General features: G+C 40.5%; 3 protein-coding genes across 10 annotated transcripts in view; 1 reads left to right on the top strand and 2 right to left on the bottom strand.

Annotated features, from left to right (window-relative positions):
• Positions 1-11,447: 11,447 nt before the first annotated feature.
• Positions 11,448-17,996, bottom strand: LOC120894762 (serine protease inhibitor 42Dd-like). Of its 6 annotated transcripts, none has more exons than XM_040297563.1 (6): positions 17,739-17,994; positions 17,405-17,616; positions 16,523-17,320; positions 16,276-16,417; positions 15,455-15,629; positions 11,701-11,814 (listed from the first exon to the last, which is right to left on the bottom strand). In XM_040297563.1, coding segments are annotated over exons 1-5 (1,281 nt in total). In that variant the 5' UTR covers positions 17,740-17,994; the 3' UTR covers positions 11,701-11,814; positions 15,455-15,501. The 6 variants fall into 6 exon arrangements, with proteins under 6 accessions (XP_040153498.1, XP_040153497.1, XP_040153494.1 ...); XM_040297560.1 differs by lacking the exon at positions 15,455-15,629 and adding an exon at positions 15,968-16,148 and having other exon boundaries at positions 11,709-11,814; positions 17,739-17,996; XM_040297559.1 differs by lacking the exon at positions 11,701-11,814 and adding an exon at positions 15,968-16,148 and having other exon boundaries at positions 15,513-15,629; positions 17,739-17,996.
• Positions 17,997-37,998: 20,002 nt separating this feature from the next.
• Positions 37,999-38,969, bottom strand: LOC120894220. Its single transcript, XM_040296675.1, has 2 exons — positions 38,283-38,969; positions 37,999-38,220 (listed from the first exon to the last, which is right to left on the bottom strand). The coding sequence occupies exons 1-2, from the start codon at positions 38,712-38,714 to the stop codon at positions 37,999-38,001; spliced, it is 654 nt and encodes a 217-aa protein (XP_040152609.1). The 5' UTR covers positions 38,715-38,969.
• A 29,206-nt stretch (positions 38,970-68,175) lies between these two features.
• LOC120895293 overlaps positions 68,176-70,253 on the top strand; it is a 5,068-nt gene continuing 2,990 nt past the window's right edge. Inside the window, exon 1 of one of the 3 annotated variants that reach the window (XM_040298507.1) lies at positions 68,176-68,388. The gene's annotated coding sequence lies outside the window, so the exon portion shown is untranslated. Of the gene's footprint in view, positions 68,389-68,480; positions 68,606-68,942; positions 68,961-70,253 lie in introns of those variants that run through there. The other 2 variants (XM_040298509.1, XM_040298508.1) reach the window with 2 other exon arrangements.

Below are 70,253 nucleotides of genomic sequence, written 5' to 3' on the forward strand. Positions count from 1 at the left end.
TAAATTGGCCCGGTTACAGGGTTATGCAAGATAATTTCTGGGGTATATAATAACCTGCAGGCAACGGATTTCTTAAAATACAACGCAAATTCCATATGGTTTTTAATTCCAAGTGATGCATTAATCCCGAACCCATGTAATCCTGAAATTTTATAGAACTTATTCTGGTGCTGGAACTGATTCCATTCCCGTATAGGTATTATAATTAGTCATGAACCTGATCGTGGAACTGATCCTAACCCCTTACTGATCCTAACCCCTTACTGATCCTTCTTACTGATCCTGATCCATTCCGGTCGGGAAGTTGATCCCATTCCCATACCGGATCTGAAATATATCTTGACCCTTTAGGGTAAACGTACCTATAGTGGTGTAGTAACAATAGTGGTAGTATGGCTCTAAAATGTGATAATAAGATTATTAATTATTTTTTTTTTAAGAACAATTAACTTATTTATTTCATTGTTTAATGTTCTCTGTTCTTTTAAAAAAGGCTATAAAAGTTAAATTGGGCCATTCCATTGCAGTGATAGAAACACAACATATTTTGTGAAATGTGTCAACATTCTTCCAAAATCCTTAGGATTTCAAAACTCATATTTTTGCTAACGTTTTAAATGACCACATAACAATGCAATTATTATTTTTTTAACACAAATTTCGTGAAATGTTATTGATTTACTAATATTTATTGCCTTTTGACCATATTTTCGCATTTTTATTTGTTTTTTTTACCATAGTGCCATTATAGGTACAGAAAACAGCCATGTTGCTATAGTGGTCATAATTATAAAATTAGTAAAAAGCGAACATTTTAGATTTTTTCCGCGATATTGTTAACATTTCGTATTGTTTACACTAAAATAAGCAACGGAAATGAGTTTCCTGTAAGTAATTTACCAAAAAAGTTAAAAATTCGTATATTCAACTGAGTGAATAACCGACTTCGAATCAAGCTTACTCTTACTGGTTTTTAAAGAATACAGTTATAAAGTTTTTTAGTTAATATTTCAATCACTAATCACACTTAATACATTTTTACGATCAAATTATGGAAGAAAACAATATTATGGATGTGATTCTTACTATTCATTTGAAAACAGCTTTAAACTAAGTTCCGTGTGTATTATACACAGTTTTTAGGTATCTTTGTTTACCAACACAATAGTAACACAATACTACGACTATAGGAACCATACCACCATTATAAGTACAACGAAGCAGTCACAACAATATACTTTTTTTCGTAAATTTGTTGTGTTTGATGGTTAAAATGCTTGTGATTGCGAAGATAAAACATATTCCCATTGCTTTCTGTTAAAATATTCATAAATTTACCTTCCTGACACTTTAAATCTATTAAAGTACATTTGTACCCTTACATTGATATTTTTACCCTACCGGTACTTAAATTGTATATATATATATATATATATATATATATATATATATATATATATATATATATATATATATATATATATATATATATATATATATATCGGTATAACAGCTCCAAAAACCGTACTGGCCTTGGAATTGATCCCAAACCCACACCAGAACCTACACTGAACCCATAACGGTCCTGGAACTGATCCTGACTCCATGCAGATCTTGCAACATATACATTTCGGTACTGGAACAGAACCCCCTACTGAACCCCCTTGAAATGATTAAGATTCCATGTCTGTCATGGAACAGATCCTGATTCCTAGCACAGATACTGCTTCCTTATATATTTCGGGACCTGAATAGTACCTGAATCTGATTCACTAATCGAACCACCCAGTCCAATTTTCCTATTTTTATCTCTTGTTGCATCGAGGGGTCCCGCGGTACTATCGTCAACTCGGACATTTTAATAACATGCCCGTCCCATGGACCGTCCCATGGACCGTCGCCCTAATTGGAACCCACTGATCGCCCACTGATTGGAACATTTTACTTACATGTAGTAGAAGACATTCTTTAGCTTTGCTTAAACCAAAAATTAGGCTCATGCATAGAAAAAGACTACGGAAAAAAGTTCAATTATTCAATTCTGACTGTAATTTGTATCATTGTTCTCCATACGTTTCAAAATACCAAAAACTAAGTCAGCGTTGCGTTTTCTATAGTCGATGTGGTTGCCATTGTATGGATGTAAACTAAGCAAAAAACATCCAAGCTACCGCTGGAAAGTAACGCTGATCAGCCTTTACTAGAATTTTATAATAGAGATTTATCCATAGATTAAATTTAGCACATGTCCTCAAATTAACGCATTAATAAAAGTAAAATAAAGGTAGAAGTTTCGCGTGTGGCTATTTTACTCAGCGAGACAAAATGGGCATATTTCAACAAAACACGTGACGCGCCAAAACACTGGAGCGGTCAAAACTTCTACGTACGCGTCGTATATTTTCTCTTTATCTTTCTTTCTGGATTAACTGTTCTGAACGGGTTTCCAAATCATCAAAAAATCGAGCCGACAAAATCGGAGGTTAGAAATTGTGACCGTTGGTTTTATTGTGTAGATAAATACAACAACATAGCTTTATCAAGCGCCATGTGCCAAAAGAGGTTGCACATTTCTTATCAAAGATGAATGCTTATTTTGCCCTGCGTGAAGCAGATTTATATTTATTGTTTTATTAACAATTTAGAATTTTCGTTAATTTTCGTACGTTGTTCAAGAAAATCATAAAAGAAATACCACATGCACCAAAATGTACAATGTAAAACATCTCCACGGTCCTGCAAAATAACGTTTTTTTCGAAGCGGGGAAAAAATACATCATTTTGCTCGTTAATTGTCTAGTACTACGTTTCTTGATTGTTATTTAATAACTTAAATAAAGGGTGCTCATCTTGCCCCACCTGCGTAATTTTCCCAGTTTTCTTTTTTATTGTATCGTTAGCCACGTTCATTATCGTTTTGCCACGTTCATTGTATCGTTAGATAAAACCAAACAAGTTCGTTAAAAAGCTAGTTGGGTAATATTTGGCAATGCAGCACAGGGTCCTACTTATGAACATTGGCGAACGTTTTGCATTGAAAGCGAAATTGAAATAATCGTAAAAGAATAAAAATAGTTTTCTTGCAGAGGTTATTGTTAGGATTCTTTCCATAAAAGGTATCTGATTTCAACATTTAAAAACTCTCTGTATGCTTAAAAGTTGAATAATTGCTTGGCCTATAGTGCAAACAATTGTTACTTTTTGATTTGGTATGCATAAACAGATCTAATCCCTAAGCAATACGGCAAAGCCGTCCCTACTGAATAAAAAAAACAGATCTAATCCCCGCTATCTATGTTTTTTTTTTAATTTACGAACATTTCAAAGCCTCCGGCAATTTTTTTTCACTATGTGTTGTTTTTTTTCATCATGGAAGTAAGCTACTGAATCAGACTTAATGAATTATTAGAATGTCAATCAGACACCCACTCTTCATAAGAGTCGCCTTTTGCTAAAAAACCTCGTAAAAAAATAATACAACAACAACTCACTCTTGCAGATTTCCTAATTACCATGAATAGCATAATGCTACTTTCTTCGAATTAAAGGCTTCCAGACGTAAAATTGTCGAAACTTCTGTATAAAATCAAAGCTTTTACTAAATTGGTAGTGCCAGGCACAGATTATGGAATAAGTATTAGCTATCCATAGTACGTTATGATGATCTTCTATGGCATATTTTATTTAATAATTTTGTGTATTCGGGAAATCAGCAGAATATATGTTTTTAGAAATACTATGCAAAAACGATGCAATTTGTTGTACGATAGGCAAAGTAGTACTTCATTTACCAAGTATAGAGCTTTTTTTCAAATGTTCTAACGGCTTATAAAATTAATGTATTATTTACATTATTAATTTTATCTATATTAATTGGCTTGACACGGATTTCTCGGAATTGGTTTTTTGATTCTAGTCCCAAATTCAGTTATCGTAAAGAACGGGATAGAGGACTGGACAATGAAGGTGTTAAACTGTGGAATCGGCTACAGGCATTCCTGCAGCAATGCCTTCTGATGATCTCTCTATCGACTAATGGCCATGCCTCTTTCGATGTATATGTGTTATCGTCATTAACCATTTTATGTTATTAATGCGACGATGAAGGATTTTCTATAAGTGGCCATCTACTACTGTGTCCAAAAAGTAAAGTGACATTGTAATTCAAACAGCGCTCGTCAAAGGAATCGACCAAATGTTAGTTTTTATATGTTAATAAGTGTGCTTTTGACTTCCCATGAAAGATTCACGTCAAAATATTTATCCGGACAGGAGATACGATTTTTTGAGTAAGTTGCATCAAATATATTTCCAGTTTTTTGCGATGGTTTTATTTGACGCGCAAAGAACTCGCAAAGGTTTTGTTTGCGTATCCAATTTTCTGATGCAGATTGTTGGGAAAGGTGCAGAAAACCTATGGTGGTGGTCTTGTCGGTTTGGTGGTACAGTCGTCAACTCGTAGGGCTTAACAAAATGCCCGTCATGGGTTCAAGCCCCGAATGAACCGTATACGAAGGACTTACTGTCCTGCGATGGTAATAAATAAGTTACTGAAAGTTGAGCCCACTAGTGGTCCGGTCAGGCCTTGACCAACTACGGTTGTTGTGCCAAAGGAGAAAAAGAAGATATCGGGTGTATATTGTTAAATAGCATACAATGTAGGTAAGTAAGCATAAAAGGTGTTATTTTTATTGTTTACGAAACATAACTACTCAGTGCATTGATCTACCCACCTCTGTTCAGATTTGTTTGACTAAAACATTTTGTTCTAAATATTGAGTGTACCATGACTATTTTAGTTTTACATAAATTAAACTCTCTTCAAACAGTTAATTAAATCTTGAATGGTTTGATTCATTGTAAGTATGTTACTAGAAAGAAATTTGTTTCATTGACAGTCTTCCTGTAAGGTCAAACGTGGTCGTTACCATCACCCATCCGGGTCGTTCTCTCATACGCAAGACGTTAGCCTACTTTCGAATACACTGATTAGCAGAAACCCACCAGATCATCGAAAAGAAGCGGCAATGCATCCAAAGGTCAATTGTGAAATAGTGGAAAGAAGCTTTGGAAATTGTTTTTTTTTATTGCAAAACGAACAAAATGTGGTTCTTTCGTTATATGCTTCAATTTTCATTTGAAAGGCTTTCTTTGGTTAAGTTGATAGTCAATTCATTATTCAAGATAAGGTATCAAATGTTCAAAATGTTAGACTCTAATCTCAGAAATATTAAAGAACATTAGCGAATTTAGGATATCGGGGGCCCTAGGCGATGATTTGAGATTTGAGATGATTTGAGGCCCCCTGTAGAGCGGGGTTGGGAGATTGAACAGTGTAACATGATTGGACACTGTAATTGCTGACAGAGGGGGAGGAGGGGCTCCTTTGTTTCTTTCTTTATGTTCATCAATTACTATTTACAATTAAAATTATTATTTGAAAAACTATGATTAAAACCATTTTAAAATTGTCATTGTAGACTTTTTACATAATATTTCGTTAAATTCCAAAATGTGAACAAAACAAGCATAGAAAAACTTTCTTTAAATTGAATGGTAGGTTTCGCTAGACTTTCGGCTAGGGTAGTTCGCTGCACAATCTGATGACGTGCTCTACAGTTGTACATGTACAGTAACATGTAATAGAAGCCGACATTGCTGAAAAGTTGTTGAAAACTCATTAACGTGTGAACAACATTGTGTGCTTGCTCCAATTATCGTGAAAATTCAACTATTTCATCGTTTGGGGAATGTAGCTCAAGCCAACCGACATTATGCGGTGGCACTTGTCATTGACAGAAAACGGCTGCTGAGCGAACAGCTTCAAAACTAGGTTAATTAATCCTACCAAAGTAGGAAACGACGGGCCCTTTTGCGGATTCAACTATTTATTTACTGTGATAAACATAAATACATATCTGAACGTAAACCGATGCCTTAACAAGTATTACCGCATTTTACATGTTATCATTTTGATCGATATGTTCGAAATATTTCAATTTGTATTGCTAGCTGTTCACCATATGTCTTTAGCGATTTTGTCCTCACCTATGTTACGCGTGTATGCAAATGATGGTGAACTTAATTACACCCTCTCCGATGGAAGCATTAATCATCATTTTACGAACGACCCAAGTTGTACCCACGTCATACTCTGTGGACTTAGGGTTTTGTTAAATTAAGGTGAACAAGATATATGTTAATTTAAATTTATGAAACCTATAGAAGTCTTCAAACTAAATAAAAGGTCTCTTAGATAGAAGCTAAATATATACAGAAAGCTTTATGTACCGAATTTACGAAAAAGTCAAAGAGGGGCTATGCGATATTCTCAATATAGTAATCGACTGACAGTGGAGGTGAAACTATTACTTTGTTCATGATATTTTTCATTATAGTATTGAAAAAACGACAAAGATTTTTGCGACCTTGGTCGCAAACTTCTTGGTCGCAAAAGTATTGGTCGCAAACTTCTTGGTCACAAACTTCTTGATGGCAAACTTCTTGGGCTTAAAAGTCTTTTTTATTATTATTATTATTATTATTTATTTATTAACGTTATCGGGCAATAGGCCTAAATAACAGATACAAATTCTTAATTAGTAAACAACTTAAACATAAATAACACTAGCCCTTTACAACTGACGAAGGTGAGAAACAGGGATATGAAAATCTGCAGATGATTCAAGTCTATTGTAACTGACACACATTTTAATTAAAGGATCGTTAGCGCCAAATGAAGAAGATCGAAATGGAATCCTGATTAAAGACCTGCTTCTAAGATCCCTAGTAGGTGCAGAAAAACTGATCAGATTTAAAATTTCAGGTGCATCAATAAGTCCATTTAATAATTTATGCATGAAAATACATTGAGCATTCTTTCTCCTGTGTTCTAAAGTTTCGAGACCAAATAACTGACACCTGACATGGTACGGGGGGCGTGGCATTTGGTTTGACCAAGGAAGACGTTAAAACATAGCGCGTGTCGCCTTTTTCTGAACTTTTTCTATCATGTCTATATAGGTCACTTGGTTTGGACACCAAATAACGCAAGCAAATTCTAGTATAGGACGGACTTACTTACTTACTTACTTATCCGGCGCTACAACCGCTTTGCGGTCTTGGCCTGCCTCAGGAGTGTCCGAAACCGCTCACGGTCTCGCGCCTTCGTCTGCCAGTCCGTTATCCCGGCCTTAATGGCGGACGCCTCCACGCCATCTTGCCACCTCAATTTGGGCCTACCACGCCTCCTCTGTCCTTGTGGACGGCCTAAAAAGACTTTACGGGCTGGGTCGTCCGTTTCCATGCGTATAACATGGCCAGCCCACCGGAGCCTGGCGAGCTTTATACGCTGTACGACAGTGAGGTCTCCGTACATCTCGTATAGCTCGTCATTATAGCGGCTCCTCCATTGTCCTTCCACACATACGGGGCCAAGTATCCTTCTGAGCATCTTCCTCTCGAACGCGGCTAAGAGGGTTTCGTCAGATTTGGACAGTGTCCATGTCTCAGAGGCGTATGTGAGCACTGGTACTATATAGGTACTATATAGTCCCAGCTTCGTCCGTCGCGACAGGTTCTTTGAGGTGAACTGCTTTTTTAGGCTGTAGAATGACCGGTTGGCAGCCAACATCCTTGCGCGCAACTCAGCTTCCATGCTGTTGTCGTTGCTGACCTTTGACCCCAGATAGGTGAATTGTGGGACGACTTCAAAAGTGCGTTCACCTATCTGCACGTCACGCCTACGTAGATTCTGATTATTTGTTGGCGGGCCCGCTGATGTTGCCACCATCAGTTTGGTCTTTGCCTCGTTTATCTGCAATCCGAGGTTCTCTGCCGCCTGCTCGATCCCTTGGTAGGCTTCTGCTACATAGGAGAGCCGCAGACCAATGATGTCTATATCATCAGCGTATGCCAGGATCTGGGTTGACTTATAGAAGATGGTTCCCGTAGTCTCCACCCTCGAGTCACGGATGGCTCTCTCTAGCGCCAAGTAATATAGGACGGACTAGGGCACAGTATAACGATTTAAGACAGAAAGGATCTTTAAAGTCGGAAGAAGCACGTAGAATAAAACCTAACATATTTCATGCTTTTGAGAAGATTGTGTAGAAATGGCACGATAATATAAGTTTACTGTCTAACATTATTCCTAAATCACGAGCTACAGATGACCGCGGCACACTGTCTTGACCTATTTTGTAATTAAAAGTTATTGGAATCCTTTTCTTAGAGAAAGTAATGCAGTTACATTTTTGTACATTCACAAACATTTCGTTATCATGGCACCACGTCAAAAAACGGTTTATGGAATCTTGAAGTATTTCGCAGTGATTTGAATTTTCAACAGCAAGGAACATCTTAAGATCGTCTGCGTATAGTAAAACATTGACGTTGGGAACAGCAAACACAATATCGTTAATAAATATAATAAATAATAATGACCCTAATATGCTTCCTTGTGGAACACCAGAAAAGTTACAGAAAGGGTCAGAAAAAGTTTTTCCAATTTTTACATTAATGCAACGGTTCATTAGGTAGCTTTCTAATCATGCTAAAAAATTTGAGTGTACACCATATTTTAATAATTTAGCAAGCAATAAGTAGTGGTTGACCTTGTCAAATGCAGCGCAGAAGTCGGTATAAATGACATCAACCTGGAGGCCCTTGTCAATATTGGAGTAGCAAAATTGAAGCAAATGAAGCAGGTTAGTTTCAATCGAACGTTTAGGCATGAAGCCGTGTTGCATAACAGATATAACAGGCAGGAAAGCGTAGGACATGTGGCGGAACATAACTTTTTCAAACAGCTTACTACAAGCACATAACATAGAGATTCCGCGATAATTACATATATCAGATTTGTCACCTTTTTTAAAGACAGGAAACATGTAAGAAGATTTCCATATTTGCGGGAAGCATTTGGACTGTAAGGATTTGTTGAAAAGTTGAGTCAGAATAGGCAAAAGAGCAGCCTTACAGTGAATAAGAATTGCACTGGGAATGTTGTCCGGCCCAGAGGCATACGAAAGCTTCAGTTGCGATATGGCAGCATCGACTTCATCTTCACTGATAGTAGATGTGGATAAGTCAACTGCGTCGTTGATTGCGGAAAGTGCTGAAGATAGGTTGAGAGGTTTCCAAGAATTGCAGGTGTACACGGAAGCAAAGTGTTCTGAAAAACCTTTGCAGAGGTCATCTTCACCCGAAATGATGTTTCCCTTGAAGTTCATTACAGCTGGAAGACGGTCGCAGGATTTCTTATTCCGTATGAATTTCCAGAATGCTAGTGGATCCTTTTTGAATCTGAATTCGATCTTTCTAACGTAGTCAGCATACGCAAAACGTTTTAGCTTGGTCGCAAACTTCTTGGTCGCAAAATTCTTGGTTGCCAATTTCTCGGTCGCAAATTTCTTGGTCGCAAAAGCCTTGGTCGAAATTTTCTTGGGCGTAAGACCTTCTCACTAGCTCATGCAGTAAATTCAGTAAATTATTATTTACTCTTGAACATGATCAAAAATCTTCATAATCATCAGGTTGAGAGGTTGACAACAGAGAGATTAAAATGCTTCATAAAAGGCTATACTTTTCCTTAAAATATGTTTCGATGTATGTCTTAAACTAGGTTTATTTTCTTTCGCAATGGGAAAATTAAAAAATAGTGGTTATTGCAAATCCCGGTAAAGATCACTCTAATCTTTAAAACTATGGACCAATATCCCTCCAGAGCTGCAAAGGTAAACTATTTGAGAAAGTTATTGCACGCAATATACTTTCTCATATAGACCTTAACAACATCATCCCACAGTCACAGTTTAGTTTACAACCCGAAAAATCAACAACTCATCAGATACCTACACTCAAAAAATAGATTATAGAAAATTGGAAAAAAAAGTTCTGCGGATCTAGTTTTGTTAGACACGTAAAAAGCGTTAAATTCGATTTGGCATGATGGTCTAGTATATAAACTAATTCAATTTGAATTCCTATGTATCTTATAAAAATAATTCGGTCCTTTCTCAACAATCGAAAAAGCTCAGTTCATATCGGTCCTACTAAATCAAATTTCTTTAAGCCCGTAAAGGACGTACCACAGGGTAGTATATTATCACCAATACTATTTAATATATTTATCTCGGACATTCCCACTACAAATAACTGTACAAGCTATTTATACGCAGACGACCTAGCAATTATGGCTACGGCCAGAAGACCGAGATCAATAATCAAAGCCATAAATGGCACATTGAAAGCATACGAAAGCTCCTTCTGATGGAAGCTTAAAAACGTAAATAAATCTGAGGCAATCTTCTTCACTACAAACACTAGTTCACGCAAATTACCTAGTAATGAAGTTAGGTAATTAGGCATTTAAGACCCACATATACAATCAATTAGAAAAAGTATACAAACTAATAAAAAAATTATATCCTTCCCTACTTAGGAAATCAAAACCAAATTTATAACTTTTATACCAAAGTTTATAAGGCTTATATACGCCCGATTATAACGTACGCAGTGCCGACATGGATTACTTGTGCATACTCACAAAGAAAAAGTATTTGTTTTTAGGTTAGGCCTAAAATTGCATGGGTTTTCCCATATTAGTAGATCTATAATCAGCAGACAACATATTTTTTTGACTCAGCTATGCTATAAAAAAATCCCGGTTATTGAGTAAATCACATTGCGTACCCAATGTTAAAGAACGATCGATTAAATATGTATTTTTTTTCTGTCTATACACATTAAATATCTTTACTACCACTGTATCATTTTATAGTATAACTGGTTGACGGACGGTAAGGACGTTGACGCTGTAATTTGTTGGGAAATAGTATATCTTTTCTTTTGGTACCAAATACGGACTTCACGAGGCGTGAGTTTTGGCGTAAATAGGATTTCCGCCATACAAACCTATAATATTTTTAAATTTTTAAAAATTAAGCGTAAAATTATTGAGTTTACGCCTCGTGCGACGTACTTATGCACTACATGTTGATGGGTGATATTCGTGATACAATAAAAAAAATATATTTCTTGCTCACGTTCACTCGTCCACTAAAAAACTCGAACAGTAATCATTTTTATGCAATTATGTCTATCAACGTAGGAATCATTTGGGCTAGTTTATTTGAATAATATAACACTGTCATCGTCTTTGATAGAGTAGTGAAGTCACACACATTACTGGAGGGAAACATTAAAGCGGTGCTGACCCCAATCTTAATAGTTGCCTAAAATAGCTGCCCCACATTCCGACCCATGAGTGTGATGCGTTATGTATTGTGTTAATCAATAATTCCCTAGCGCCTAGTAAACTAGTATTCGAGTGAACCCAAATCGAAAACTACTGTGATTTGAAGAATAGAATGAAAAAAGTCATCATGATTGAAAAAACAGCAAAGAAAAATGAGGAAATGAGTGAAACAAAAAACAGTTTATCATTTATTTTATGACACTTGGTGTGTTGCACACCACATTGACATTAATATAAATATATTTGGAACATTTGTAAGTACCTTAAGTGCTTAGTGTGCTCTTTGATACTTAGAGGTAGCTTTGTACGGTTTGTATTGTTGTGCGCGTTTAAATGCATACATACGGATGGATTAGTTAAGGCAACTGTTTGTGTTTGTGAGGTTATGCGTATTTGGTCCGATTTGAAGCATTTTATATTGCTCGTGTTTCAAACTTTAAGTATTTTACCAATGAACAAGATGTTTCCTTGCGAATCTTTCAGCGCATATAGGAACGGATGATCAGCCGTAAACATAGGGTACATAATCATTGCGCACGTCATCATCACCATACCTGTTGGAACGATAAAAAATTAACATAAAGTACGTGTGTGTTTTTATAGTCGTTAGCAAAAAAAAGTTGTTGCGTTTGTTGAGTTTTATTAGCCAAAGACGTGCATCTACTATAAGCGCTACGACTATAGGAGACACATATTGAATCTATGGCCTACGAAGATATTTATTTTTGGTAAATCATCTTTTGTGTTATTCTTATGGTTCTTTGTTCATTGCTATTTTGAATGTTTGCAATTGCCTATCTTTTTTAAATCAATGTTTTAGGGTGACTACAGAAACTAAATATCGGTTTCAGGAACTATAACACGTATAAAAATGCATCACTTCTCCTCATTGTAATGCGGGTTATTAATGGTACACCGTAAACCATGTTATGGCATTTTACAGGTTTTTCCAATGAAAAACACACTCTTCTCCGGTGACATGAGTGCGTAAATGAATGGATGATCAACTGTGAATTTCACTGGTTCGGAGATGATCATACAGAATGACACCGCGATCATGGCTAAAAATAAAGGAAATAATTGACACAAAATAGATCAACAACACGAGTCATCGAAAAGGAGGCACCAGAAGCGATTAAAAATCAGCGTTAAATCAAAACATTTGCAAAAATCAATCGTAACATCGTAGCGTAGTGAATCAAGGAAAACTAAAATCTTATGAGGTAAAATAAACCAACTTCAAAAACTCAAAAACTCTAGTATAAAAAACTAATAGCGTTTGTTTACTATTAGGTCTAAATAGTAGTTAAAGTAGTCTAAAAGATCGATTTAAGTCATGTTTATATTGTCATTTTAAGCAAAGTCTATATAATACAGAGGTCGAGTCGTCCAGAACATTTGATCAAAAAGCGTGGGAAAGTTTTGACAGCTGGATGAAAAAGCTTCAATAGTTTCATCGTAGCATACATTGAGGTTTTAGTTGTTGTGCATGCAGTGGTCTGAAAGCATTTTCGGCCATTTTTACATCGTTTGTTTGTAATATTTTACTTTAAAAAGTTGAGGAATATCAAGAAAAGATAGAATTATAGTGAAATTATCAATTACAACAAGATCAGTGCCCGAAATTACGACGAAATCTTGTGCAGCTCAAGAGGGTCAAAGCTAAGAAGCCAGATTTCTGATTGTGGTCATTTTTAAGTGATGAATTACTGAAAAAACTAATCCATGCCACGTTCATGAGAAAGAAATGTATAGTTAAACCAAGTTTTGAGCACAAAATGCACAATTAGCCCTAAAAAGTGTATAGTTGTTTGGAATCGTTTGTGAACGCTTTTTCATCTAACTGTCAAAAATAAGCTTTCAAAATGGTGGACCAAAATCGAGCTATGCATTGACCTCTGTATTATATGGACTTTGATTTTAAGAATGAAATGACTGAACATCGGAAATCTGGATCGAGGCAGTCGAGTGGGAGCTTCTGTATATTGGCAGAAGACTGTATAGTTTTTTCGGCAAAGTATACAGTGAGGCACTGAGTAGAGTGTGTTTAAAGCAGTAAGATAGTAATTTGAGGTTTATCTTCGACCTGACGGTTGTCTGGTGCCAGTCGGAGACTTAATACGCCCTCTAGATCACACATTGAATGTATTGGACCATGCCGACGATACCTGTCTCGTGAATTGTGGTCGTGTCAAAGCTAAGACAGCCTTTATTTTAGTGATTGGATGTAAAGGCACTCAAAAAACATTAGTGAACTCATCCCAAGGCCATGTAGCATAATTTCAAATAATATTCGATTTGGATGTTGTAAAGTTGACGTAATGATTGATTAATCAGTCTTAAGAGCAGTCCTCTACGCAAATTTCGAGAAGCGTTACGTGTCAAAATAAATGCATTGATTTTCTAGTTTTGAATACTAACTGAAATATAATTTTACAAATAGCTTTGAGACTAAAAAGGCATCAGACTCAGCTTTAGGTATTTTTGGGAAATGACATTGGAACTCACAGAAGACCAACAATCTTTGTAGTGAGTATTCTCTTGGAAAAGCCGGCATCTTGTGGTACAGTCGTCAACTCGTACTACTTAACAGCAATTCCGTCATCGGTTCAAGCATCGAATGGCCTGCTATGGGTTATCAATAAGACACTGAAAGCGAACCCCGCTAGTGGAATGGCATAGGTGTTTGGACTTGACCGACAACGGTTGTTGTGTCAACGAAGATTTTCTTCGAAAATTGGTGTTCGCTTGTTGGAGGAAAAGCCTGAGATTAATGGTGCCTGGACTAGTTAATCTAGTCCTGTTAGCATTTTGTTGTTCTATTTACGTTTTCGATTATTTTTGTTCATTATTTTTGTTAGCCCCAACCAAACCATCTGCTCCCTAGGCCAGTTCAATATCAATTTTAAGTATTGAATTAGCATGCTTTATCAATCGGCTTGTCGGCTCGTTTTGCAGCATACTGTAGTTTATAACCACGTACTAACGTCATCAAGTGATGCAACTTATTATTGATATGGTCGATTCATGTAGTGCATGTTATCTATGCTTATTTTTATCTTTTAAACACTGACAGAAACATTGAATATGAAATCAAAGGCATGCGTTTGGAATGCGAGTGAAATATTGACGCAAGAGTAAAAAGAACCGATTTGTCACAACTGATAAAATGAGTCGGGCGTGAATGGTCGGATTTACTGATATCGTTTCCCGGCTGTGAGGCAACGTCTACATTTTTCAAGCATGCTTGTGTGGCGTACATTCAAATCCCCGCTTGACTCTCTTCCTAATGGAGAGTCGAATTATTTTGTTGCACAACAAGAAAACTGATATTTGCACCTAAAAATAAACCACCGGTTGGTTTGGGTGGGAGTATTCCCAGGAAACGTGTCTAAACAGCCACCAAAAAATAACGCAAGAGTTATTTGTTTACTCAAAGGCGGTGGGGAGGTTTGTTTAGCTATTTAAGCGCAAGTGATCTGCTGCACCGGTTCTCACAAACAATTAATGGCGCTTTTTTCGCATCACGGCAGCGATCGAACCATCGAATGAGATCATTGAACGCGATGAAGTAGCAGTTGAGTTGGGAGACTTTTATGTACTTTGCGATTTAAGTTGAGTGATTCATTTTGGTGCGCATAAACTTGTACCGAGTTAGTCATTCTGTATCTATAATGGTCGATAATGTACTGTAATGGTGATTCACACATAAGCTAACTTGTATAAATGCCCAAACAAACAACGGAATTATCAAAAACCAAGGGCTTAGTGCAAGACTTAAAACACAAATGCCATCGGCACTGGCCCGTGTGCATCGTTAAGCATTGCATTTATTAATTACTTTGCGCAACCGTCCAAAGTGTGAGTGTGTGTGTCGTAAGACACGTACACACCTTAAAAAAAAAAACCTGTGCAAAGATCGGTAAGCGTGCTGATTAGCAACACGCCGAACGTAGGATTATTAGTTTACGAGTGGGTCACCCCCAGTCAGATAAAATCGATAAGCAAACGTGCACTACGACAAAAAAAAAACCCGTATCTCAGGCGAATGTAACCATATTTTTCAGAGGTTTTGAAAAGTAACTTTACAGCGCGGGCACGGTGTTAGTGTACAGTGAATGAATACTCATATTTATTTTCCTTGAGATAGGTGATTTCATTAATACTAAATATTATCACGTGCATTCGACGTACGGATTGCAATCGGAGCAAGCTCGACCAGTTTTGCGCCTTGGCGCACGCTAAGCATCGATCTTGGCCACGCGACCCACAAAGTAGACCATCTGCTGATGCCTCAGCACATAAAGGAATGGATGGTCGACCGTGAAGTAAGGGTGCATTGGCATGCAGCGCATCATCATGATCATACCTATTCCGAGGATTTGTCCGGCCAGAATGTATCATCGGGTGCGGCGAATCATGCCATGTAGGGAAGATAATAAGAAAAAAAGGGAAAGCGATCAGAAAGACGCACGTCAAGAGGGGCTTGTGGTTAGCAAATTCGAAGCCAATTAGGAGACGTTTTCTCGAGCGAAGTTGGTAAGAGGCATCGGTTAGGGCCGAGTTAATAGAGGGGAAAAAAAAATCCGTATTCGATAAGCGAATAGATTGTAACGACCATTAATCACATGGCCAAATGAGTGGTCTCACAATAAAAGCACAAGCAAGACCGATTGCAGATCGTAGATAGCACACTCGCACACACACCATGCAATTTACAATTCCTCGTGGCGATTTGCTTGGGTGACATCAGATTGATCGGGTTTCACCAACCGGCCAACGAAAGCCGTCTGCCGTGAAGACCCCATCATCAAAGCGTACAAGAACGGATGGTCTAGCCGTACTTTGAGGCGGTTTATAAGGGCTCGTTTGACGCGTACAACAGCCGCTACAAAAAGAGGAATACCGGGACAATGATAGAATGCGAATGCTCGTGTGACTCTAGCTCTCGTGGGGAGGCGGGGCAAAGTTATGAGGACTATATGGAGCCGGGTCAAAGAAAACTAAATGCTTACCGGTAGCAGCAGCCGCCTCAGTGCCTTCCTCGTTCACTTCAATGAACGCTTTGTGGACGACTTTGGACACCTTCAGTGGTTCGTTTTGCTCCAGCAGGTCGGGGAATTCGGCCGAGTCGCTGAACATTCTTTCCATGCCGAGCTGTGTGTGAGAAAGCAAGCGGATGGGGAAAATGCGTCAGACTTCGCTACAAGGGCTTTAACCTACACACTCCTGCGGGAAAACGAAAAAAAAAACCGGACTTACCGCTTGCAGATCCTCGTTGAGATCGCGCGTAAATTCGATCTTGAATTTGGGCAGAAACACCTCCACCTCCTGCTTGTGCATTTTCCCCGCCAGCTCGGCAAGATTGAGCGTGGGCAGCTTTTCCTCGAGCGCGGCCAAACCCATCCGCTCGTTCGGCAGCAGCAGCATCATCGTCATGTCGCTCCCGCCGTACGTGAGCTCCAGCGCCGAGAAGCCGAGCTCCTCGAAGTTGTTGAAGGCAAAGTGTTTCTTGATGTTCATCATCGGCACGTCGCGCGATTCCGTCTCGCTCAGCCAGAACGGGAACGGGCGGGTCAGGCTCGGATCGAACTGGTACGTCCAGGTGCCCTTGAAGTGCACCGCATTGACCAGCACCATGCGCGACAGCTCGTCCAGCGCATCCGGCGAGATCAGATCCTTGATTTTGTTGTTCGTCTTCTCCTCCACCCAGCCGTTGATCTTTTTCGCTGCCGCCGCGCTCTCGGCAAAGTTGACCGACTCGGCCTCCGACCGGAAGCTGCCGGTGGCAATCGCGTTGAACGCACCCTTGACAGCGTAATTCTGCATGACGTAGATTTTGTTCGCCACGTTCACCGTGCTGTCGGTGGCGAGACGCTCCATTAGGCGCCGATAGTTGTCGGCCACGGTTTGCTTTCTGTCTGGCGCTCCAAACTCCAGCACGGAGTACATCTGCTCTGCGGTAAGGCCGCCGGCGCCCATTGCAGCCAGGGAAAGGCACGCACTGATCGAGAAGGGCGAAATGACCACATTCTCTCCCGCATGTTTCGCGCTTATTCGCTACAAAACACAATGTACACCACAGTAAGTATTCGCGCATTACCTTGACCGTCCGGCCGCCTGCTGTAAGATGCAGTGACTCACCTGGTACAGCTTGGTAGCGAAGCTGTTCGACTGTGACACAAATTGCGCATCGAGAGAGCTGCTATTGTCGGCCATGGTATCTTCCGAGCGGTCCAGATGGTTTGTTATCTCCGGTTGGGTTGAAAAATGGTCCTCAATCGATTGCACTTTGGCTAGTAGTAGAAGCACTGCTAGAACTGGGCGTAGCGTACCGAACCGTCGTATCGCGGGCACTGCGAGCAGATTGAAGGTTATTTTGGGACTGGAATTGAATGCTGCTCAACATAGGCGCTATATACGCTACATTGGCGGGTGGTGCGAGCTTGTACATACGCACACACACACACACACTTACTTGCGTTACGGTGCGATGACTCATTCAGCCGGATGCGAGTTGGTGTTGTTGGATGGGCGTCTAGCCGGTGTATTTGGGCGGCCGCGGCAAATATCGGTGTGTTTTTGGCTTTTTCGGTGTCGTAGACGGCAGCACCAACACAAACAAGACCAAACTTATGTTGGTGATTCAGCGATAGGCCGTTGGGAGGGGATGAATATTGGCAACATGGGTTAACACACACACAAACGATAAGCGCTGATACGTTATGTACTGTGTTCGGTGGTTTGTTTGTTTTCGAATGCGTGGCGATGACATTTGGCCGAGCAGGATAGGGTTAAGCTGCTGGATTGAAAACTTATGATTGGAAATGCCGCACAGTGGGTATCAGCTGATCGACGCGCCATTTTTGTGTTTCGCGTGTTGAGTGTTGAGTTGTTGTAAAGAATTCATACATATCGTCCTATTTTGTGTTTTATCTGCACATCTGACTAATACCTGCATTGAGCCATCAGCACACACAACAGTTTATCCGGAAAGTGAAAAAAAAAAAACTTTTACCGGTACAGCAACAGTGCAGCTGAAAAGGATCGTGCGGAATTTGGCAATGTCCATGGAAACAGATTCTTGGATAGCAACCAGATGGGTATAAAACAGGGAACTGCTGCAGCTCAACGCGTCAAATTTGTGTGAACGTTAGAAGAAGTAACTCTTAAATCTAGAAGCCACATTAACGTGAATCGAAGGAAAAAGTGAAGTGAAGTGATGTTTGAGTCCCAGTGCAAGTGTCCGTGAAAACCTAAAGACCAAATTCTCATTGGTAGAGAGAAAGGGAGGAATTGTTTAATTCCGTCAAGGTTAATTACAGCCAAGTGGCGATTTAAGGACGGAACTGGCCGGAACAGGCGCAGCAATGTATGTCCTGTTGAAGTATCGTGTGGTGTCAGGGGAGAAAGTTGAAAGCTCAGGGTTTGGGAATTTCGGTCATACATACATTGGCCAAACCTCCGAGAGCTTTGACCGATCTTGGGCACTGTTTGAATACCACAGCCGCGTTTAGACATCGCGGTCCTACGCGACTGCTTGGTTCACTTAGAACTTGATCCGTTACCTGATGTAAGGTAACTCGGTAATTCAAAGCCATTTTAAGGCTGTGGCCGTGTGTAGCAAAAGTGCACCAAAAGGATGTAGCAATCGGACATTTTAGTGTTATTTTTGTGATTTCATGTGTAATGCTTTGTTTCTTTTTTTCTTTCTTTGTGATGTATTTTGTTTCATAGATTTTATTCTTTAAATTTTATAGACTTGCGCTTACTGGCTAACATTCGCCTGTTGGATTTTGATTCATTTATTGAAAAAATGGCGACCTTGAGTGGCTCAATCCATGTTTGTATTCTTGTAAAAAACCAGCCAAGGGGGTAAGTATTGAAAAGTTTGCTACGGGCATGAACCATGCTTTGGGGTAAGTGTCCAATTTACACGCTGCGAAAATATTTGTTCACTATATGCACATGTAAAATAATATAAATATGTCTGCATTGCTGGCTTTGCATTAAATTCCTTAATTTGTCTCACAGCGAATTAACTTTTTCTTTCTTACTCTGCATAAGGCAATGTGTGCTTTGATCGTCGGTTGTTACGCCTCGTTTTACAGCGAGGAATGGTGGTCTTAGTTACCTTCGAGCGGGTTTGGTTGAATGAAAGAGGAAAATTTAATACGCCAAGATACACTAGACTTAAATCCATTTTGTGGTCGTTTGAAAAAAGTTTTTCTTCTCCATTTTCTCTTATGCAATTATAACATAGTTAAATCAAATCAAATTGTGCTCAATTCAATACTATTGCACGCACAACACAATACGTGACCACTTTATAGTGTTAAATTGTGTTTTTTTTTGCTTTTTTGAAGCTGTGTTTTCAAATGAGTATTTCTTTATTTTCAACATCTTCTATTCAATCGACAAATGAAAATCGATGTGATACAATTGCTATTTTAGTTTTGTTTTAAGCTTTAATATTATGCTATAAGCTGCATCCACGTTGTTGTCGCCATAGTAAATAGTACCAGCTACATTCGGCTGTCTAGTTTGGTACATCTGCTTCTCTTTCAATTTGTTCAATTCAATTTTTTTTCTCTTTTCGATTGCAAAGTGTTGTTCACGCACACTGTCGCACACATTAAGCGCGCAAGGCTTAGTGTGTGCCGAGCGCCGAGCAGAGTGTGCACGAAGGCCGATCGAGCAGGAGCTCCTGGCAGGGGCGCTCGGTGCGGCTGGCGCGCGGCCTACGTTGTAAAGTGTTGTACGTTTTAACGTGTTTGTATTTCGTTTATTATTATTTATTATGTAAAGTTTTAATGTGTTAATAAAAGTAATAAGTCCAAAGAGCAGTTCATAACACAAAGAATAACCGTGAATTAAAGGAGTTTAAAGTAAATCGTACAACTATATTCAATGAACGAAGTGAACAGAATGAAACTTACTTAATAATGATTACTTAATTATGATTACTTTGATCATCTAACATCTCCTCCTTAACCTAGATTAGTTAATTCCTAGGTTATTAACAGCTTCAGTAAAGCGACATACAGAACCATACTGAGAAAACCACGCCATCTAATTGCCTCCTGAGATGTATTCGACAAAGCCATATATTCAGCTTCTGTTGTGGATAATGCTAACAGTAGGTTGCATCTTACTGCTCTAAGCTATAGATCTACCACAGAACTGGAATACAAATCCTGTAATAGAACGACGGGTTTTAACATCGTTTCCCCAGTCAGCATTGCTAAAATCATGAAATAACGGATTTGACTGTTTCTGATACGTTAATTTCATGCTTTTTAGTACCTTTGAGATAACGAAGAATCCTCTGCCGCTATCTAGTGTCTCTCGTTTAGGTCGCTGCTAAAACTACTGACCTTGTTTATGGCATAATACATGTCTGGCCGGTCTCGCTTTTTAAGCCGGTCTCGTAATACAGTCGTCAACTCGTACGACTTAACAATATGCCCGTCATGGGTTCAATCCCCAAATAGACCGTGCCGCCATACGTAGGACTGTGACTATTCTGCTATGGGGGGAAATCAATTAGTCACTGAAAGCCAAGCGCACAAGTGGTACAGGCAGGCCTTGACCGGCAACGGTTGTTGAGCCAAAGAAAAAAATTACTGCAAATGCAATATCAGGTCTTTGTTGCGCAACAAAGAATAGACAACCAACTTCTTACTTATATGGAACATTTCGCATATCTTCGACTTCATCAGTCGTTTTTCAGCCATATGTTTTCCAAACATAACATTTGGATCTGTTGGTGTCGCTACGAGTGCCGCATTCACCATTTGAAAATGATAAATTATTTTATTTATATAAATTTCTTCATCTAATGATGTGTATGATCTCGTACGCTTATAATTCCCAAACACTGGCCAGCTTCTATGAATTCCTTTATACTTAATTTCTTCATCAAATATTCCTTGAGCATCAGTTTTCAAATCCTTGTTGTTAGATAATATAAGAAGATCATTCACGTGAATTGTAACAAACAGCATTTTATCGCCTTCGATAGTCCAATATTGTTGTGGGCTGTATTGCTAGACTACGATGAGTTTCAATCGATAGATTTATTAAAACTGAACGTGTTATTTGCATTCCTTACTTTTTATAGTCCAGAATGCAACTATGTGAACTATGATCAATTAATAGTTATTACGTGAAAATGTTATGATTGCCATGTGTGCCCTATGATTCAACAAATATAAGAATAAATCTTCAGATGATCGCTGCAACCCATATCCTCTTAATATTGCGTCCAACTTTTCGTTCCATGTGCGACATGATTGTTTCAGGCCTTACAGTGATTTTTTGCAGTTTACATACTTTTCCATTAATATGCTCGAATCCTTCCGCTTGAACCATGTAATTTTCTTCATTACATTGTTCACTCTGTATGAAAGCCGTGATCGCATCCATCTAATCAACGTGTAGATTGAAGTTAACTGCCATCACTATAAGATAATGAATAGTCGCGTATCGTACCACCGAGGAATAAACCTTTAAATAAACCTTACCTTGCTTTTGTGAACCACAAGTCTTGCCTTATATCGCAGTGTGATCAGTACCACGCTTGATGTTATACACCCACTTACAGCGGATTGATGTATTTCCATCTGATAAACGTTCACTTAACGTCTACGTCTTATTCTTATGTAACGATGTAATTTCTTCATTGATCGTTTTCGTTGCGGCTCCCGGCAAACGAGTTTTGGATTTTTTATAACCTTCGACTTTATTGCTTAGCGTAGGGTTTAAAAACACGTCTGAATAGTTTAATGATCGCCGATCAAGAGAGCGATCAAATCCTCCCGGATAATCGTGTTTCCTATGCTGATCTTCCGCTAACGAACTGCAACTTCACTCGTTTACAATTGAAAGCCGAGTTGGTTCGATCTATCCTAACAGCTTATATACTGTGCATCTTATTCATTATAGTAGTTGTTACGCCTGGTAACAAATTGTTGAGTAGCTGGTTACACTTTCTTAGAACTTTGCGCTTTGTGTGTATTAAATATTTAATTGCACAATTTAAAAATTAGTCTTTCTTCGGTCGATTGACTTTTGCTACTGCCGCTAATTTTTTCGATGGCGCCTATTCTCCAATAGCTGATCAGTCTTGACCGTACTTGACCCTGTTTAGCGACCGCTATCGAACTTTGTCCTAATTGGCCCTTCTTTTGATCATACATCTGTCTCATATTTGGAGATATCTTTTTGTTCTTATCTGTTTTACCGAGCTATGTGGTGTTCCTCATACGTTATTCGAGCTGTCCTTGACAGCTTGTTGTTTTGATACACATAACGGCTGCTGATCTGCACGAGGTAGATATCGTGCCAACTATAGGATTGTGAGATGTCTTCTTCTTCGACTTCTCGAGATATCGTGTAAGAAAGTATGACATACATAATCATCATATTTAGTCGGATAAGAGTCGGACGATGTCGAATACTACGCTTCAATGGTTGCTGAGTTTCTTCTTCTGATGAGTTTTCTTATTCAGATCCCAACAAAACCAATGTGCTATTTTTTCCGAATCTGTATCAACATTTTCTTCGTATTCTTGATCTACATTTTCTTCAAACTTTGATGTCAACTTTCTTCTTCATTCGCTATATTATCTACAACTTCACAACTGTAACACGATGTGGTAACAATCGGTTCTTCGATGTCTAGCCTGACAAATGCCCTTGGCCTCTGCTGTATCGTCGCGGGATCTACAGCATCAAGTGAAATACCCTCAGCTAGAAATACCAATTCACGACTTACGAGAGTCTGCTTCTTCTTGGAGTCGTACAACCGAAAGCCTTTGCGTGCTGATGGGTTAAGATGAACAAACCATTCGTGTGATTTGGGGTCCTACTTATTGTAATGTGCAAATTGAACAAATGTAACACAACTGTTAAGCATGAAGGCTGATCGACAATTGAATTTATTGTTCATATATCAATGTGTACTCTGATCACCCGGTTACAATAATACCCATGTTTACCCATGTCTACCTCCACCCCCCACCCACAGTATACATTGTGATCACATGGTAACACTACTTGCGCCGCTTTTCCTTCGGAATTCGCACCATAGCCTTCATACCAAATATGCATAGATGCAAAAGATCGAGTAGGAGATCGGTTAACACTAGAACCGCCGGGCTTTTCAACCTCACTAGAACCGCCAGATGGGACAATTCTGTCCCATTAGTTATGTGTAAATATTTAGACATGTTTATTATTACCTAAGGATTTCTTGTGGATAGATAATGAATAAACATTATAATTAGGTATAATGAAGCTTTATTAGCAACTCAATCAATGAAAAAATCGAATTGTGATCATATGAACCGCATACCAAAGATATCAAAGCCATTTTTCTGTAGAATAATATAACATTACAGAGCTTCTAGTGATAAACTCCTTATGATAATTATATTACGGATACTTATTGCTTACAGGTTCAACCCTCGTAATGCCCTGGGTCAAGGGGCGCTGTACGCGATCCAATATCCGCCTGCACCACTGCAAGTCCGTGGCTTCCGCCCAGACGGGTGCGCCGTAGCGGATAATGGACGCGGCCACTGCGGCGAGCAGCTTCCGCTTACTTACTTGGGGGCCACTGTGGTTGCGCATAACGCCACGCAACGCTCGCACCACACGGAGGGCCTTGTCCGCGACCATCTCGACATGTGGGCGCCACGATAGGTGGTCGTGTAGCATGACCCCCAAGTAACGGATCGACCGCTTCGAGCGCACTTCCACTCCGCAGACGTTAACCGGGATGTTTCGGTATCCGCTTCGTTTGCTGGAGATCATCAGCAGCTCCGTCTTATCCAGCGCCAGAGAAAGATGATGCCGCACCATCCAGCCATTCACCGCTGCAACTGCTTCCTCCGCTATCGCCGCGGCGTGTTCCGGGGTAGTCCCCGCTGCCAGGATCGCAAGATCATCGGCGAATCCCACGATGGAGGCGCCCTCAGGGAGCTCTACGGCTAGCACGCCGTCGTACATGATATTCCACAATGTGGGGCCCAATATGGACCCCTGTGGAACACCTGCCGATACTCGGCGTGTAATCGGCCCGTCCGCCGAGTCCGAACTGCTGCTCGGACAGTTGCGGACTCTCTGGATCCTCGATATATGCTCGTTGAGCCGGTTCAATAGCAGCCGCTCCAAAGCCTTGCCCGTGTTATCAAGCAGGCAAATCGGGCGAAAGGACGACGGTTCGCCCGGTGATTTGCCTGGCTTTGGCAGGAGTACCAGTCGCTGCTTCTTCCACGGCTGTGGAAAGCAGGACATGTCCAGGCACTCCTGAAACACCCGGCGGAAGGGCTCCGATTCAATCATAGCCAGTGCTTTCCCGAAAAGCTGGGAGTCAAACTGACTGGTCTTCCAACGCGTACCGGCGTTGCTTACTCGGGCCGGGCGCTGTCCACTCCGTGCTGCCCGATCCTTCTTTGGTGGTGGACTCACGCCAACCTCGTACCGGACGTATCGGTGATCGCTTAGCGTTGCCACGTCAGGCACACGCCAGCCTCGGGCGCTGTCTTCGCGCGGGTCGAGACGGCTGATCACACTACTGGCGAATGTTACGTCCGGTCGGCTGGGCGGGAACCGAGTTGTGTCCGCTCGGTTCCCCTTGAACGTAAGCAGGCAGTCCGCCTTGTTCAATAGCGCCTATCAGTAAATCTAGGCTTATAGCTATAAATTGTTTAAACAATCAACTGATACGTAGGGTTTTTTTTGATAATGAAACAGGTCTAATTTTCAAAGTTGTTTGGGTATAGGCAAACGTCTATGACTCGCATTACATTACAAAAATTCGATGTCAACACAGCTCTAAATGATCAAAAGAAGAGGAAAAGGCTTTTTTCGAAAACAAAAGGAACACCTAGATTAATTATTCATCTTTGTTTCATCAGAACCTGGCTCACATGAAACATGAAAGTGCTTTGTCTAGCTTGAAAAGAAAATCCCGTCTTAGATATCTTTTCTGTTGTAAGATCTTTGCACAAACCCCAATCATTGATTTCTGCCAAATCCAGAAAATTAAAAAAAAAAAATGAATGAACAGGCCATCTTCAACTAGCACTTTTCACAGAGTACTGTCTACGCATACTTTCTACCCTGTGCTGCCAGACTTGCAGAAGCACATCCGTCACTCGTTGACAGCAGATATACCAGCCACCACTACGTATTTTGCCTATGGAACAAAAATGTCCCATATGGCGGTTCTAGGATAAAAATGATTTTTTTAAAGAGCCATATGGGATACAATTGTTTTTATGAGCGCATTCGAAAGATCGTTCAAAATAAATAAAATTCAGAAAACTTCAATGGTTTGTCACGGCGGCAAGCGGAATAACACACCTTTTTCGAGTGCGATGGGACAAAAAAGTCCCATTGGCGGTTCTAGTGTTAATGAGGTATACAGCCTTTGCACAGAAGGCTTTCGGAAGTTTTCCTTCAAATAAAAGACATCGCGCCATTTCTATGATAACAGTCGTCAGGCCGCAATAATCGCGTCATCCAAACGTAGACAGTGCCGTGCAAAACGTTTCCCCCTTTTTGTCAGCCTTGCGAAATTTCCCTATGTGCTCGTACCGGTCAAATTTACTGCATTGCGGACCACTGGAAGAAGTAGACTGCTGTTTCGGTTTAAAATTTTCCCTCCGTTTGATGGTTTGGTGATTATTACTCGATTTACATTGGAGCTCATTGAGCCGCAAGTATCCAGATCTGACTTAACGAGCTTGTGAAGCAAGCCGATTTGCATAGAGAGCCCTTTATGCTCAAAAGCCGCTTCTAATTTGTCCCAGGTGGATCGAGCCGATCAGCTTCAATCTTGCTTGCAAATCTTTCTTTTCTGAAGAACCGACGCTTTATGAACTGCTTGAACCAGGAAGTGGCTTGACCCTGCAAGTCATTGTCAAGCTGTACCTCTTTCACTTGTCCGTTGGCCGGGTCCGGGATTTCGACAGAAACGAATTTATAATAATCATCCGGTGTCTGAGGCTTGCCGTCATCCCGAGAATAAGTAGCAGATGCGCATGTGGTAATTCACGCTTCTGAAATTCTATAACTTACACATTGGCTATCTTCACGCCAAGTGCACATTTGTATAGATCGTCCAGTATTGCGTTTTTATTTTCATGAAAAACTCGAGCCGTGATATCGGGGCGATCGGACGCATATTGCCCAGGTATCAGATTTTCCATCATCTCAGGCTACTGGGGATTGCAGGTGATGGTTACGAAAAGATCTGGTTTTCTCAGAGCTCGAACAATGGCTCTTGCATCCTTGTACTGTGCTCGCATGTACCTGCCGAAAAAGGATGGAGCCAAAATCAAACGTCGTGTTCCCGTAGTAGCAAGTGTAGGAGGATTGTTGTTGGAAGGGTGGAAGGCTGCTGTTACCTGGCAATAACGTCTCAGACGCCCTGGGATTGGGATTCTACTATGCAGTACAAATCAACACAGTATTGCTGGAAAAGCCTACCTGCGCGATGCAACAGGGTGTTGTCTGTTGGTCGACAGCATAACTTGTATGCAGCGTACTGTCGTGAGGTTGCCTGTTTGATGCTTCGGTGTCCGTAGCCCGTTTGCCACTATTTCCTGCTGTTCGTCGGCACATCTTAAGAAATGCAATCGTCCAGCCTTCGTCAGCGTATGATGGTGTAATAGCGGGAATTGCATGGAATCTCTTGCAGGATGTTGTTAAAATATTTTAACTAACCGCTCAGTATTACGGGTCTGGGCCATTAGGCCCCGAACTGGTGCAATTTGTCCCTTGATCAAAAGCCCTCTTACTTCTGCCACCGACGGCCGGTTGTATATGAACCTGCTGACATTCGCTCGCACGCGTGCTTAAATAACCCCGCCTAAGAGTTGTGGTCTGTGAGTAAACGTTGCAGGATCGACATGAAGGACCGATCCAGACCCGCACAGAAGGACATCCTTGACTCCAGCATTGCGTTGTACTGGTTAGCATCACTGGAGTCATAAAAGTATAACTGAGCAAATGAAGGCGCACATCCAGATAGATTTGTCACGGAATCATTGCGGTGACATAGTGCTCCCTGCATACGGTAATTACATGTATATACCCACCAGTTGTACTTAGGGATGTCTTTAATGAAGGTGGTATTGTTGAATGCATAATTGAATCAGCTCTGATGGAGGTCGGTCGAACAATGGCAGTATCACCTGGCCACTTCGTCCATGATGAGAAATTTTTTTCTTAAACTGTTTTACCAAAAACATTGAAAAGATCAAACATGGACACATAGCACATACACATAGACAACACACAATTATCCAACTAAAGTTTCTAGATTGGATATCCAACTGCAATGAAGTCTTTTCCGAACCTCGGAGCAATGCGCGTTGCTAAGCGAGCTCTGCTCTCAGCACTCTCTCTCTCCTCGCTGAACGTTTACCTTCACGTCATTGTGGCGATTTTCGATTTTATATATAGTGAGAAGAAAATCCATTACTTCATCAATGATGTTCAGTTTCTCAATACCAATTAAAACTTAGACTTAAGTAAAACTTTTTTTTATTTAACACCAAACTATTGACATAAACTACACCGCAACAACATCGGATTGCACTGACTTAGGTTAATTTGATCTTTTCGATCTCCTCGATCGAAGTTGCGCAAATAAATGACTATCTACTGCCCAGCTAGGCGATCAAAAACGTAATAAGATTTACTATATATGTCTACTTCGATCTACATTGTTCGAAATAAATGTCGGCTTACTTTGTTGCACATCATTTCATAACATCTTCACTTGCACCAATCCATTTAGGCGCACTGATGGCAATGTCCGAACTCCGCAGAGTATAGAAGAACGTCTCTTAAACAGGTTTAAAACTCGTCATTTCTAAACAATGGCTCTTCCATCTGATCCATTGACATCAATGGTTCGTAGTCGATCGACGTGCGATTCACGAGCATCCTTTCGGCCGGAGACACTCAGCAACTCCGAAAAATGGTTGGCAAGGCCACGGGTCCTTCGTTCATGGTTTCTATCCACATGCTACGTTCAGTACCACGTTCTGTTGTATTTGAGAACTAATCTTTATTTGGTTGAATAACACACTTGAATGAGCTCCACAGAGCTTCTTGCACCATTTTTATAGTGGAGCGATTTACGCTATGTCTACTACGATGTTGTTCAACCTAGCATCCATTAATATGGCTATTATGATATACAACACGTTCTGGACTATCCATCCTGGAACGTGTGTGAGTTATCGTGGATCTGCGCTGCGATGCGTACTGTGTTTCGATATATTTTTGGCAGAATGCCCTTCAAAGTCATTGCTTCTTGGGATATCTTCAGTAAATACAATCATTGCAATCGATGCTACTGGTTTCTGATCTTTCACGACTCGACGAACGCTTAATATTATTTTTATTATTATTATTTATTAATCTTCATCCTTTATTTATGGCTTGATTGAGTAAATAACGAGTAAACCACGAGTAAACCACGAGCAAACCACGAGTGAACCACAAGTAAAACTGACTTCTTTATGAGAAAAAAATGTGTTTATTATTCTTTTACTGACCGCACGGATTCACCACACGGCGTTGTATACTTTGATTTTCATCACATCCATTGTCATAACTCTTGAGCAATTTTCAAGTTAGGAGTCTTTAAATGATATACAGTGCGTTTCGATGTAACGAGAATCGCAGCACTGGGATTCGAGTATAATTTCGCCAATTTCGCATTCTCGTTCAATCTCAACACACGGTTATGAAAGCAGTTGTTTATACTTGCATCTATCTTCTTATGTTTGTTCTTTTAGTAACTTGCTATTGATTTGTTCTATATGTTTTCTCCTGTTGGATATCTCACGGAGCTGAAGATGGCAAATTATGCGCTGATATTTTGTTCTTTAATCAGTTCCAACTATTTTTGTCATATCCTAAAAAAATTAAAGAGAAGAAGCCAAATGGTATTGAAAATCCTGATACATAACAGACTTCTACCAAGGATCAGTAGAATGCTCAATCGAGCTCTCTGAATGACACGCAGCTCTTACATAGTAAAATTTCTAATGATCTGAAATAGGATTTTCGTTGAGAGTAGCCATGTTTTGCACGGGGATTAACAATAAAATAACTATAACACCTAGGAATGGTTGTTGCCAATTACGCTGCAAGCACAATCCGTTTCGACATATAGTTTTGTCCTACATTCTTGACATCTATTGAGTAATTGGTGTGAGTTTTGTGCGTCATCCGTCAATTAGTGTATGGTGTAACATTGTTGGTTTTAAATAGCGACTGCGGCAGTTTTCTGAAATGCCCCTCTAGTGTTTTGAAGTATCTACTTCACTAAATACACTATCAAAAAGCGCTTAAAGCAGGCTGTACAGGCGTCGAAAAGCGGCCACACGTTGTAGGTCCATCTGCTTGTGTTAAAAATGATCAAATTGAAAACGCACATGCTCAATGATGGCAAAAAATCATCGTGTTGGTATAGTTGCACTAGTAGAGCCTCTGAACGTGCGCGTAGTCGGAATGGGAATTATCAAATGGATACACGCGCCGGCTCTCATAAAGCAGGACGTGGGTCGAATATTATTTTATACTGTCCTCTCCGGCGCACAGGATTGTAAAAGTACAAACATGCGCTCAACACAATGGTGTCCTATAGAGTGCGCTAAGAAAACCAATTGTTCAAATCGTGCCGATTTTCTGATGGCGCATGTAATTCACATAAGTAGAGTTACCCTTTAGGCTGTATTCATCTATGAAAATGTGGACATCTTGCAAGTTTAGTCGGTGAGGTTGGTGGTTCGCATGTTGCGACAAATAATTGTATGATAGATCCAATATATAACAATCGTACAACAGATGTGCTACTCCATCTTACTTTCAAGATTTTCTTGACATTCAGCTTCAAAATCAACATTACGATGTTATGAATCGATGATGATGATGAAAATAGTTTGTAGATCTCTGGCCTTGTTTTATGTAAAAAAGGAATACAATTTCAGCTATACAGTCATCTCTTTATTACAGAATTCAAGTATCGTCAGAGATACTGTAAAAAGGAGTAACCAGAACAAATCAAGTAGTAAAAAGCGAATGAGGAAAGAATTGTTGGATGAAAAAGACAAAGCTTTCTTAATATAAGACACACTATTGAACCCAATGTCTTAAAAGTACTTGGATGAATATTTTAATTGCACAAGAGTAATGATTTTTGAAGCTCAGTTCTGGTAGTCAAAGTTCAAACAATGTTCTTTTACTTGTGGATATTAAAAACAGAAATTTATTATGTTCGATCATTTGTTCGTCGTGAACTCCTCTGGAAGCCTCGTACTCAACATCATGCCTCTTTTTCTTATTATTATTTTTATATCATGCAATCAACAAGCTTCCCATGTGATGGTTACCTTGATAAACGTTTAAATTCAGCTGGAAGTTCATCAATCGATCACTGACAAGATCTTTTATAAAATCTAGATCTTTTATTAGCAACATTCTCACTCACCATAGTTTCATGGAAGATTAGAGTATCAACTTAGATTGTAACCAAATTGAATGAATGAACCAAAGATAACTTATTAACTCGTACGACTTAACAACATGCCCGTCATGGGTTCAATCCCCAAATGGACCGTGCCGCCATACGTAGGACTGACTATCCTGCTATGGGGGAAATTAATTAGTCACTGAAAGCCAAGCCCACGGGCCCAAGTGGTACAGACAGGCCTTGACCGACATCGGTTGTTGAGCAAAAGAAAAAAAAAAATTACACGAACTTTCTATCGGTATTTAAAATTCTCGTTGTGGTTTTTCCTCGCATACGACACTAGTTTTTGTTTGCCTTAAGTGCGAAAGCAAACTATATCGATATTTCGTGATCTATTTCTGAAATAAAAATGCAACAGTTTATATGAATCTATTTTCAAAAGCCGCAGAGTAATAGCAAACTTGTCATTTAAACCGATCGCTTTTCACATAAACGTATGTATTTTAAAGGTTTTATGACTGTGAACGATTTCGAACATTCCTGAAGCAGGCTGTAGACTGCAAAACGGTTGAAGCGCTGGATAAGTGAGTTAGAGTTTACTCTTCTTTCATTTGTAATACTTAGGATCGTTAAAAGAGATTACGGAAGAAACATCCATTTAAATACATTTTCAATTGGTTTTCACCAATATTGCCCTTTTTTTAAATTTCGTTAGTTACGAACACATTTTAACGTTTGAGAATGGGGAACAGCAAGCACGTAAACAGCACGCTAATAAAAACTATCAACGTTGTGAAAAAAGTTTTAATTCATGTTACAGGAAAACATGGGTAGCTGCGTGTTCTTTTAATAAAAACACACGCGTTTTTCTTTCGTCTAACGAATTCTTTATGGTCGTATCATCCCATAATAGCCTTTGTGAATGTTTCGGAGAAAATAATGTAAGAATGTAGAATCTGTATGTACGCACAGCGAACTTTCAAGGCTAATTGCCGGTAATTGATGTTCACTGCTTGTCGTTTGTCTCGTTTGCCTGAGGCTTTTGATGTATCGAAGCGAAAGTTGATGCTGTGTTGCATGCTTGGGTGCGTGGTCTGGCGTGCAATCATGACTGCCATGACAACCATAAACAGATGCTTGCAAAAAAATCATAAAGTAACACCAAATCATATCATTGCTTCCTGGGGGGGATATTTTTAAATTCAGACGGATGCTAAATAAGTCCATATGATCTGTTTTATCCTTACATGAGCATATTGATAGACCAAATATTGATTCAATACTTACAGTCCGATACTTGTTAGTCTACCGGTTAAAATTAAATGTTTGTTCGAGAGCACATAATAGCTGAAACAATAATGCTCGTATGTTTTTTAAGATTCAGGCGCTATCTTTTTAGTTTCTTTGCAAAAATGTTGATGAACTCGATTGATAGATAGTTTATCTGAAGAAGTTCAGAAAAGGAAACATGGTCAGACTGTTTATGTGTGGTTAATCACAGTATTCAGTAATTTTTGCTATTTAATTTTGCCTACTTTTCCTATCATTTGAAGAACAAGCTACTTTTACATTACATTATCTTTACCAACAGAAACCAGTTGGAAGAAATTGTTATGGTAGAGTCTCTCTACAAAGTAAAAGGTTTTTGTAAACATTGTAATCGTAATTTGAAACGTCATAAAGGTACTTACATGGTGTCGTGTTCTGCGATATCTTTTTATTACACCCGTTTCGAGCTACGTCCGTGTCTCCTTCCGTTTGCATCGAATTCAAAGTGAGTGTATGTATCAGTTGGGCTAATGGTGTTCTTTCTCACCAATTCATCGACACACAATTTGACGGTTTGTTCCATAACAAAATCTAGCATACCTTGCAGAAATTGTATGTGGTTTTACCCAGGCGTAGCTCAAAGAAAGAAGCCCAAAAAACTTACGTGGCAGCCAGCCAGTTCATGGTTTAAAACGAAGATTTGAAGGCTACAAGATTCCAACAAAATATTTTCTTCCCCAAATCTGAGACATGGGTAACAATTATTGAATCCTTTCTGCCAGCAAGCAAGGAGCAGTGTACCAACCGAACCAAATATGATTTTATACTGAAAGTGAGGAATTTATCAGAGTGCCTCTGCATATATCCTTTGGTCGAATTGGGGTTTGTTCGATGGTGTTCTACTTTACTCTCAAGTATTACTTCAATGATGGAAGTACTCGCTACAAAGCATGCCATGCCGCGATGATAAAATAAGCGCATCGTAAAATGATATCTAAAATGAAATAAAATGAAATATCTAGCTAAAAGTATTTTAGCAGCGAGAAATGGCTTCTTCATTATACTTACATGAATTTCAAGCTACGTTCGATTACGGATTTAAGATACGGTCTATAAAAAATGGATATAAATCGACGGATATTTTTAAATCCACTCGCTATTGCACTCGGACATACCTAAGAAAAGCCAATAGTAAGAAAAAAAGATGTTATATATTTACTAGCCAAGGCCCAGCAGAATCTACCGGAAGCCTACAAATTATGGGGCTACTGTAAATTATAAACTAGAACACATCCCCACACTAGAAAACTAGACATCCGAGTTGGTCTAGAGTTACGATCAAAAATCATACCAACATTTAAAAATTCCATGATAAACCAAGTCACGCCATTTTGAAAATTTTTGGAACATGTATTCTAATGTAATGTGATGATCGTACTTATCGTCACAACTGGTGGCACTAAAATAAGGTTTTTTATGCACATGAAGTATCAATTAAGTCGTGTACTAAGACTTAAAAAATTGTAGTATAATTTGTCAATTTAAGCAACACATTGATCATTATTGAAGAAGCCTTGTGGTCATGTTTTAATGAAAGGAGACTGTCTGATTTCCAATCGATCTCATACATTCGACGCCTTTTGCGAGAATTCATGCATTTATGTCAACAATTTTTCTAGATATCGGCAGGATTTGTTTTTGCTAAAGCATGAGCTGAGCGGATACAGAACATACAATCTTTAAATGCCCGCTTCTGCTTGAACGCGTCTGGCGCTTTTGATGCACATAAATGTAAGATCCAACTACAACAATATGATGTCGCACGTGGTTCGCAGCTGATTTCTATTTTTTTGACTTATAATTCATGCTTTGTTAATGAGAAATAGATGCTTCATTTCATTTCAATGCAAAAATTTTCCCGTTTTCAAATTTTGTGAGGACATTCTCAAAAAACGTCAACATATTAACGCCAAAACTTTCAAATATTGCTGCTAATTTTCCTTTATTACAGCAGAGTTGTTAGCAACTAAAATGATCAGTAGAATGGTAATAGCACCAACGAACCGACGTGGCACTTGCGTAACAAAAGCGTACCGGATTAATGTACTGTCATTTGTATTTGGAAAAGTTGTTTATTTGCGGCAGTTGCACAATTTAGAGCTCATTTTGACATACATAATTGCCTCAATCATGGATCTAAAACAAGTGACGGTAGCAGTGTTTTTGGATCTCAAGCGAGTTTTAGAAACGATTCCTAGTAATCTATTGTTGAGCTCATTAAATTGGTATTGCATTAAATTGGGCACTGAACACAAATGGTTCACTAGTTTTTTACTAGAGAGACCACAGAGGACAATGTTTGGGGGGGAAGTCTATCTAATAACACCCTATGGGTCCCCCAGGGTAGTGATCTTGGGCCAATTATTTTTATTTGTAGAGAGTAGCTGTGTATAGGTTGCTGGTTGGAACAAGACTATATTTTTAAGAACCTAATAATCATAGCTTACTATTTTACTCGAGGCTTGCTCTTCAACACTTCTCCTCAAGCCTCAGAGATACCCATTAACTTGCGACTAATTTCGAACTTAGTCCGTTGCAATGGTTTAGTAAGCCCATCTGCAATCTGGTCCTCCGTGCTGGCATATTCTAGATTGACAATCCCCCGGCTAAGAGCATCTTTCATGAAATGGTGACGTATATCAATATGTTTCGTACGTGGATAGTACCCACCATTCTTAGCGATCACAATGCAGCTCTGGTTGTCACAACGACTTTCAATCACTTCATCCGCTTACGTCAATTGCGCAGAAAGTCCGCGCCGCCATGAGGCTTCCAGTACCGCCACCGATACAAAAATGTATTCAGCCTCACACGTAGATAAGGCTACCGTTGGTTGCTTCTTGCACATCCATGAAATAGCTCCTCCTTGCGCCATAAAGATGTTGTCAGTGGTGGATTTTCGTTCATCTGGATCAGATCCCCAATCAGCATCACAGTAAAGCAACGGTCAGAACCTCGCCGCATGCCATTTTGCTTGTGTATGGGATTTGACGTTAATGACAGCACTTGCGAATCTGCCGCATGTGGCGATGCGGCAACATCAAAATCATTTGATATTGCCGCATCGCCGCATGCGATTTTATTTCAGATGTCAAATGTCTAAAATCATATTAAAGAATGATTATCTTTATAAAGAAATAACAAAATATCATAATAATACCTTAAAAAGCTAGAAAATTGAGAAAACTCATTTCTTAGCGATATAGATAGAAGATAGCGCATAACATGCTTCACTGCGTTCCAGTGTTTTTGTCTGGGATTTTTGTTGAATCGACTCAGCATGTTCACCGCGTATAGAATGTCTGGTCGAGTACTTTGTTCCAAATACATCAAACATCCATCAGCCCAACTTTTTGAAACGGCACATCTTTCATCACAGCAATTTCAGTGTTACTCTTCGGACTTTCTTCCTTGGTTAGCTTCTCACTGTTGTTGATTGGAACTGCCACAGGTTTACATTTATCCATATTGAACCTCTTTAAAATAGATTATATGTAGACTTCTTGATCCAACTTGATGATGTCTTTTTTCCGTTGAATTCTTATACCTAGGCAGTGCTATGCTGCTCCTAAATCCTTCATACGGAAACAGCTACAAAGGAGTTTCTTACTAAAACTATTTTTACTATTTTTTCGTTGCGTCGACTGCTTCCTGCTTGTTCCATGGCTAGAAATACAATATGTATGTTAAATTACCACATATTTAAAAAAAAAAAACATACACAACAAAATATCGAACATACTCACCGAGCTGTTTGTTTACTGGTTTTTGATCAAAATTATAGGCTCCTCGACCCAAAACGCTTTTTAACAGATAAATTATGAAAAAGCTTTGTAATTGATAGATAAATATGTTGTGCGAGTATTTCAGCAGTTTCCCCATCAAAAAACGATGAAAAAACTAATTAATTTTGAGATCCAACACGACCATTCCCCCGACGCTTCCACCAGCCGCCGCCAGATGCGCTAGTGAATATAAAAATTACACTTGCGAGTACGATCAATGTAGCCCGGCCTTTAAGCGTCATACTCAAGGTGTTAGTCTTCATACTCTAGAAAATCTCGTTGTTCGGCCTTATAGAGACTTTAGTTCCAATAATATTGTGTATTGCAAAATATTTATAACATGTGAAAACTCCTGTAAAAACGGTGTACAATGGCGCCATCTGGATTTTCAACGTCTAAAATAATGTTTTACAAGAAAGTTGACTATTTTAGACAAGAATTGATATGATACACATTGTAAATAGTACAAAAATGACTTATGATCGCGATTTGTTCGAGGTCGCCTCATAGTGCAACGGTTGCAAAACAGTATTGAGAGCTGTCCTCAACTGTGGACGATATAATCCTCCGCACTCATGCTAAACATCCTTCAATGGATGTTAGTGAAACATCGGGTGGTGTATCAAACCATGGTGTTTGTGTTTAAATTAACTAGTTTATTTTCCCCGGTTAGTAGGTTACACAGCGATTTCAGAGTAATCAAATCTCTTATCTGTAAAAATTTTCATAAACAACAATTCCTGAACACGCAAACTATGATGACAGTTCATTTCCGACTGAATAGATTATTAATTGTGTTTATTTATTGAACATGATTTCTCATTTTTCATTTGAATTTGAATAAGCAAGAAAGATGGTGCCACATTATATGCTACCAGTATGCCAGTATTACTATTGTTCCTGTTAGACTTAAAAACAGGTTTTCCTTAGACATCACGGGCACTATGATTGATTAATTAATAATTTACCTCTATCAATATTTTTAATCACCTCGTGGTAAACAATGTTTCTCGCTGTGACAACCTCAAGATCATAATCGGGATTCACTATCAGCACCGCCACGTTATTCCTTGATGTCACTCGCGACAGTGCAACGTAAAGCTGTCCGTGTGCGAACAGGGATCTGAGGTACGAACCAAGATGGTGTAGGGATTGGTCTTGCGTCTTGTTTATAGTCATTGCGAAGCAAACCTGGACCGGGAATTGCTTGCGACAAATTTGGCACGGAAGGTTTACATCGTTGGCAACAATACATCGTCTCCCCGCCGTTTGCCAGTTTTGTGTTCTTTGGTACTATTACTTATTTATTAACATATTAAAATATAATTTATAACAAATAATATTACACGTTAAAAAGGTGGTCTGTTCTGTCCGGACGGTCAACGATCTCTCTTCGTAGAACGATCTGTCGATCGTGTCCTGCACCGCACACACACCTCTACAAGTACAGTACAACTGTCATTGCGAGCTGTCTTGGTACAGCGGTACAGGCACAGGGTGGTTGCCAACATCCCCCCTTCTTAATACTGCCGGTACGCTTCCATCCACGGTGGCGTTCTTCTGACATGCAAAGAGCGACGTGGAGGCTGCACGGGTAGAGATGATATTACGTCATTCGTCGCAACCTCAGAAGATTCAATTGGCTCCGGACAAACATTCACAGAAGACGGTAAAACTGAAGACGATAACATTGATGACGATGATGATGGCTGTGTTGATGTTGTTGTTGATGATGATGACTGCGATGCTGCAGTTGATGACGATGATGACGGTACACTCAAGGATGGTGCATCTGATGACGCAGACGAATACAAGGACGGCTTAGGGTTGGAACAGGTATCAGGTACTGGTGATGAGGAACAACATTGACTAATACCCCAAGCATCTAACAATCCATTGAAGAACATTGTAGACTCCATTTCATCTAGTTGATTATTTGTGTTGTACCGATGACGCAGCTGATTTATGTGTGAACGGACCGTTCTGCCAGATGTGGTTAAAACCTTAAATATCACACTTCCGATCTGCTCATCAATCACACCAGGAACCCAGCTCCATTTGTTGACTTCATAAAGCTTCGCATATACAGGATCACCAGCGTTGAACTTTTGGGTTTATGCTCAGAAGTATACGTGCTTGGCGAAGGGTCGCGGTGGTGATCGTAGCAGCTCTAAAGTTGTGCGTATCCTTCTGTTGAACATAACATCCGCTGGAGTTTTCTGGTTTTCTAACAGCTTATTAGGTGTACTCCTGTAAGTCAGCAAAAATACATCTAACGCTTGTTGGCTGACGTTCCGGGCTCTCGTTTGCGATGCGACCACCTCCTGTTGTAATTCTTCCGCCTGAAAGGTACAAATCGGTTAACTCCTCTGGTTGATGGTCATCCTCCCACGTTTACTCTTACCATTTGCTGTACAAACTCTTCGTTTCTGGCACAGCTAGAGTTCAATACAAAAAAGTCATTCACGGTTCTTATTGGCAGAACCGGGATTTCTGGCGCTGCCTCATGCTCCTCATGACGTTCCTGCTCGTCATCCTGATCCTCTTCCGTTTCATTTTTCGCGTTGTGCTCTTCGCTGTTCGGCTGCGGCACCTGCTCCTGTACCTCATCTTCATTCGCCGAATGCCGTTCCGCATCGGGTTGTCGAGCAGCTACTGTTTGCTCGATCAACATCGACAATAGCCGTGTCTGCTCGTCCAATTTTTCCTCCATTCTGGATAGCTTAAGGTTACCCATTTTTACCTCCCGCTCCAACGACCCAATCCGATCCTCCATGGTTTGTAAAAGGGCAGCCATACAGTCAATCGAAGAGGACACTGGAAAAAATAAACGCATAAACGTTCCTCATCGATGTTAGTCGTACGTTTGATGTCTAGGCCCTAAGCGGTCATACAAATGTACGACCTACTGAAGTATCGAGCGGGAAGATGTATTCTATACCAGCTAGGGGTTGCTGGGGGATTATGCACCACTGTGGCAAAACGCACCTTTCCTCATTTCCGAGGAGAAACGCGTTTTGTTCGCGAAAAGGTAGTCAGCAGTTAAGATCGAAATAAAATATTGTCATTCTGAGAGTTGTAGAGCTGTAACATGTAACATGTAAAGCTGTACCATGCACAGAAACGCAAAATATTAACAAAACAAGAAAAAAAACATCGGTCCCGACACGTTTTGATCTTGCCTTCCGTTTCGCAAAGGGATAAACGTAAAAAATCGTAGTTTTTTTTTGCGTGGAATACATAGTTTTGTTTATTAGAATCATTGCTTCAAACCTCGGAGGCGATTCCGTGATACAGTTGTCAACTCGAACGACTCAACATCATGCCTGCCATAGGTCCAAGCCTAGAATGAATCATCCATGCTAGTTCTCTTAGGCCGGGTTTTTTTCTCGAGCAATTTTATCGGATGTGCGGTCCAAATTTTGTATAGAATTTGACGCATAGCGTCGGACGAAAAAATCGTTGCGATGTATTTAAATCCATTCGAAATTTTTCTGTCATATTCCATATCAAATTTTAACGTTTGGTGCGATTTTAACGGAATTGCTGAGCTATTTCGATTAATGTTGGGGTTATTGTGATGCGTTTTATAATTTAATGGTAATAAAACATAAATTTGAGATTGTAAATCTGTAATTGTGCAGGTTCTGTACGAACAGATAAAATGGGATGCGACGGACCGACGTAATATTATACATAGGTGATAGTAAATAGGCTGAGCCGGTCTCGTAATACAGTCGTCAACTCGTACGACTTAACAACATGCCCGTCATGGGTTCAATCCCCAAATAGACCGCGCCGCCATACGTAGGACTGACTATCCTGCTATGGGGGGGAATCAATTAGTTACTAAAAGTCAAGCCCACAAGTGGGTACAGGCAGGCCTTGACCGATATCGGTTGTTGAGCCAAAGAAGAAGAAGAAGATAGTAAATAGGCTATATTAATGCAAATAGACTAGATTATAAATTTATGCAATAGAGGAAAGATTAGTGTAAATAAGATTGAGGCTAGATTCTCTTTCGTTATTATTTTTTCTTAGACTATAAGTCTTTAATGTGACCAGGGTTTTTTCAAAAAACTTTTCCCTGCAGAAGAACTCCACTCTCATGCGATGGCTGAAACATGACCCTATCATAACGTGTAAACTGTTAAAATTATTCAGTATATTGTATAAAAGGCGGTGCCGTTGTACAGTCGTCAACTCGAACGACTCAATAACATGCCCGCCATGGGTTCAAGCCCTAAACGAACCGTTCCCCCGTAGCAAGGATTTGACTATCCGGCTGCGTGGTAATGAATTAAGTATCGATAGCCTATATATAAGCCGGCATGACCACGTAGGACGTTACGCCAAATAGAAGATTGTGTAAAAGGCACAAAAGGTCTAATATCAATCAGAGCTCCATTATGTTGTAATTAAAAATAGTAAACAATAAATAAACATAGGTGATAAAACATGATTTGTTATTTAATCTAGTTATTTTATTCATTTTTTTACTTATTTAATGCAATTTGTGCATAACATTCGGTAATAGCTGTCTTTGAAGCGATTTAAAACTTTTGGCAAATTGCAACTTATTTTTAGTTTGACAATTATTGGAGAAAATTGTGCTAATCTGATATATGAACAGTTAAAAATAAATATTCGCGAAACTCGAATTCGTGTAACGCTGGGGAAGCCTGTAACTAGAACAATAAACCAAACCATACAATCATGTTGTTAAAGATTGTGGTTGCACAATGTTTTAAACTTGTTTGGAACTTTAACAAAATCACAATACTAAAAAATGTTAAATCAACATAAAAATTATAAAAAAACCTAAATGCTTTCGAAATAAAGTACAAGGTGAAAGATGATTTTTGACAGTTCAATGCTGTTTGTTTCTGCCAAAGCTTGTAACAACTAGTTAATTTGGCCCGGTTGCAGGTTTCGGAACAGAACTTAAGACGTGTATACTGACTGCAGGGCATATTTAAATGTTTTCATGCAAACATGTAGATAAGCATTCCTGCTCTCTTTTGATATCTTTTTACTGATACTTTTTATGACCGTGTTGCTATCTTGGTACAGGTTTCCATCCAATTCTTATCCCGGTTTATAGCCCTTCCATAGTTTTGTCTTATTTACTTATTTAAATGTTTTATTTACAAATGTTAATGTTTCCATAACATTAGCAATCGTGGCCCACTTTCTTTTTCAATATGTTTGACTATCGGCTGGACTTGTGGTACAGTCGTCAACTCGTACGACTTAACAACATGCCCATCGTGGGTTCAAGTTCCAATATGACTGACTATTATCCTGCTATAAGTTATCAAAAAGTCACTAAAAACCAAGCCCCGATGTGGCGCAGGCAGGCCTTGGCCGACAACGGTTGTTGTGGTAAAGAAGAAGATGTTTGACTATTCCGCTATCATTGACCATTTTTACAACCATATAGGACATACGAAAATTTAATTTAGTCATGCTGAACTTATGGAATAGCTTCTATTAAATGTCATGACATGTTCATATGACATATGGGTCTTCCATCCACAGGGCTCACTGTCACGGCTTATTATTGACCCGTGCCCTATCTTCTGCATGACTATTTGTGTACCAAGCAGCCATGGATATCCAGGAGTGCTAAATGCAAATAAAATCAATTAAACTAACTTCATTTAACTTTGTTGCTTCATCATGTGCTCATATAAAAAAAAAAAACATGGGCCAGGAATGTCCTTATTCCGTGTATATTATAATTGTATATTATTCCGTGGGAAATATAAACCCGTTATATGCATGTTTTAAAGTTGTTCACTTAGTCCTAGTTATGCAGCTCCGATGGTTTTACTATTTTGCATGGTACCACGCATTTTTTGGGTTAATGTACAATGAAAAATTGTGATTGTTCAACGTTCATAGCGTACAATTTGGCAATCCTTTGAAGCAAGCATTTGACTGCATTTGGATGATGGTACAGGAAGCAAGTACATGAGAGTTCGAAGCAAGTCTTTTTATTTAAATGTTTTGAACTACACAAAAAACACTACTACGCATGATAAAACGGATGGAGCGAGGTAGAATCTCAAACACAGAATTATTTAGAATCACTGGGAATAATTTGATAATTATTGGCACACTTTCAACACGTGTGTAGAAGAAAACAATGATGTCTTTTGATCTGAATATATCAATGATTCAATCACTCTACCATTGCTTGTTGCCTCGGAGAATGGAAACACCGCAAAGAAATAAAAATCATCCAAGCACCCATAGCAAAACCGTTCTATAGTGAGTAACTTTTTCGTACAGGAAGATCCTATAGTGAGCAAGCGTCACCTATGAGCGTAACGTGAGCGTAACGTGAGCGTCACCTCTTACTTCGTTTTGTATAGGGAGATAACACACCTTGAATTTTACCGAATACATATTCCTTTAAAACAGTGTTACAATAATACAATACTGCGACATGTTTCATATTGCAAATCACCACAACTTAAGTTAAAAATAATAATTTGTGAGCCAGTCGGTGCGTTACGCTATACCCATTAGGCTGAAACTTTTCATATATGCAACATATGTAACATTCATAATAATTAAGTGCTTTTCAACACCATGTTACGGAAAGTAAGAAACTGCTTATTAAAACATTTACTGACCCGTATTCGCGTTGCCGAAAATAAATAGTACCACAGCATACCGTAAATAGAAACGTCCTGCCGAACATATAAGCGAAAACAATGTTTGCATTTTCAATAGGTGCCAGCGCATCGGAGTTCAACCAGTGAGTTCAGACTGATCAACCGGTAAACATTGAAACTAGTGATGGGCAAACGGCTCCGCACCAACGGCTCCGGAGCCGGCTCCGCTCCAACGGCTCCGGAGCCGGCTCCGGTCCGACGGCTCCGGAGCCGGTTTTAACACAAAGGACCAAAAGAACTTTTTCAATGAAGTTTCAATCGAAGAAATCCGTAAATAGCGGAGTACGTCGTGTTTAAAAGAATTTATCAAAAAAAAAAAACATCGATTAGTTTTGAATATTGTTAAGAAAGAAGAGACTACATCAAAACAAAAGGTGTGAGAAATGAATCAAACATTTCGAGTAAGAATTTGCTGATCCTCCTTTTTGTTTTTCTCCCCAGTTTCTCGTCTGTGTCAGTGTAGTAAGCGTTTCCTTATAGGGATGGCGCTTATGGTGTTAAACGTATTTTCATTCGAAATATGGGGACAACTTTTGAAGCTCATTTTGTTCGAAATGTCACGTCGGTTCGTCGGTGGTAATAGCATCACTTGGTCACTTTTGCTAGATTCCATCGTATAGCTAGCGTTTTCTGTCCTTTTAGGTACACTACACTAAGAACAGCACCACTGTGGATCATTCTGCAGACGATGCTGATTCGGCTGTTTGTAGTGCACACGATTACTTAACATAACGCGTAGTATGTTGCTATCAAGTCTCGCACCATTAACCATCCCTGCTTTTTGTTTTTTTTTGTGCAATTCGTCACGGACAGCTATACCTTTACCTTGTCTCGATTTTTTGTGACGATTTTCGATTTTATATATAGTGAGAAGCTCTTCGGCAGAATTACTACGCAGTGGAACGCAAAAATATGAAACAAGAAACTTGCTATACAACTTCAGTCGAGCTTATTATATAATCGGTTTGTTTTCCAAAACTATCTGCTTAATGGCTTATTTGTTGCTCTTCCACCATAAATTAAAACCTAAAATAAGATACCGTTGGGTCTCGTATAAAACTGTTGCCGTAGAACTAACACGTGTATGTATACAAAGTAAGTCTATCAGGGAAGGGTGTGAACTTTTTAAACGGGAGCTATTTTTGTGATAGGCCGCCGCAGCTAGATGGCAGGATAAAACGATGTTAATGATATTCTTTTATGTTTGTGAAATATTGCCGTGCGTCTGTGTTTCGTGCATCGGTGCTAAATATGTGGACACGGGTCACGGGTAGGGCTGGATCGGTGAACGTAAAAACGTCTATGTCGAGTCGTTTACGTCCAGTGCATAAAGTGCAGTAATAAAGCAATGCACCTTTTAGTACCGGATCGACCCAATTCCGATTCCTCCATGCTTTGCGCTGCTATGAAGTTGATCAGTAATTGAGTTTGGCATGGCGATAGATACCGTCTGAAGACTGATATGGCACGCTGAACGGTTTGAATGTGTGGAGGTGAATCTTAAGGTTACTTGAATAATAGTTGGAAAAATAATTCACTCAGCCAGCGCCAGCGTAAATTTGCCCGTTGATATTACTTTATGAAGCCAACATACCAATCCTAACTACATTGTTGTGATTTATATAAAATGTTAGCAGTATGGATGAAATTAAACAGGCAAATACTGAAAAATGTTCAAAGAAACTATTCGTTACACCTTTGAATGTCTTTTGCTAACCATAACCATCAAGCAAGGTACGAGCATCATCTCCCTTTTCGATATCGGAACAGCTTTAGCAACAAGCGCCGCAACCGTTTGTGGAGTGCAAAATAAGGGATCGAGAGAGCATCGGGAGAGCACCATGGTTGTGTTGTATTCGATGATTGCTCAAAATTGGTAACCTGCATGGTGCAAAATACTTCGAGTTTGTTGCATCTTTCCGTATCCATGACGGCAAATTGTGTATGGTGCAGAGCCATCGTTGCAGCGGAATCTGTGGAAGTCGTTCGTTGTGTTGGCTTCAATGGAATGGATTAATAATTTTCATATAAACACAAGTATGTTGTCGTAACAGGATCTGCTTCGTTACGTTCGCTCTAGCGCGATAAAGTAGGAGAAATCGTTTGATGACCTGTACCGTGTGTGCTGCTCATGACAAAACATGGCTGGTATGCGATTTATCTTGCATGTACGTAAATCACAGAAGTGAACTTAACTGGGACGGTGGGAAAATATGTATCACACAGATTCACATAACAGCACTTGTAAGTTATGTTTTGATTGCAATCTGCTTTGACCGGTGAACCCAACAGTGGTAGTGTTAGAAAATGTATTTATGAAAATCGTAACTTAACGTGATTTTTTTTTGGTTTTGGCTATTGTTAGATTCATAGTTTCTTTAGGTATCATTACGTCGACGTCTAATTGATATAGCATATTTACATGCTGTAGTCAGAGACCAAATGTATAGACATCGATTCATAAAACGTTGGACGTGGATTGATCCTGCCATACACAGCAAGGTATGCAACAAAGTAAAGACCTTGAATAAAACCTGTGCTGGACATATCCCTGTGTACATGATTTTGCATATCAGGAAAAAGCTATTGATAATTGATTGTGTCATAAGACACCTGTTGAAGATGGACTGAATGGTTCAAACGTTCATTTGCATACATAAAGTTGCATCATAAAGTCTAGTCGATTTAAAATTGAATGTATGACCGGGAAAAAGACGGATTTTCACATAGTTGGAAGCATATAATCTATAATCTCGTGTCACTTGTAAAAATCTCCAAACATGACCATTGCGCTTGTTATTCTTGTTATATTATTAAGTACTTTTTATTGTTATTCAGCAATAAAGCGATACCAACCACTAGGTCGTTGATTTTGTATCAAGTGCAAGATAGAAACTTTAAATGTTTCAAATATAGCCTTAATTGGTACACTAGAGCATTACTAAGCACCATAGTAATTATTCGTAAGAAGGTTTAGAAACCGATTTTACTATTGTAGAATATTACGCAATATTTTTTACATGTTTTTTGAAGCCCAAAATGTGTAGAACACGAAAGTATTTTTTTATTTTCATCCAGTGTTTATCGAAATTTTTGAAATTTTAAATCGATTTTTTTACTAAGTATATAAACATCATTAAATTAGGGGCTTTTCTATTCTTTTACTCGTTGAGTCGAAAAATTGAACTCGATTGCTCTTTAAAATATGCTCGTTGTTTTAGAAGTCTGGTTGGGAAAGTCAATCGAGACGGTCTGTCTGTTTGTTGCCTACTTCGATGTCGGCAGCCCAACTGTTGAAGATGACTTTAAAATGCGCTTACAACACTAGAGTATTGGCAAAAAATCAGTATTATACATTTTTAGATCATCAAACGGTATGATTTATTCTAATCTAATCTCATTGCATTATCGGTTGTTTTCATGATGGACCATTCAGTTTGGTTTTGCTGCCATTTAAATGATTTCCTTTAATAAAGTTTAAATGCATATCATTACCTAATTTGGCTTATTAAAAAACTGAATTCGAACCATTTTCGACAAAGTTTTGGCGTTTTTGAATTAAAATGTTTCAAAGGTTTTGATGTCGAGAACGACAGGTTTAAATCGATTGTGCAAACGAAAGAACACGTAGTTGTTTTAATGGATAAATACTTGCCTACTTGACATATTGTTATAGAAACCCCCCTACATAACAATTAGGAGCGGGGGATAGTTTAGTTCCAAAGTAGACCTGATTTACTTTTTCTATTCTTGCAATCTAGATATCTCGACATCGAGTGACAAGTTTGCTAAGCCTGTAAGTAAACTTAATAGTTTCAATTCTCCGTTTTATATCAATGGTTGAGTTAGTAGCCCGGACAATTAGTCGCAAAATTGATGGGGCTAATACTTCTCAAATTTCACTTTTTTATCCTACTTTATAACACCGTGTTTGGACACACTTCATATCTCATGATAATCCTTCATATCACTTGGTAGCTTGCTTCGGTATATCTTTCGTCTCAGCACGAGACCCATACAAATCAGGGAGGTTTGTTGAAATTAGCAAAATGGTAAGAGAAGCCAAACATCTTGTCCAACTAATTCCAACACATTTTAGAAGGATGATATTTAACTAACGGAAGTGGGCAGCACGAAACAAATGAATCACAAAGTTTTTTAGAACGCAAATTATTTCCAATATGAATATTTTAAAACTACGGATAGATTTTTGTTTGTTTTAGAGCGAAAATAGTGTACCAATTAGGGCTATAACGAACACTTATTCAGTTACTAATTAGAGTTTGTTACTGCGGTAGCGGTAGTTGCATTTTTTCAAATAAACTACCACAGCAGCCGTTATAAAAAAAACGGCGTAAGCTGCAGAAGCCTTGAGTGGCCAACTATGTTGTAGGCTACGGCTCTTTTCGAACTATTAGACATGATACTGTAACTTCCTGATTTAATACGTACTAGTTGTTCGCTATGTTTTAAATAATTTATTAATGTAGAATGTCTTATTAATTTGAATATCCTAGTGATACATTCGTTCCTCTCAATCCATTGTCGGTGAAAGAGGTGGGACTCATCATCATCAGAAGCAGCATAGTGTTTTTTCAATACAGAAAATAATTTCGCCCATATAGTATCTGACTCTAAATTTCATTAGCAAAACTGCATGCATTAATCATGAACACTGGACATATTAGCCCAAAGTCCAAAAGATATATGTATAATTTTTTTTGTACAGATATATTCATCTGTCAAACGGCTCGATTTGATATATTTATGCGCAATCTGAGATTGCGCATCGTTTATTGATGATATCCTAACTTAAATAATGAATGAGGAACGCCGAACGGTCATAGTGAATTTCTTTTCATAGTTCATTTCATAAAGTTCATTTCATAAATCATTAATTAATATTGAAAAAGAAATATCGTTTGAAACAACTCGTTTACATTGGCGGAATTGTTACCAGAACCAGTCGATGTTTAGAGCTTTTATGAACATAATTTATAGGGGTATAATTGTGTTCGTACTCAGACAGAGAAAGTTTTACAAATTGGTAGTTAAGAAAATTATTGAACTGTGCCTGATTCGTTACTCGTTAGTTCCATGTTCCTAGCATTTCGTACCGATCCTTTTCCACCATACGATGTAGCACCATGCGAGACGCAACCTTTGCAATATAGTAATGATGACCTCATGCTACTGCAGCAACTGTGTTGGGGTCGCTATTTTGCTGTGCATTGAACACACTTACTCATACACGCTTGGCTCGTGATACCAGTACTGCACACCATTCAGCTGTTGGAAGGTGAAATCAATGCTGCTGGTTGCGAGAGTTGCATGAACCGGTCGTTATTCGTGTGCGTATTAATTAACAATTTATGCTTTAGTGAGTGGAAAATGGATGGCTGGATTTGTAAAACCCAACGTCACTAGTGCACGTGGCTTCTACATTGCCGGTATTGGGCGGACAGCGTTCTTACGACCGAACGATTTGGTCGACGGCTAATTGTTAATTAGCATTTGAATCGAGTGCACACGACGAACTGAACGGATGCGCTACAGTTTACGAGAAGGAGTAAAAGATTGAGTGAGCACAATAAATCACAGGTGACGATATGTTAGCAGGCCAGATTGCTTTCGAGATATGATGGTAGCTGATTTTTGACCTGGTTTTGTGTTCCGGGAATGCTATTGTGTTGCTTGGCGATTACAGCTTGATGTGGCAAACAATGTGTTTCACTTTTGAAAGCAAAGTATGTTGTCTTCACAACGTTACGTTCAGGAGAACAAACCTTATTCTCTACAATGTTGTGAAATGCAATCGGTCCTTTATTCTATCGATAGGAACTTTTGTCGCTGGGTGACATTTACCTGTAACCGAAGTTTTCAACGATTTAAGGACCCGTTAAGCGGTTAATTAAAACTTTTACTATGCTCTCGACAATTTTTATTTGTTGGTAGCGATCGATTTCCCTGAACCTAAGAGATAAATACTCTTGTCCTGAATACAAATTCATCGTACAGTAAAGACGCCTGTTCTAACTGAAAGTTTTATTACAACTAATAATAATGTAATAATTATGCGGTTATAGACTATTATGATCTACATTTATATTTCGCCAATTACACGGTTGCTATCCAACTATCGCTCTCATTCTCTACTGTAGTTGTTGTAATCGAGCAAAGGATGAGAAGTGGCTGTAAAGATTTATTTGAAATATGTATGATAGTGACATACAGTCACCTCTCTCTTATTTGAGAGACAATGGGACTGTCGAATAAGAGGAGTTTTTAAATTACAGAGGATGAAAGTGAATGAAAGGTCCATACAAACAAGAAAGAGACATAATATTTAGTATGCAGCCTTAACTGTTACTATAGGAAACTGCGAACACGATTGCCAATTTGAGCATACATCATTCAATGCCCGTGGGAACACCCAAAGTGTATGAAGACCAGGTGGTCTCTAAGACTGTTTTTTGTGGCAAAATTTGAACGTCACTTTTTGACATCATGGGTGAAAATTTTTCCCCAAACAAGCTTTCTGGTGACTTGCCGAATACACAAACAATCTTAAGGCCGGGGGACACTGTCCGTACTCGCTAGTGTAATTTTGATTTTCACTAGCGCATCTGGCGGTGGCTGGTGGAAGTTTTTTTTGTCATTGAGGGAATGGTCATGCCGAAACTCAAAATTAAGTAGTTTTTCCATAGTTTATTGTCATAAAAATGGAAGCAATGCGTGCAAAACATGTGCATCTACCTTTTACAAAACTTTTCTCCTCCGATTTAAGTAAAAAAAAAACATGTTAAAATAATATATTTTCTGAAGCGGCTTCAAATTGTTTACCAAGTTGCTTCCGACAGCCGCCGCCAGATGTGCTAGTGAAAATCGAAATTACGCTTCGGAGTACGATCAATGTAGCCCGGCCTTTAGAATATTCGTTATTTGCATTGAAATATCTCAAAAACACACAAAATATCTCAACCTAAACCAAATCTGAACTAATTAAAATCCATTTTTGGATCAAAATAATGCCGTCGATGAGGACACCTATGTGTACTACGAATGTGTTGCTAAGAACAGAGGGAACCGTTGAAAGACCTATGGAAATTCATTTCACCCATTCTGTCTTTGGAACTTTTTTTGTTTCCGAAATTAGTTGTCAATTTGTATGGGACGAGACCACCTGGTCTTCATACACTTTGAAATCTGTATCCCTCATGTTTGTGTATGGTGTTGTCAAAGGTTTTCAAAATTAGAGAGACAAACATGTTCTGGAATTCAAGGGACTGTGGAAAATGTTCAAATAAGAGAGGGTTTTCAAATTGGAGAGGTCTCAAATAAGAGAGGGTTCACTGTATTCAGCATTCACTTAATCATTTATCCAGTAATAAACTGAATATTTCTATTTTCAACTATTCATTACCTTATTACTTTAGTCGTTAAATCAACAAGCTCATTTAATTTGTCATTTCCTTCCTAGAGAGGAAGTCTAGACAATCTTGAACGTATTGTTCCTTTATTTTTAGACAGCATTTAGATGGTTAGATTTTTGTTGTTTTTTTTTCAGATAAGTGTTCTGTTATTTCTTTATAGAAAATAGATGAATAAAATATGTATTGATATTGATCATCAATACCACTAATGTATACTATCATCGATATAGTCTTTTTTTTAGTTTAGTTTATTAATCGATGGGCTATGAAGTCCTCTCGAGTCAAAATTTGTTTACAATAGACATTAGATAACGAACAGAACATTTATATATTGTTATTGTTGGACGCATTCCGAACACTTAAAAGTAAAGTCAGTTCCGTAATCGTCATTCCAGGCTCATAGATATCGTCAGCTGAGTTTAATAGACGGCACATACATAGAAGGGGGTTTCGAGAGCCAAATATTGTTCGGGTTTCAGCGACTGCCAGCATTGGCCGGCGACGGAGTATTCTGGCAGGAACATAGAGGTGAATCCTTGAAAGCAGGTGAAGTGAAAGCAGCTCGGGCCAGTCGATGGTTCCGTTTAAAATTCCCGTGATAAATGCCAGTCTGGCGTGCTCAACACGTTCGGCGAGAGGCGGGATCCCCAGCAGCAAACACCTAGTCCTATAGTCGAGACGCGGCTTATCACGAAGGGCGAAGCGCGTTGCCTTCCGTTGGATGGACTCTAGCCGCGGAAGTGCCCGAGTAGATGCTGGCCACCAAACAATGTTAGCTTATTCCAACAGTGGTCTTTTAAGTGCGCAGTACAGTGTCTTGAAACACCTAGGATCACGAAGCTCGCGCGTCATGTTTATGACCAAGCCAAGTAGCCGATTGCCACTAGCGACTACTTGGTCTATCTGTTCTTCGAAGGAGAACTTCGTCTTCATAGATAAGACTAAATGCTGATTAAAATCTTTGCAGCGTGAATGTCGGGCTCCGGTGTTTTTGTTGATGCATACGCGGGTGGTTCCCAGGTTTTTTACGTTTTGGGTTGCTGTAGTAAATTCATTTTTCAGCACCTGTCACCACGCGATAAAGCAGCAAATGTTCGCATTCGTACCGGCGTCGCTGCTCGTTTCTGAGCTTCAGCTCGTAAAGGACTGAGTTCCCTTGCTTTTGGATCATCCTCAAAGCATGCAGACGCTTAGAAACTGTTCAATACTGAATGTCACTCGCGAAACTAAGCTTTTCTTGTGTTTGACTTGGATCTTCATCGATCGATTCCAGCACTTTTACATCTTCATGATGTCCACAATTTTCTTGAACCACAAGCGGTATCTTAAATGTAACGAGGAAGGTGGCCAATACTATCCTCAGGTGGTATAGACCTTCATCTCGATCTCCACCGAGCACTACTTTTCCGCCTTTAAGTATCTTGCAGCCAGCTTTATCAAGCAATACCTCGAATATCTGCGACGTTTAGTAACACTGCTGACCTGGTCGCTTCATTTCGGTACGAAACATGGTATACATTGGCCAAAGTAACATTCCTTCGAATAGCTTCTCCATCCAAGGAGACAATTCGTCCTGTTCCTATTTTCCGTCCGCAAGCCAGATCGTTGATTTTTTTGACCCGTTCACATTGCCTAGAATAGACGCGTTGTTTGTCATGCGGCATGTGGCATCTGAATCGAAATATCACACTCCCGAATCTTTCATGTTGTCCGTCATCAAACAAACGCCATCTTGATCTGGATATAGTACTGCCATTCTTGCTTTATGGGTGTTGTGTTTCTTTTGCTCAGCTGCTCTTTTCTTGCAGTCACGCTTGAAGTGTCCTTCTTTCTTGCAGTAGAAACCTACCTTTTCTTTCTTTTTCAAGTTACTACCGTTCGATACCAGTGTGTCATATAAAATGTGCGACGAATGAGCATTTTCCCGTCAAAGAGGACATACTCTTGAAAGAAATGTAGGAAAAACTTCACCGTTTCAATAAGCATCACATGCAGAAGTTGACTATCGTCCAACGCAAGACCGATGGTCGCCATCGCCTCCTCATTCATCTGCGTCCAGAGAGCATTTTCACCCGCCGGTTTGAATTGACTTATCACTTCCCATAATCCATATCGTGAAAGAAAAAACTTTACCTTAAATTTCCAATTCGCGTCATTGTCTGCAAAATTTCGACTTATTTAAATCTAGAAAAACCTCTAATGAAGTCGCGTATATGCTGCGTGGAAATGGTGCGTATATGATACATCTGTGTACTTCACGCCACTCAAGAAAGTGCAACGAACGGGTGCGTCGTTCGGGTGCTACAGCAGTTCGATGGGTGGGTCCAAGGGTGTGTGAGTATATGGGAGGGCCCTTTGTGTTTACTAAGCCGCCTCTCCAAAGGCACATGGGGCTCCGCAAAACTATTTCGAACAATTTCCTTTTGATCATTTTCCTTCTTTCCGCTTTTGGGTTCTTTCATCTGGCATCTTGTTTTTCATTTCCACGGACTGAAATTACCGCCTTGGGAGCTCGCCGCTCGAATAATCACGCATCGTACTAGATGTAGACGTATTATTCGATCCCATCGGACAATCACGTTTCATATGCCCGGGTTTTCGACATCGATGACACGTAATCTTCTTTTCAGGACCAACGCGTAGGATGGATTCGCTTTGATGAGATTTCTCAATCCTTTTTTGCGCTTCATCTAACAGCTTACTTTTCACCAATTCCATGGTCAGGTCTTCGTCCGAACGAGTTTCCAACGTCGTTGTGAGATGATCGTAGGATTCTGGCATACTTTTCAGAACCATGGCCACTTTCAAGCTCGAATCCAGTTCCTGGCCCATCAGACTTGAGAAAGAAAGAAAGAAAGATCAGAGTTCATCAGACTTGAGAAAAGTTCATCCATTCGAAACAAATGCGCCTCCATGTCACCGCTTTCGTCGTACTCCGCCTTGCAGAGTTTCTTCAGGAGCGATACCTTAGTAGACATCGTCGTTTTTTGATGATGTTTCTGGAGTGCATCCCACGTACCTTTGGCCGTCTTGCAGTCACGGATAAAAGGATGCTGGCAGTCATCCACAAGAAGAGCGATCGTAGCCCGGGCTTTAGCGTCACCTTCCTTCCAGGTTTCGGTCTTCTCGATACAAAACTTCCCGCCATCCATTTCAAATGTTACTTGCTTCTAAAATAGTTCGCCTGGGCCCATAACCTGTTGTAACGCAGTAAATGTGGAATATTCTCTTCTAGTGATGAAAGCGAACTAAACCTTTTATTGAACATTTATATGACTACTATGATGAAATAATCAATCATGCATGCTTGGATTCCTTCACACAACATTGTTTAAAGGATGAACACAAATGCATACAGGTTGTTAAGGGATGAAGGAAACACTGAGCCACTGTCCCAAAAAACCAGGATCTGCAAAGAACTCGCACAGGACAGGCCAGGACAGGACACCGGTACGAATTACCAATATCAGAGCTGGAAATGTAACAACACGCTGTTATGGTTTTGGTTTTGGAAAAAGGTAGCTTGACAAATGTGGAGTGGATTTAAGAAAATTCATCCCACAGTTGCCTTTTTGATCGCAGTACACATATCTCAAACATACATACACCCCACCAGCGGCTATATGTGTAGGCTACTAGAATGCATTTCGTTATATTCACACTACGTGTAAACGAAAGGTGACGTAAATATAAATAAAAGCGCAATCAATTTCTCACAAAAACACACAAAGACACCGTTAAATGTGGGAGCGAGTAAAAGCACAATTCGCAGGTGCCCAAACATCGTCAGAATTAACTTTGAAGATGCTGAATAGCGAAGGACGTGTGTCGGAGTCCGTGATGGTGGTGAATCTCTCCACCTATCGCATTCCTGGAAAATTCGAATCTGTTGGCTGCGGTACGGTGCTGGTGGGCAGACATGTTTTTTTTTCAAAACGGATTTTAATTCTTACAAATTTCAACCCTCCCTCACCCCTACATTTTTGCCCGTGAAGGCGCACCCTGAAGGGGGTTTTCTCGGCTTATATGCCATAACTATAGCCGTGCGTAAAGCACCTTTCGTTTTTATTTACTTGTTCATAAAGTTACTGCTATATTCCCTGTTTGTTTTCTTCTGGGTCGCTTATCTCGCTTATAGGCGCTTCATTTTTGACGATGTTAGAACGCCTAGCGGGAGACAACTTCTGCCTCGACCGCAGCCGCTTCTTCTGAAGCACTCAGGCCACGGTCCGTGGCTTCATCCGCTCGTTCATTGGCGCGGTTGCGCCTTCCAGACGGTCTGGCTGCGATGTCCGCGCGTTCTCGGCCGTCTGAATCGGCGTCGTCGCTGCTGCTGCTGGAGGATGCTGAAGCAGGACTGCGGTCCCCATACAGGCGTCTCGCGTCCTGCATCACTTGACGCCTTCTCTCGCTAAACCGCGCCTGCCGCAGCCGAAGATCTGTACGGCGGGCCGCAGTTCTGGGTGATGGTGGTGGAGATGGGGGACATCCAGCTCTCTGCAGCTTTCGTTGCCGTGCCCTGGCTGCTCGGCGAGTCGCGTTTCGCCGGTCGTTCCGTGCTCGACGGATTTCTGCTCGCCGTGCCTCTCGGCAACATCCTCCATGTGCTGCTCGTTGCCCTGGGCTGCTAGGGCTGCTCGCTCGTCGTCCCAGGCTTGCTGAAGTTGAGCCGTTATCCGCTTAGCAGCTTCGCTGATACGGCTCCAGCTCTCGGCATCGCGCAATAGGTGCTGCTGGAGGTTTTCCGGACGGACCGGGTCCGTACTTCCCTCGCCGAGTAGCTGCTGACGGACTTCAGCAAACCTCGGGCACTCAAACACCGCGTGCTCCGCGGTCTCAGGAACGCCGCTGCACCGCTGGCAGTCAGGGAACGATGTGAAGCCATTGCGACACGGGTAGTCCCGGAAGAAGCCATGTCCCGAGAGGACCTGGCACAAATGAAACGACACGTCTCCATGCTTCCTTGACTGCCAGTCGCTGATGTTGGGTAGTACACGGTGCGCCCAATGCGTATACCGGCTGGTGTCTGCTTCTGCATCCCACTGCTGCTGCCATTCTTCGATGGTGGCCTGTCGCTCCTGCTTGCGGATGTTCGCCCTCGTGTCGGAGCGGTTGGTGGCACTTAGTCGCTGGTAGACCCGGGCATTCTCCTCCACCAGCTGGCAGATGGGGGTCAAACCAGCCAGGGGGGTGGCAGTCTCGTACCTCACGGTACGGAATTCCCGTGCCACCCTCAGTGCCATCTTCCGCTGGACACGCTCCAGCTAGCGGCCGGGCTCGCGTTTCCGCAGCTCGTTGCACCAAACTATTGCTGCATAACGCATAACGGACTCGGACACCGAAGCTAGCAGCTTCGCTTTCGACGCCCTTGGTACGCTATGGTTTCGCAGCAGCCTGGATGTGGCGTCGGCGATCTTCCCAGCTCTCTCGGTGACCTCCTTGACATGCGGCAGCCACGACAGCTTGTATTGGATGGTCACGCCGAGATAGCGGATCGAGCGGGACGAGGTGACGTCCACGTCGCCTACTCGGAAGGTGATCCGTGTCGGGGCTTTGGTGCTGGAAATAACGACCATTTCCGTTTTCGCCGGCGCCAACTCGAGATGATGTCGAGCCATCCACTCCATCACTGCTGTGATGGCCACTTCTGCAGCAGCTTTCACGGTGTCTGGGGTAATGCCTGGGACCAGCAGCACAAGGTCATCGGCATACCCCAGGATTTCCGCATCGGGTGGCAGAGCGATGTCCAACACACCGTCGTACATCGTGTTCCACAGGGTGGGGCTTAAGATAGACCCCTGTGGAACCCCTGCTGTGACGGGCCGCACTACCGGGCCATCAGAGGTTTCATACACCAGCTCCCGGTCCTGGAAATAGCTGTGTATGATTCGTTGGAGGCCGGCGGGAACACCTTTCGTATGCAGCGCAGTGGCGATGGCCTGCCAGCTGGCTGTATTAGCTGCGCTAGACGTTAGGAACGCGTTTACTAGGAGGAACCGTTTGTCGCGTCGGTTCGTGCGACCAAACGACATCGCATGCTGGCCGGCCTCAACAACCCTCTGAATGGCACCGATGGTCGAGCGCCCTCTCCATACCATACCATATGGAGAGGGAAACCATACTGCCGGTCCGACAGTCGCGGTGATTTCGGCTCTTCCAGGAACTCGTGCAGCCTGTTCAGGATCAAGCGCTCAAGCACCTTGCCCAGTGCATCTAACATACACAGGGGCCGGTACGAGCTGCTCAATCCTGGGGGTTTTCCTGGCTTCGGGATGAGTACAAGGCGCTGCCTCTTCCTCGCTGCAGGAAACGTACCATTAACGAGGCAGTCCTGGTACAGCGCCGTGAAAACCCCCGTGTGCTGCAAGATGGCTGCTTTCACCGCCGCATTCGGGATACCGTCGAGTCCCGGGGCCTTTTTGTTGGCCATGCGTCGCGCGATGAATTGAAGCTCCTGGTCGGTCACTGCTGCTACCGCTCCTGTGTGCTCGTCTCCCACGATGTCTGCCGCTTCTGGCCAGACAAGGGATGGGTGCTGGGGGAAGAGATCGGACACGAAGTGTTCGAGGCAGTCCCGCTCCGTCTCGGGTGGCGTCCGTCCACCACGGAGGCGAGACAGAACGACGAGATATCCGGACGAGATATTTTAGTAGTTTTATAACAAAAATACACTTAAAAAACGTAAAACAAAAAACACATTGGATGGGTGCTAAAAAACTATTCGTCTATTTGGGTGTTTTTAGATATTCTGAAGTGAAAGCTTTTAAATTAATATTTAGTTGGATACCCTTACGCATTTAAGAATGGTCGCATCTATGCCATGGAGAATCAGGGCAGTTTTGTCGTGACGGAGGGTGTTATTTTATCCCATTCTTGTAAAAAAGCACGTTTAAGTTCTTGTTTGTTCGAAATCGACCGTTTTCGTATTGCATCGTCCAATATCTTTCACAAATGCTCGATTGGATTAAGTTCCGGACTTTGAGGTGGGGAATTTAATTGTTTCGGGACAATATAAAGCACCCACAGCCTGGTATTCAAGGTTGTATGCTTTGGATCGTTATCCTGTTGGAAAATGTATGAGGAATGTAGTTCTAATTTGTCCACACTACTTTTCAAATTATCTTTCAATATTTGTATGTAGGCCAGATGATCCATTATACCCTCGATAATGTGGAGTTTTCCAACGTTTGCTGCACTCATGCATCCCCAAACCATAACGGAAACTCTTCCATGCTTCACCGTAGGAATTTCATTTTTAAGTAGCATTTCTGTATTCTTTGTTCGCCAGACTATCGGTCTGCCATCTGATCCAAGAATATTGAATTGGCTTTCGTCAGTAAATAGCACATTGTTCCAAAAATCATCCAGCTTCATTTGATGAGTATTTGAAAAAGTATGAGTATAACGGCCGGTTTGCAAAATCAAACCTCTTTTTACGGTTAACAGTGTTAATCCAACAGTTTTTACGAGCAAAGTATTACGCACCGTTTTGTTACAAACTATAGTGCCCCTTCTCTCCAACTCAATTGCTAACTTGGGAGCACTGATTCTTGGATATTTTTTTTTACTTATCGCTACAAAATGACCGATTCTTAGTGCGTTAACGCTCGAGGACGACCACTTATTTTCGAATGTTTTATGGACGGAGAAGCGGTCTATAATTGTTTGAATTGTAGAACGAGGTCTCCCCACAAGCCTTGCATTGATTATGTAAGGAAACATCAGATAGCAAGTCAGCATAATTTGTTTCCGTTCTTGAAAAGTTGTCTCTGTCCTCGATGTGTCCAGTAAACTTACGTCATGGGTCGAAAAGTTACAATTTCGTTCATAGCATACTAGGTATTTTTCGAGGATTGGTTGATTTATGTTATGGTAAAACATGCCATTATTTTAAAGGTAGGTAATTATTTATGGTGGTCAATATTCACATACACGAATACTTTTTGAGCGCCCATTCAATGAGTTTTTTTTTAAGTTTGACGGAATGTCAAACTTCGAGGATACTACTCCTTCGGATACAAATTTCGGCCTCCTTTGAATTCGTATCTTGATCCAATTGGCCCAAAATATACGAATCGGAATTTCGCGATCGCGAAATCGTAGACACCGGGGTTTCAAGCGCAGAAAAGTGATAGTTAACAGTTAGTATATGTATAACCTAGCAGATGGAATTTCACGCTCGCGAAAATATCAATCACTCATCTTAATGCCTAAATCAGCGATCGGTAAGAGTACGGCTCGCGAGCCGCATGCGGCTCTTTGATAAAGGCGGCGTTTACCTTTTCATATATTTCATAGAACTTAAACAAAATTGTTCATAAAGTTTTACGTGAAGAGCTAAATTGTTCAACCTAGAGCAAAATTGTGCGTAATTTGGCTCTTTCGGAAAAAAAAGTTTGTCGACCGCTGGCCTAAATCTTTCAGCAACTTCCCTGAATCATCAATTATGATACATAATAGACCGATCTTTTAACCTATTTGGTCTTTGAAAGTCCGTCTTTGGATGGCTAACGGCATCAGTTGTTGCATCCTGTCGAGAAACAATCGATGTTGGCGAACGATCTTCCCTGTCATAAGGCTTATATTTCATTTTCGTACCGGATACGCTTATAACTTCCGTTGCAATCTCTTTTGATAGTACTGCATATCTTTCGCTAAAATAACTAAGATCGGTCTTAATCTTTTGGTTAGTAATTGTCATTATATCATCCTGATTGCAATATTGCTTTCTTTTGTCCCCAAAGTTTGTCTAAAAATGGTTTTCTTACTACCTTTGACACCGCATTCTTCTCCCGTAACGTCGTTACGATCTAATGTGTGTCAAGATGTCCACAAACATGAAAAAGATCCTTAACGCCATTTGTAATTTTTGTCGGTTTACGGTATACACCAAAAAACATCATCTCCTATAATGCAACTCTCCAATATTTTACCCTTCTAGATTATCTGCTGCCACTGCCTTAATAATGCCTAGATTACGTCGTTCTATTGCTCCATTGCATTGAGCGCTTAGTAGGATTAATTTTCTTATCCTCACTCAAAATAAACACAAACACAAAAAATTGTTACAATAACCTGGTATCCATACGCAAATTTTTCCTAAATTCAAAATCAAGCGTAATTTAAACATTTATGAAAAATATTTTTCAATATTAAAACCACTGAACATTTATGGGATATCAAACAAATTCCTTGTAAATCACTTATTCTATTATATATTGTCTGGTATTATTGAATCCGTTCGTAGCGGCGGCGTACGTCCCGACACTCATTTTCCTAACGTACTAGATGGTTGCTACAGTTATTCACCGTGGCGTTGTAGGAGCGGGCTCAAGAAATGTGTTGCCATCCCTAGAATTTTACGTGAGCGCCGTACGTTCTCGCTACAAACGGATTCAGTAATATCAACCATTGGCTGGTATTATCCTAGCCCAGATACTGCTTCCTTATATATTTCGGGACCTAAATAGTACCTGAATCTGATTCACTAATCGAACCACCCAGTCCAATTTTCCTATTTTTATCTCTTGTTGCATCGAGGGGTCCCGCAGTACTATCGTCAACTCGGACATTTTAATAACATGCCCGTCCCAAGGACCGTCCCATGGACCGTCGCCCTAATCAAGGATTAACTATCCGGCTAAGTGGTACTAAGTATCGAAAGCCTGTATAGACCGGCATGTCCTGTTACTCCTAAAAGAAGGTTATTTGTTTCAGTTACTTTTTCGTATAAATGTTTTCGCAACGTTTTCATACATCCGGATCCAGTTCTTTGGACCACTGATTGGAACATTTTACTTACATGTAGCAGAAGACATTATTTAGCTTTGCTTAAACCAAAAATTAGGCCCATGCATAGAAAAAGACCACGGAAAAAAGTTCAATTATTCAATTCTGACTGTAATTTGTGTCATTGTTCTCCATACGTTTCAAAATACCAAAAACTAAGTCAGCGTTGCGTTTTCTATAGTCGATGTGGTTGCCATTGTATGGATGTAAACTAAGCAAAAAACATCCAAGCATCCGCTGGAAAGTAACGCTGATCAGCCTTTACTAGAATTTTTTAATAGAGAAGAGATTAACGGCTACAGTCGAAAGAGAAGGTTTCCTCAACAGATCCAACGTAGTGCGAATCGCTCATTTTAATAAAATTTTTGCTGGAGATGCTCTATTGTTGGTAATTTCCCAACAGGAATACACCAAAAAGAACATCTATAGACGTTTTCTTCAGTGTACCGATCAACACCTATCACCTAGCTTCTTATGGTCGCGTTTAAGGAGGGAATCCACGAAACGCTCAGCTCGGCCATTCAACTGCGGGTGGTATGGAGCAGTGCTAATATGGTTAATGTCATTCTCACAAAACGCCGTGTGGATGTCCGTTGCAAAACGGTTGAAACTATTCGCATTTAAACTGCGTTCCGTTATCCGAGACTAGCGTGTCCGGATTGTCGTAACGGGAGAATGTTTCACGAAGCATGTTCAACGTTCTTATCAGCACAGATGTAGTGCGAACAATTTCGTGATTGTAGATGCCTACTCCAGGTGGCGCGAAATATTGATACCCGGCGATTGGGCCGGCGAAATCCACGTGTACACGTTGCCAGGGCCGGTCCAGGAGGGGCCATGATTCCAGGATTACTTTCGTCGGAGCCTTCGCTGCTTCAGCACATGCATTGCACTAACGAACGAATTGCGTCACATCGTCGTCGATATTCTGCCAGTAGATGTGGCCGCGAACCAGAGATTTCATCCGCTCCATTCTTAGATATCCACGATGTAGCTGGCGGACAATTCCCTTCCGGAATTTTGATGGAAAGACGATTTGATCGCCGAACATGAGGTGGTTATCGTCGACTTAAAATCCCTCACGTCTGGCGAAGAACTTCTTCACATCAGGATCGGTGTTTAGGTACTTCAACGAAGGATGGCCAGCAAGTGTGAAGCTAATCACTTGCTGTAGAATAGCCTACTTGCGTTTATCAGCCACATTTGATGGAGTCGCCGAGAATCGCCTGTCACTCATCATAAATCTGTCATTGCTTCGGATTCGACATTACGTCATTTCCTGTCCCGGCTGATGTCATCACAGCGCTGATGACCAGATGAGGAAGTCTTCGGAGTCGTACAGGAGAAGTGTCAAAGCCTATCTCTACGATGAACTTCGGATATGCAATCAACCACATCATTGCAGACGATTGGCTGTATAGACTGGTATACTTTTTTCGAGCCGAAAACTTTCGGTGATCGGTTTGGAGAGTGAAATGTCGTCCGTACAGCATTTTATGAAAACGTGTGACAGCGAATATCAGCTCCAATGCTTCTTTCTCCACTTGGTCGTGGATCATTTCTGCTGGCGTCAGTGAACGTGAAGCATGTGCGATTGCCTTCACCTCACTGGTCAGAAAACGAAGCATGTTGACAGCGCCAAGACCATCGTCGCGGCAGACCCATATGATCTGCTTAGACGGGTCATAGTGAGTAAGCAGCAGGTCCGAAAGTAAAATGGTATTGAGCTGCTCAAAAGATTTCTGACACTACTTAGTCCAGTTCCTGCGAACATCCTTCTTGAGCAGGTCGTCCAGGGGAGTCCTGAGCTGCTTCATCTGCAGAACGAATCGATTATAATAGTTAATAGCTCCGAGGTAGGAGCGAAGTTGCTTCACGTCCTTCATGGTTGTGGCATCTTGGCAATGGCTTCTGTTTTGGACGAATCAGGCCGAACACCGTCCTTGTCCACGATGAAGCCGGGGCATGAACGGGCATCAGGCTTCAAGTATATTTTCGCTAGCGCTTTTGTGCATCTTTGGAAACTGATCAATACGTTGATCACCTCAAGCAACTAAGATTTGATGTACTACGCTGACCGGATGTACGGTTAATGTATGACGGTACGGACCACAGATCAAACAGATCCATGGCATCGATTTCCAAAACATTAAGATCGATAATATCTGAGATGAAAATGCGCCCTGTCTTTGTCACGTTATTGTTATGGTGATCTCGGCTTGAAACCCTGCTATCACAGCGTCTGGCAGTGATTTGAATCTCTTCGCAGATTAATCGGATGGTTGAACGGTTGGTCGTCCGATGGTAGCCCATGTTTCGTTCGAAATGATGGTGATGTCGGACACCGAGTCGTGCTGAAGCGTGACAGCTATCCCGTTGAGCTCGACCGGGACGAATTTGGCATTTACACTGTTCGCAACGTCGGAAGGAAATGCTTTCGACTTAATGTTCTCTTTGGGCTTCAAATGCTTGAGAGGTTTTGATGCTGCGGGCTTTCTGCTTGCATCTAGTACAGGTGTGTGATGCAAACGGACATTCGCATACGTAGCGCAGTTCCCCATACTTCTAGCAGGGTGTCTTGGGTACTTTGTTGGTATTATTCGAAGAGGGATGGCTCTGATTCCGCGAAATGGCGTTGCCGGAGCAAGCCTCCATACTCTCCACCATCTGCGTGGTATGCTTGAGGTTGGTCACACGATGACATTCTTTCACCGGGTTTTTCAAAGTCACTTTTGTCACCAAGTTTTTCAAAGTCAACAACTGTAGTTTTATAAGTTTCCAGTTTCGAAATCAATCTGGCTCAGATGTCTGCATCCCGTGGCGATTGGAGTCCACAAATCGGAGAGCTTTAAATTGATCTGACGTGAGCTTCGATCCGCTTCGGACATTTTCGTGATTTTATGTTTTCGCTAAAAAGACCTTCGAGATGCTTCTGAACTTTTCCTCCTCACCAATGTTACAGTTCAAACGGAAAGCAAATAAAAGTGGACTTGCTTGTTCGAAGAAACAAACAAATAAATAATAGTTCTTCGTTAAGTAGTTTAGCTGCTTTAAAATGCTCTGACATTTGGTATTATTGTTTGGGAGTGCATTTTTTTCTAGACAACCAATTAATGTTGTTTTTCGATTGTCTCCAACGAATGCCGTGGGCTTCTTTTCGAAATTTTCCATTCTTTGCGAGCGCTTGATGATGATGATTGATGACATTATTTACAATGTGGTCATCAGGGGATCGTAGGACTCCAGAAGGGGTAAGCTTAAGGCAGAACAGACATTGCTTTCTTCTAGCTTTGATCCAGCTACACGAAGTTGCCGAACCAGATCCTCAAATTGTTAAAGTTGAGCGCTCAACGATAACCCGTCTTAAGTTGAAGGAAGGGACATTTGATTTCATATGATCACCTGCCTTCCCGATGCCTTGTTGGCGAATGTATTTTCGAGAATATTCCTAAAGGAACTCGGTTCTTTGAAACGCTTAAGAAGTTGTATTATCAAGTTTTTATATGCCCTTCTTTTCAACAGATGATTTGTGACTAACTAAAAATTACAATGAACCGATCGCTCCACGACTACTTTGTTTCCACAGGGTTACTTCATTTACAGTTCCACATTTCCTCCACCGTGGTCTTCTCTTGTATACATCCCATGTGCTCATCCGAGATGAAACTCACCAGCAACGGCTTGGCCTTGGCGTCCATTTTCTCGAACTTCGCCACTTAACTAGCCTCTGCTGGAACATTCTGCGTCCCATACCTTCGAGGCTTTCAAATATACTTCGAACCAGAACATCCAAGTTTCGTAGCTTGTTACTGATGAAGATGTAATAAAACTGTTTCATGCTGAAATACGCAAATGTACAAATGGTAGTCCAGTAGTTTGGGCCGCACACCTTTCTAGTTTTATTGTAAGGAAGAATTCCTTTTCGACAGCTTCCATCCAGTCAACTTGGTCGCCAGGAACCGTGAAGCTATCGTCGTCACGTGGAGCATAGAGTTTTGGATGCTCAGATCGTAACTGATTCACAGTAGTGATTATATTATCTCATATTATCTCATTATCTGTAATACCAAATTCACACGCTACCACCAAATATTGAGCCAGCCGAATTTCATACAATGCGAGGATTTCTTTTTTTTTGTCGTTTTTTTGTCCCGGTGTGCTTATTGAAGCCTAATCGCAAACTATATTGGGGCGGTTCAACTGTACATTCAGTGCCTTGCAAATGTGTTGCAGGATAATTTCCATCCCTTTCCATTCTACGCACTATATAGACACGCAAAAAAAAATAATTACAATAATTTTCGTTCACAACTGCTGTACGTATCTTTTGCCGATCTATAGCAATTGAAACTATTGTTCCCCTGAGCTAAAAACTCTTGAAGGAGTCGGCGGTTGATTTTGACGATATTTGCGGCCATCGTTAGAATCAACAGTCCAAAAACTAAAAACATGTTTTCCTTCACGCTATTTTTCAAAAAAATATCACGTAAGGTAAATGTACCAGTTTTCGGCAGTGTACCTATTTTGGGCAGGGTAGCAAAAAACGTGAAATTCTGCACAAATGCGGTAAAAATATTCACAAAACACAATTTTGTAGTGAAAGTGTACTTGTATTTGTTATTCACATACGAAGTTTTACACCATTTCATTGCGCATTTTTCGAAACATCAAATAATTTGTGCTTTTTCGGTAGATTTGCTGTCAGCCAATAAAGTTCGGCAGGTTTTGTGATTATGAGAACCAGAACAGTAAAACGATGAAAAAGTGGTGTATATTATGGTGATTTTATGCTTATTTAATTTATTGTTTATCTTGATTTTAAAATCCCAAACAATCTACAAGTTTTTTTTCACTTTAAATGCTACTGAAAATAGGTACACAGTTAATGTTTATTTATGACAGCTCTATGTTGTTGTTCCGAGTTTAGGCAGGAGCACATAACACACCTTGGATTTGGCTGAATATTCCTTTAAAAGTTGACCAGAGCACTACAATGCGCATGTCGACACATACTAAGACCTTTCTTGTATCAAAGAACATCAATTTCACGATAAATAATGCAATAACTTAAGAGAAAAATAATTATGTGTGACCCTGTCGGTGCCGTACGCTATAACCGTCAAGCTGTCACTTTTTTTCAATGGCTGCTCTGTGAATATGTCACATCAAAAAGGCTATTAAAGCGGGTCAACTTAAAAGCACTTTAATTATTAATTTTATGTTGTTTATAACAATCTTAGCAAAGCAAGAGTGTTAAAATGCATTAAACATTTTTTATACCTATTAACATTGAACATTAAAAATATTTGCTGACCCGTATTCGCAATGCCGAAAAAGGGAACACATCATGCTGAAAATAGGAACAAACTGCCGAAAATAGGAGCGAAACCAATGTTTGCATTTTCACGAATATTTGTGAAAAAGGGGTTTGAAACGGCAAATAAAAAATAGCATAACATATTACGATAGTTTATCAACCAAAATAATATCACTTTTATGAAAGAATAATAAAAAATGTAGGTGTTTGAACAGTTTTTGTGAAACTGCTGCACTAGCCTGCCGAAAACTGGTACAGTTACCTTAGATTTTCTTGGAACGCCGTAAAAATAGACTGATCTCTTCAAGTGGTAAATGCAAACTAATTTTATTGAACATATGTATATATACCTACTATGATTTCGTTTACTTCATTCCTGTATGCCTGGATTCCTCCACTCCTCTTATTGCTGCAGCGATCTAAGTTCCATCTTTTTTCCAGCAGGTATCTTTTTCCACCTTTGACAACGCCTTTGTTAATGCGCCAGCGATCATAAGTTCGGAAGGGCAGTATTGAATCGGTGTAATTTCATTTCATTTCATTTATTAATTTCAATATATCTGCCTCTGGGGTTGAACATATAATTGCATATAATGTTTTTTTGTACATCAGGTCCCGAATAATATTGTACCGAGTGTCGATATGCTTGGTTCTTCTACATCCTCCTTCGGTTCACAACATTGCCATGCAGCTCTGGTTATCTTCACGGATAATTTTCAATTTTCCATCTTAATGGTCTCCCGCCCAGTTGGCATCAACGTATGCTTCTAGCTCTCCAGCTTCACCAAGTTTCAATTTCATACTGTAATACCTGCCATTTAATTTAGGTATTTGCTTGGCCTCCGTGCAGTCAGCTTGGCAAGGAATGCTCACCTTGCGCGCCATTATGGATGCACTGATGGCAATGTTGGGCTGCATGTTGACCGCAACGTACAGCAAAGCACCCACCAAGCTTTGGAAATGGTACTTCCGAGGCATTAGTTCCTCCTCCTTTTGCTGTTTTTTTTAAGGTAACCGGGGTCTATTGGGAAACGGGACGTTCTTGCATCAGTTTGTCCGAATCTTGTAGCAATCCTACGAATGTTCGAGGCTTAATCCAATAGAAATTGTCCATTCTGTTCTCGTTCGATACGAATTCCGAGATAGTTTCTTACTTCGACCAGGGTCGCTTCAAGGCTGTTTCGATTGTGTCATATTCTGTATCCTCAGAACAAGCAATAAGCAATTCATCCACATACAACTGTATGAATGACCAACGACCACGTTTCTTCTTGACAAAATAAGAAGGATCTGCTTCCGAAGGATGATACCCCAAACACCGAAGCACTTCGATTATTGCTTGGTTCCATACTCGTCCTGCTTGCTTCAGTCCATATAAACACTTTTTCAGCAGACATACGTAATTTTTTGGACTAATTTCGAATCCATCGGTTGCTTCATATAAATCGTCTGTTCCAGATTACCGTACAAGTATGCTGACTTAACACTGTAATTGTGAAACATGTCTACATTTTCCTAGTCGGGTTCAAATGTAAATATTATTGTTCACCGTGTGCAAAATTTTATTCCCAGTGCTGCAAAATGTCACTGTCAATTTCATCACATGCTTGGTGACGTTTTGTGCAACCAACTTTTGGTCAGTCACCTGGTCGCGAAATTTTCTGTTGGTAATCATCACGATAGTCATGGGAGATATGTGATGCTTGCGAGTGATTGTCGGATCAAACAGAGCAAGAACACATGCTGATCAAACACATGCTGCTGCTTTTGGTTCTTTAAGCCAATCGAGCGAGAAAGAAGGCTCATTTTCTTGCTTGGGATCACACGACAAATATATTCCAAGAATTTCGGTCACGACAATTTTCTGTCGTTGATAATCACAAGTGAGTGACCAAGAGTTGGGTGCAAAACAAAATGTCACCAAGCATGTAATTGGTCCACCAACTGTTTGATCATTTCAGTTGTGTACGTGAGCTGATTTGAGCTTCGTTTCAAAGGTGAGACTCAGTCATGAGTGTTTGTGATTGAAACAGTGGCATTTGGCAGCATTGTTTACAACCAGAAAAAATCATGACTATGCTTGCGCTGGCATGAAACTCAGCTTGTCAGTCAGAGTTTCACGTTTGACTCATGCGCTCGCATCATTTTCGACATGTCAGGACGCAATAACATAGCTTTATGCTCATTGCTGATACGCAAACCCGGATATGTTCATTGGTTTCGCTGGTGAAAATCTCGTCAGATCGATGCGGAAAATATCATGAGCATCACATCTCTTTTCCATTATCATAATTTTTAATTTATTCAGCTTGATTTTCAACACATCAATGGACTGTTGCTATCGTTTTTCATGGGGATTTGAAGCAGGATCGTATCACCCATTGACTGTCGAAGTGTTGAAAATCATGATGAAGAAATTAAAAATATGATGATGGTTATGAAATATCAGATCGATGTGGAATAACATTTTGCACGCGGTGAATAACAATGAACGCAGTGAACATTCGAAACTGACTTGGATAACCCTGTAAGCTTGTGTAGGTGTAATTCGTGTTTACGCGGTTAGATTTGAAGAGCAAATAAACCAGTCGTATCATAAAAAAGCATCCGGGAGAGTCGGCTCTATAACTATACCTAATGCGATTGATTTTACCCTTTTGCTCAAATAACCACAAGCTAAGCTACGCATCGGTCGCAAGCGATACGAAATATTTGTGCAGCACTGGATTGAAAGAAGAAGCAGAGAGACAGATCGAGAGAATAGCACAAATAACACCACTCGTTTGAGCATTAGACCGCGCTTATGCGTCATGTGCGTTACGAGATGGGATCACGTTACGCAGCGTTACTATGGGCTCCGCTCTCACGTTGAGAGTCTCACGGCCCTTCATTCATGCATTCGTACCAGCAATCGTACTGTGAGCGATCTGTGATGTGGGCTAGTCGCAAGAGAGTGAGAACAAACAAGTAGGTCGGTGTTGTCCCCGGTCGGGTTGCGGTTAATACACACAAACCGCAGCGTATGACATAAGCTTAGCGCGCAAACCGACTGCGCCAACAAGCGCACATCTCGCTCTCTATCGGTGGCCGATCGCGGTAGTCGCGCACCAGCATTTACGCGGATTGGAAGCTGCCGTCCTGTTTCGGACGCTCGATTAAGTGGAGAATTATTGCCATATTCGATCTCGAACGTTCTATACAGCGCGTTGCCAGGCAGTTTGTTGTGTGTGTTTGCTTGCTTGCTTCCAATTTTGTGCACATTTGACACCCACGCACGCACAAACAGTAAGTGTCACAAACGGCTACAGGGTGTACTGTTCTGCACATGGTTAAGTGCCCTAGGTTCGAGTCGGTCCCGAAATCTAGGTCAATCAGTCGCTCAATCAAAGTGTGTCAGACTGCATCGCGGGTTTAGGGTTGCAATAGCTCTCTCCGTCTTCTTGAATTGTGCCTACGCTTGCGTAAAAGTGCGAATGAAAGAGAAACACGCCCTACGCGAAAGGGAAGTGACTGTTAAAACCTGTTTCAATGAAAAAAACAGTTCATATAATGTTAGACGCAAGTGACTTTGCCGACGATAAAAGTCATGTTCTGTCTTGAATATTTTATCGTCCAACTAGGTCAACTAGCAATGTGATATCATATTGTAATTACCACACAGTTCAATCAAACCGATTAACACACCCATACAAATGTGTTGCGGAAACGCATAAAGGTGGAATTGGGAGAAGATGATGCTCATCGTACTCGAGTTTCTCTCATCGTTTGCGAGCGCGTGCAGCGTACAAGTAACCATCATCTTTTATTTTTAGCTCAAAAGAAAGGAACGGTCAGCATATGGAGAGGTGGAGAAAAAAGTGCGTATTTGTAAAATTCTCGTTCTGCTGTGCGAGGTTTACTTTTCGATGGAACGGTGACGGTGGGGTGGGGTTTAAGAATTTCACCTTTTACTAGCAGCCGTTGGACAAGACTCCGCGAAAGGGTGTTTTTGAGCAGGCCGCGCACACACACAACCATGTTCAATTACAAACACCACCACCAATGACGGTCTGGTTTGTTAACCCTTCGCGCATCAACTGGTTACATCCATGTATGGTGACGTAAATGTGTAGTATGTACGTGCAAAGTTGACATAATATTTTCAGTGGAATAGGTGCGCAAATCCTTTGACACATTGTTTGAAGTGTAACCACATTGCTATCAATTGACTAAAAAACGCAACCCTTAGCGCGAGATGCGTCATCGCTGTTTGTGTTAAGTGTGGGCAACATAAATGAGCGGATGCGAGATACGGCGCACGATGTAGAGGTGTTGGTGTGATGCGTTTCTGCGTGGTAGTGGTGAGCACACGGCTGGTTTCATAGCCAGCTGTGAAACACCCGAACAGACCGGTGATCTTGAAAATGTTGTTTATGTGTGCTGTGTGCGTTACCAGTGGTTTTGGGGGGGTTTGCAGCTCATCAACGGACTATTTGGGTCGCATATGTGACACGTTTGTTTGGAGGCCAATCTTAGCATACGATTTATGACATGAGCAGAGCGAAAATAGTAGAAGCGGTTTATGCTGCATGCACCTGTATGATTTGTAGACAAAACATCATCAATAGTGTTCAAAAATCGTATAAAATTGACAAAAAATAGTTGACCAAGCAAGTTGGCGACCTTTTTTTACCGTCAGCTTGTTATCACTTTGTTCTTTGATTCTTGTTTGTTTTGTGTTTAATGCTGATAAGGTGAGCTGTACTAATTTATTGCAAATATTGCTGTGTGTGTTTTGAGTCGTAGCCTCCACTGGCAGTATCAGCATTGAATAAATTAAACTGGAACTCGATGACACAAACAACGAAATACGAACTCTTTGCGGGCTTGTTGTTAATCAGCTCCGTTTTGATTATTTTTTTTCTTGAACTTCACTGACATTTAATGTTGGTGCTAAAGCTAGACTAATCCATCTCATCGCTAGATTTTTAACAGCACGCACAACCGACAGGGAATGCTCACCGAAGGAAGTTCGCTAGACAACCCCAAATCATTCTATTTCTGATTTTAGAACTGGTCATAAAATATTCATCCAATATAAGCCATGTGATGGTAAATTCATTACATTGCCACTATTCCTGGGTGGTGCTTTCTTCGGATACAATCAACTT

This window comes from Anopheles arabiensis, chromosome 2 (genome assembly GCF_016920715.1).
Source record: "Anopheles arabiensis isolate DONGOLA chromosome 2, AaraD3, whole genome shotgun sequence".
Classification (NCBI taxonomy): Eukaryota; Metazoa; Arthropoda; class Insecta; order Diptera; family Culicidae; genus Anopheles; species Anopheles arabiensis.

Excerpts from the sequence above, each read along its gene's own strand:
- LOC120894762 (XM_040297560.1), bottom strand. Across the intron at positions 16,418-16,522 it reads TCAACGAGGATCTGCAAGCG|CTCGGCATGGAAAGAATGTT; the intron begins GTAAGTCCGGTT and ends TCTCACACACAG. Across the intron at positions 16,149-16,275 it reads TGAGGCGGCTGCTGCTACCG|CGGCTGTTGTACGCGTCAAA; the intron begins GTAAGCATTTAG and ends CTCTTTTTGTAG.
- LOC120894220 (XM_040296675.1), bottom strand. The coding sequence starts at position 38,714 with ATGCGTTTATTTTTTCCAGTGTCCTCTTCGATTGACTGTATGGCTGCC. Across the intron at positions 38,221-38,282 it reads AAGAGTTTGTACAGCAAATG|GCGGAAGAATTACAACAGGA; the intron begins GTAAGAGTAAAC and ends TGTACCTTTCAG.